The sequence below is a fragment of the Engystomops pustulosus genome, chromosome 2 (genome assembly GCF_040894005.1).
Source record: "Engystomops pustulosus chromosome 2, aEngPut4.maternal, whole genome shotgun sequence".
NCBI classification, from domain to species: domain Eukaryota; kingdom Metazoa; phylum Chordata; class Amphibia; order Anura; family Leptodactylidae; genus Engystomops; species Engystomops pustulosus.
Window position 1 is genome coordinate 83,081,403 of NC_092412.1, and position 68,402 is coordinate 83,149,804.

General features: G+C 40.7%; 1 protein-coding gene across 3 annotated transcripts; it reads right to left on the reverse strand.

Moving 5' to 3' along the window:
• Nucleotides 1-17,089: 17,089 nt before the first annotated feature.
• Nucleotides 17,090-49,970, reverse strand: RBM26 (RNA binding motif protein 26). 3 transcript variants are annotated; one of them, XR_011853124.1, is made up of 25 exons: nt 49,759-49,970; nt 47,755-47,873; nt 45,270-45,406; nt 44,679-44,767; nt 42,853-42,999; nt 41,826-42,043; nt 40,819-41,079; nt 39,808-40,047; nt 38,978-39,121; nt 38,441-38,602; nt 37,330-37,438; nt 35,857-36,016; nt 32,353-32,520; nt 31,399-31,530; nt 30,981-31,052; nt 30,646-30,768; nt 30,299-30,373; nt 29,717-29,884; nt 29,214-29,318; nt 27,498-27,692; nt 26,097-26,183; nt 24,384-24,497; nt 22,005-22,899; nt 20,445-20,500; nt 17,090-19,214 (listed from the first exon to the last, which is right to left on the reverse strand). XR_011853124.1 is itself a non-coding variant. In XM_072135408.1 (23 exons), the coding sequence occupies exons 1-23, from the start codon at nt 49,815-49,817 to the stop codon at nt 22,810-22,812; spliced, it is 3,174 nt and encodes a 1,057-aa protein (XP_071991509.1). In that variant the 5' UTR covers nt 49,818-49,970; the 3' UTR covers nt 17,090-22,809. The 3 variants fall into 3 exon arrangements, 1 of the variants encoding a protein (XP_071991509.1); XR_011853123.1 differs by having other exon boundaries at nt 20,445-22,899; XM_072135408.1 differs by having other exon boundaries at nt 17,090-22,899.
• Between the last annotated feature and the right edge of the window lie 18,432 nt (nt 49,971-68,402).

The window sequence follows — 68,402 nt, forward strand, 5'->3', positions numbered from 1 at the left end:
TACCTAATAAAGTGGACGGTGAGTGTATAAATATAGTAATGACCTAGTTATTCAACGGCTCTGTTTTATCAAAAGTATCTAGCATTAGACAGTGCGCAGTTAGACATTATAACACCAGATTCATCACTGTCATTGATGCTGCATGGTAAACCTGATGTGGTACTTAGTTATTAGTTTATTAGTTAATAAAAGAAAAGAGTGGTGCATTTGCATAATTTTGGGAGCACAACCCTTATTGACAAGCCACAGCCCATTTCTGAGGCCAAAATGCTTTAAAAAAAATCCTGCATTAATTTTTTTTTTTTTTTCAACATCCGTACATCATCGATTTTTTTTCACATCAGTAAAAACAGACAGTTTTTGAATGCATTTTTGCCCAACTGGTTGCCTAGAAACATTTGAGAAAAAACAAATGCAGATGTCATCCGCGTGCCGCCCATTTAATTTTTCGGATACATTGACTTCTATGGAGGTCCATGGTCTGCATGGGAGAAAAAAAAATAAAGACATGTGAATGGACTGATAAAAATTAATGGGTCAGTATGCTATCTGTAAAAATAATGAATAGCATACTAATGTCAAAAACACCCATCTGAATGAGCCCTAACAGGCATGCTGCAGTCTTCAAATAGCAGTCTGCGCCCTCTGCAACGTCATCGGACGTCAGACTAGTAAAGGCTCCCATAGATGTCATTAGTAATTCTATTTCACAGTCTGTCTGAGGCAGACAGTAGATCAGTAGATCTACAATATTCTGCAATACAGTTGTATTGCAGTATATTATTTTATATAAATGATCAGACCTGAAACAATAGTTAAAAAATATAAAAAATAAAATTTTAAAAAATATGAAAAAAAATTGTTATACTCTTTCCCTCAAACACATATAAATGTCTGGAAAATAGCGCCAAAATGTCTGAATCAGCACTTTTTTGCTATATTGCCTCCAATAAAAATGTGAATCAAAAGTAATTGAAGGTCTTACAGTTTTCATAATGATATCAAAGGTGTCGTCTCATCTGCACATTGAAAGCTGTACCTTTGCCCATTGCACCACATTTGGAATTTTTTTCCATCTTCCCAACACATGACACATAATATTATAAGATATATGATTCACATATAACTAGGCAACATAAAGCTTGGTAAACAAGAAAATGTAAAAGTTATGGCTTGTAGATGGAGAGGAATGAAAGGCGGAAATGCAAAAAAAAAACCAATAAAACTTGGTATTGAAGGGTTTACAAATAAACAACATTTAACTGTTTTCTTCGTTCAAAAAATGTATAAATACATTGACAACTGGGTGTTACCAGTTGAGGGTTTTCACCCACAAAGTTTGCCAATTTCTATTCAGTGTTGAGAAAAACCTCTTTGACAATGGGAACAGTAACACCAAGTGTGCAATGTATTCATTCTAGAAACCTGATACCCCCACTGATCAGTGGATCGCAACAGAATTAAGAGTAGAAGGAGTTATCTGCTTGTGGCTCAGGTACACGCATTGCCAGTTTGCCAACTGGTAATATTGGGGTAACTGGAGGAGATTCTAGGTGTTGGTCTCCCATCAATCTGTTATCCTAAGAATAGGTCACCAATAGTTAGACTCTGAGTTTCTCGCAAACCAGCAGGTAGAAAAATGATGTACTACTTGTATATCAAAGTTAAAAAAGAGACAAAATTCTATATTGAAAATATAATTTTGTATACAGTGAAGGGATTTTATCATTACAATATGTCTTTGACTTGGTTGTCAAATTCCATTTGGAAGTCCATTTTTGTTTTATCTGAATTCACCAAATGAGTCTATGTATGTTGTTATATTTGGTTTTATTTTGGTTTGTCTCATAATATTGGGCTTTTTTTCACGTTTGTAGCAAATTGTTTTTGGAGCACATGTCCCTCTAAGGAGCAATTGGTCTTGATAAATTTGGTATTTGGTTTGTCTGATTTCTATGCCAGGGGGGGACTGGAGTGATTTTGTGCCAAAACATGCGCCTACACAAGAATTTGGCGCAAGCAGAGTCTATTTTAAAGTGACTTTGCACTGCCCTATGTTCATTTTGGCACAAAACAGAATTTGTACCAGAACTACGCCAAAACAATGCCAAACATAGGCAAAAAAAACTAAGAAAAATCCCCCCCCCATCTTCATATTTAAAATTAAAACTTGTGTTACTTAATGAGGAAATTGATGCTTGAAGGGAAATAAAAGAATGTACTAAAACAGACATGCCAGAAAAGGTGACAGGTCCTACATGGGGCACATTCCCAGAGCAATGTTATTATCTGCCCATAACAAGGTAGAACAAACACTGTGGGATTGGAATATTTTTATCCTTGCTACAGATTATCATCACATAAAGATAAAAGTGTCATCCAAGTAATACACTTATGTACATGCCAATATTGAGAAAGAACAACATTATATGAGAGAGATACAAGCAGCCAGATTACTGCCATAAATTTCGATTCCACAAAAGAGATGTGCATCTTTATTAGCTTCCTATTATACTTTCCGGGGTTTATTGCTAAAAAGCATTAAACAATAATTAGATGATCCACATTTCCCTCTACCATCTATGGTTTAAAAGAGCAATATAGCTGGTAATTGGCCTTGACCAAAGTAAATAATGTCCTCCGTTTTACTTACATTTGGTTTTCACATAAACTACCTACTGAGTTGTATTGAAGTAAGAGGCAAGCAGAAACCAGTATCTCCATCCATCAGTATTAATCTCACACTATACCGAGGCTCCCTCCATTCATCTTTCCGACACAAATTAGAAATTCAAGAGTTTTAACAAATGAGCCTGCAAATGTAAACTTATTAGGCCATATATTTTTACTACACACTGTGCGGTGTCCTCCACAAAGCTGTCCCTTCAGAGAGTGTTTTCTTATTTTGTGTTATTGATGGCAGCTAACTAATCACATTTTTAATGTTGTCTTTGGGGAGGCCCATTTGAATGAACGTGCAATCCAAAGTGCCGGGAATAAATCTACCTTATTAAATGCCTAAAATTATGTGTCTTACACGATAAAGAAACTGGAAAGCATTATTACACTTGCTAACCTCCGTCTGCTGGAATCAAAATAGAGGGATAAATTAAAATAATATGTCAACAGCAGCGAGCTGTAGAGAATGTGTCTCTGGCATAGGAAAGGACAAGAAAAATTGGCTAATTGGTACCTTCACTTGTATATACTTCAGTGAATAGATCTATATTCAGTTATTACTTTATTTTAGTCATGGAGAATCAGGAAATTCGAGTTAATTAAAACAATAAAAGATCTCCCAAATGGATAGACAATACATGAATCAGTGTTATACATTGCTCCTTTTATAATGAGGAGTGGATAGCTTGACCTTAAAGCAATTTTTCAGTCTTAAGATGAAGTCCTGTTCTTAACATATCAGATTTGTGGAGTTCCAACACCTGATCCGCTGGTCTCAGTAGCTCTGGTTCCAGAACTACATACTAGACAGGCAGCGCCAGCCATTGTGTAGTGACACCATACACCCCCACTGATCAGTGGACCTCAACAGCTATGGTTCCAGAACTACATACTAGGCAGACAGCGCCAACCATTGTGTAGTGACATCACGCACCCTCACTGATCAGTGGACCTCAACAGCTATGGTTCCAGAACTACATACTAGGCAGACAGCGCCAGCCATTGTGTAGTGACACCATACACCCCCACTGATCAGTGGACCTCAACAGCTATGGTTCCAGAACTACATACTAGGCAGACAGCGCCAGCCATTGTGTAGTGACATCATATACCCCCACTGATCAGTGGACCTCAACAGCTATGGTTCCAGAACTACATACAAGACAGACAGCGCCAACCATTGTGTAGTGACATCACGCACCCTCACTGATCAGTGGACCTCAACAGCTATGGTTCCAGAACTACATACTAGACAGACAGCGCCAACCATTGTGTAGTGACATCACGCACCCTCACTGATCAGTGGACCTCAACAGCTATGGTTCCAGAACTACATACTAGACAGACAGTGCCAGCCATTGTGTAGTGACACCATACAACCCCACTTATACTCATTGGTCTTATACTCATTGCCTATAGTAACCAATCAGAACTCAGAGCTCATATTAATTACCTGTGACAAAACAGCAACCAATCACAACTCAGCTTCTAACTGCCACAGCAGCAGCAGACAATGGTGGTTAATAAGTGTATTTTGGTAAGAGCAGGGTGATAATTTCGGCTTAAAACCGATTCCTTTTGCGAACATATATACATACACACACAGCTTTATATATTAGATATATATTTACATATATCTTAGGGCTAATTGATAACAAAACAAAATGTTAACATAGTCACATGTCCAATGGTCCATGAAAACACCATAACGTAAACTTTTTTTCAAAATCTTGCACTAGATAGCATGCATGTCATGGGTGTGCATGGTCTTTTACTTATGGATGGTCATGTGGAAACATTAAAAAAGAGCTTGTGTGGTGTAAAAGCTAATGAAAAAAGATGTAATTTGGAAAGGAAAACTGGACAAATATAAAACACATACAGAAGCTAGTTCTTTTTTGCTGACCTTACCCAGATCAGTTTGCCATCCTTACAGTTTGTTCCATATGACATGTCATCATGGCTACATGCCATTGGGAAGGTAACTTTTGATCATTTCTGTGTTTCCCAGCATTGTAAATAAGTAACTACTTCAAATGACTAATCTCAATGAGATTTAAATCAGTCTTTAGAACACTGCACTTCATTGTACGGCATCATGTCAGTGAAGAAAAAAAGCTTTGTCCTACAATCACTGCTAGATGTGTACATCTCCTTCGGATTTTAGAACATTTGTACTAGATGTAGCTTTTAACACCAGGGAAAGAGAAAAGATGTGAAAATAATAGTAGAAATAAGAGCTACATTTAAAATGCAGTCCCAGAAGAAGACACGTTATGGCGCCTCCACTTGTTAGTAAATGCGGCCAGCGTACCCAGCCTTACTTCTACTTAGTGTGAATAATTGAAGACAACCCTTACATGAAACATCAAACAATTATATAGATCCCTTGTGCCAAAGACTTTTGAAAACAGTAATGCGATGGGCACAGAATTTTTTTTCACACAAACCCAAACAAAAGTTTTGAGAATATATGTAATATATTAAGTCCATCACGTTGATCTGTTTATTGTAACGACGTGCTTCATATTGTTTCATATGAGAAATTTCCTGTTGACTTCTTACTGGTACAATGCAGTATTTTGCTCCGTTAGGCCCCTTTCACATTAATGTGTGCTTTTTTCAGTCATGTATTTCAGTGCCATATTTGGCCGTTCATACATGATGTTTTTTAACAGTATGTGCACATATGTCACTATATCTGCACATATGTCACGTATCCATATAAAAAACAGTGAGTTGGCAGACAGTGTAAATAGCTTGCTCAACTCATATGCAACACATATTTTAAACATTCCTATAGGCTGCTATGGGGAAATACAGGAGAAAATAGGACATGCTCTATATTGTCTTACGTCTCTCTCACACGGTGGACAATACAGCCTTTTAAATGAATGTCCGTTTAACTGGTAGCACATGGCCTTTTTAATATCTTTGTGTGAAAATTTGTGGTATAAAAGGTAATAATTAGTTCCTATTCCAATTTCAATATTAAGGCATCTTTGCAGTTCCTCACAATTTTTTTTATAACTTTTATTTCCTAATACGCTAATTTTCTAAAGGGGCTACTGGGGCGCGGAGCAGCCGGAGCTGAGGCTACACAGCGCGGCTACTCTACGCCCCAGTAGCCTCTTCGATCCTCTTACCAGATATCTTCGGCTCGTGGTTATGAGGAGCTGTGCACACTCATCCGCAAAGCCGGTGTTCTGCGCATGTGCCCAACAGCAGGCCCGCGGCTGCACAGTCACTGCATATGTGCAGAACTCAGGCTTCGTGGACCAGGGCGCACAGCTCCTCGTAGCTGCGCGCCGAAGATATCTGGTAGGAGGATCAAAGAGGCTACTGGGGTGTGGAGTAGCCGTGCCATGTAGCCTCAGCTCTAGTTACTCCACGCCCCAGTAGCGTGTTTAGAAAATTAGCATATTAGGGAAATAAAAGTTATAAAAAGATTGCAGGGACGTGAGGATTAGCCCTTACCATTGATCCGGTAGGTTGGTGATCACTGTGCATATGGTCCATACACCAACAAGGAAAAGCGTGACAATATCTTGACCTTTTGACTTTCAGGCACACCATTCACTACAGCTTTTTGAAACTACCATCATTTTCTAGACAATCATCTTGGCTATGTCATACATAAGAATAATGTGTAACTATTTATCATATGTTTAGTTATGCATATCCTTGGCATGTAACTGCATTGTACCTGTGTAGCTCCTGGCGCTGGTACAATCCTTTTCTTATTGTATACTACAAATCACAACCTGTTCTCACATTCCCTGATAGCTCAGTATATTATTAGGTTGATTCCCAAGGGAAAGGTCAATGGTTCAAATCGAATAGCAGCTTTGAAGATTTCCCAAGAAAACAGAAACAGCATCATCAATAGGGGTATATTAGCCAAGAAATGTGTCAAATTGCATTGTGTAAGTGCCATAACAATTGGAAGAAAAGAAAACCCATCCATTCCAAAGCCAAGAGACAAATTATCAAAACAAAATATCAGAATATACAAGTAGGCACCAAATTGATGGAGATGGCTTATTCACTTTAATAGTAATCAATAGAATCAAGATTAAAATGGGCCAACTTAAAAGAAAGGAAATTGAAGTAACTGTAAAGTTCAGTGGACACCTGATGATATGGGATGTTTCAAAGGTGTTGGATGTTGGATACTTGACCAGATTTAATGTCGGTCTCAATGCGGAGCTACAGTGGGTACTTAAAATAATCAGACCCCTTTAATTTTTTTACTCTTTGTTTCATTGCAGTCAATTGGTAAGATCAAAAAAGATTTTTTTGCCAATTTATTAAACAAGAAAAACTGAAATATCACCCTTTGCTATGACATATTTATTTTGCATGCTGTCCATTTCCTTCTGATCCTCCTTGAGATAGTTCTACTTCTTCAAGTCCTTTGTTTAATAAAATTGACTGGAAAGGCACACACCTGTCTTTATAAGACCTCACAGCTCACAGTGCATGTTAGAGCACATGAGAATCATGAGGTCTAAGAAACTGCCAAAGGAGCTCAGAGACAGAATTGTGGTAATACCACAATTGTTCTGTCAGTCAACTCCAGTGCCCCAAGTGACCAAATACAGAGATATTCTGGATGAAAACCTCTTCCAGAATGCTCTGATCCTCAGACTGGGCAGAAGGTTCACCTTTCAACATGACAATGACGCTAAGCACACAGCTAAATTAACGAAGCAGAAGCTTCAGAACAACTCTGTAACCATTCTTTACTGACCCAGACAGAGCTCTGATCCAAACCCAATTAAGCATCCGACATAACTTTCACTATCCAACCTGAGGGAACTGGAGAGGATCTGCAAGTATGGGTCCCCAAATCCAGGTGTATAAAACTTGTTGCATTCCCAAGAAGACTCATGGCTATACTAGCTCAACAGGTGCTTCTACTCAATACCGAGTAAGGTCTGAATACTTATGACTATGTGATATTTAATTTTTTCTTGTTTAATAAATTAGCGAGTGAAAAACTTAAAGGGGTGTGAATACTTTCTATACCCACTGTATATGTGAGTATCCTACGAGCAGGACTGAAACATAGGCTGAGATTGGTATAGAAATGGCAGTTCAGCACAGCTGTTGGATTAACTTCCACAATCTCTAGACCTCAATTTAGTTTAACACTTTATACCCAAGTGAGAAGACACCAATGTTGGGAATATGTAAAAGGGACCAGGGAGAAGATTTATGTTGAGACTTGAGACCTGTTTGAAAGCCAAAGGGTGATTTTTAAAAGTACTAACAAAATAATAAATATTCTAATTTTAGATTTTTAGGCACAAAACAGTAAGGGCTTATGCACACTATCGTGTGACCGCCTGTCCGTAGCTGTATGGGTACACGTTGGGAGCGCTGGAGAGGAGGAGAAGCTCTCCCCTCCTCTCTCCATAGAGAAAAGAGCTCACAGCCATTCTTACAGCCTAAGGCTGCATTCACACAACCGCAAGGGGGGCGTATATATGGCCAATATACGTCCCCCATAGACTGCAATGTGGGCGCGGCGCCCTACGGGAGTGGCACGGTGCAGCACACGTGCGGCACTGTACTGCTCCGTGCCCCGTGAAAAAATAGAACATGTCCTATTTTTTCAGGGCATACGGCGCCGTGCGCCATATATCCCTATGGAGAGGGGCGGGGGTTAGCAGCGCTCTCCCCCTCCTCCTCTACCTGCGTGCTGCCGTGTGTCCGCCGTGCTATGGTACGGCGGGCACCGGTCGTGTGAATCCAGCCTAAGATAGAGCATGCTCTATCTTTTTTGCGGCCACGCCACGGTACATTGTGCTCACTGTACCGAGCTCGGACACCATAGACAACTATGGGGGACGTATATATATATGCGGGTGTATATTTGGCTGTATATATATATATATATATATATATATATATATATATATATACGTCCCCCCATAGTGTACCATATGTTCGTGCGCATGGACCCTAACAATGCATGACAAGAATTTCTATAAATAATAATCATAAATAGTTGCAGATCAAATTGTATGAGATAGCTAAGACTATTGTAGTTAAACAAGCCTAAACATTATACAAGGACTTGTTGACAACTGTAATTATTTGATCATTGATAAAAACAATATTTTGGTGAGTTCACTTTTAAGTGACATTATAGTTCTTGATGTAATGATGTCACTAGTCCAGGCTTCAGTAGAGACTGGTAGAGCCCACCACCATTATAAATTGTATGATGAGTACACTATAACGGTGTTAAATCATTAATTGTACACCTCTATGTATTAGTTAATGAGAAAAAAAAATCTACATTATTTTGAACTGGCTTCAAAATCTCCTTTAAATTACCGCAAAATGAAAAATATCCCCTAACTTACATAGTGTAGTCCTTAGTTCCACAAGTCATACATACAATAAACGATCTAATCAAGGATCAATTAACGATAATCATGAAAACAATGTAAACCTTTCAATCTATCCTTTAGATTAGAAACCATAAATATTTAAATAGCAGGCAATGCGGCTTGGCTCCTAAAGCCGTCACACGGAAAGAAAAACACAAGTGTATATAATCTATGTACCTCATTACAGCGGAAATTTAACACAGCAAAACTCCATTGTGCTGTGCTGTGAACTTAGACTTTAGTGCACCTCTGAAATTACTAATTTGTGCAATGGAAAGGAATATGGAAATGACAATTTTATTGTGCGCTATGTAACCCACACAGATGGTTCATGCGAATGCAACATTATCAAATTGTAATAGATGACAGCGTATAGGAGTGAAAACAGGAAAATCAATTTACAATGTGCAAGTGTACTTGCCTTTTTTCAGGTTTTAATTATGTGTTTGTTTGCCACGGTGGCCTAATTTAGTCAACTAGCCGAGCCAACATTAAAAGCTGGTAGGTGAGGTAAGTAATCCCCAAGGTGGGATGCTACTGCATAGAGTTTAAAAGCTACATGTTCTGAAGCACAAACCAAGGCAAATTTGAAAAGGGGTCTACATGATAAACAGTGAAAAGCAAGCAAATCAAATTTTTCACAATTAGTTGAACAACAACTGTGACAGGCTCAGCGCTTAGCATTTTCATTTGTGTGCTCAAATTTGGTTATCCGTCCTCTTTTATGCAAATGTGATGTGACAGGAGAAGCTGGGAGCACTCAAGCAGGCCGATCACTCACAACAGGGGCTGTGGTCTGTACAGCTGAGAAGCCCGGATTAAATGGACTGAGTGCTGATGGATAAATGACATGAACAGCACTCAAAGCCTCATAAACTGATTTCTAACTTCACGGGGAGGGCGCAACAATGCAATTATGCTTTTAACCAAATCCTTAACTTTGGAAACAAAGAAAAGTGTTAACTCCTTGAAGATATACATAGGGGATCATGTGCTTACATTTTGCAATTTATATCCCCAATACTGTAGAAATGACGTTAGGAAGCCACCGTAGTCGTCTAGTCGTGAGAATATTGCTCACTGTAGGTTTTATAAGAAGATGAAAGGAAATTAAAACATAAAATGTTAGAAAGCAAAATGGAACTTCCATGAATAATTTCAGCCTATGTTGTGGATGCTAAAAATATTTATATACATATATCGTTTTATATGTATACATATATCGCAGGCTGATGAAATGTCTCGGCACAGAATTGCTGCAGTGCTCCGGAGACTACGTATTCCTGCTCTGATTGATAGCGCTAAAGCAGGAGACATTCTTCATAAGGCAAATGGGATTTCTCTGAAGCACTTCAGTTTACAAGAGTATAGAAAACCATTTTACAGCTTCTGTTTAGGAGCTCTGCGTTAAAGTATCACATCCACACCAGCCACAAATATGAAACCAAAGATGGCAAGTCGAGCCACCCTGGCATAGCAGATGTGCATTTGAAGGCAGATTTGGCTTGGTGAATGACACTACACCTGCCAAAAGCTGTCTCACACACTAGATGGTTAGTCAGTGACTATACTACTGATCAGACACAGGCAGAAGTGGTATATATACACTAACAATGTGCTCCAATGGAGGAGTACTTGATGACAGCTTCTCCTATCCATGGTATCTAGAGATGAGCTTGATGCTCGTTCGCGTATTAAGGTACTCGAAACGGCTCGATGCTCGGACGAATATTTCCCCTGCTCGAGATTGAGCATTTAATTAAAAAAACACAGTGAAGAACAATGAAGAATAGAATAAAAACAGTGAACACAGGATCATTTAAGTGAAAAACACAGTGAAAAACACAGTGAAGAATAGATTACAGATGTTCGGCACATCTGCTTATTTGTCGGAAGATACGCGCAAAACCGTGCGAACAAAATAGTATGTGAAGAACAATATATATGTGTGAAGAACACATTGAAGAACAGGGTGAGCAGGACAGAGACATTGGGGAACAGGACAGAGACATTGGGGAACAGGACAGAGACATTGGGGAACAGGACAGAGACACCGGAGCGCAGGACAGAGACACCGGGGAGCAGCGCAGAGGCATCGGGGAGCAGCGCAGAGGCATCGGGGTGCAGCGCAGAGGCATCGGGGTGCAGCGCAGAGGCAATAGGGAGCAGCGCAGAGGCAATGGGGAGCAGCGCAGAGGCATCGGGGAGCAGCGCAAAGGCATCAGGGAGCAGCGCAGAGAGATCGGGGAGACTTCAGTGGAAAAAGAGGAGCGTATCTCCTGACAAGTAAGCAAATTTGCCGAACATCTGCAATCTATTCTTCACTGTGTTTTTCACTTAAATGATCCTGTGTTCACTGTTTTTATTCTATTCTTCACTGTTCTTCACATCTGCTAACTTGTCGGGAGATAATATACATGTGGAACAGTGAAGAATAGATTGCAGATGTTTGCATACATCTGCTAACTTACCAGAAGACATTCTTTTTCAATTAAATAACACATTTTATTCCCGAACCATGGTCCCTTTGGAAAATGCTCGAGTCTCCCATTGACTTCAGTGGGGCTCGTTATTCGAGACGAGCACTCGAGCATCAGGAAAAGTTAGTCTCGAATAACGAGCACTCGAGCATTTTAGTGCTCGCTCATCTCTAATGGTATCTCATCCATAAAGGAAGAATGCTATGTGAAATATATTGGAGTCCCCTGGATAAGTTATGCTCCACACTGTGCTCCTAAATGTATAATAAAATTAATTTAAAAATTAATTTAAAGATTAAATTAATAATACCTTAGAATACAACTGACTACACTATGCTACTGGCATACATTAAAAAAATACTGCAACCTCTCAATATAATATAGTATGCACTATATCCCCGATTATTATAAATAATATATACTCAAGTATAAGCCTAGTTTTTCAGCACAAAAAATGCGCTGAAAACCCAAACTCAGCTTATACTTGAGTAAAAAAACTATATAAAACTCACCTTTCGGACTTCCCCCGCTGCTGGCTATATACTGGGGGATATGGGCTGGCAGGCGATATACTGGGGATATGGGCTGGCAGGGGATATACTGGGGGGCAGGGTCCGGCAGGCTATATAAATGGGGAGGCTGTGACCAATTAATTTCCAACCCTCGGCTTATACTCGAGTCACTAGGTTTTCCCAGGTTTTAGAGGTAAAATTAGGGGTCTTGGCTTATATTCGAGTATATATGGTAATTAGAGTGTCTACCGTAACTATAAACTGTACTAATTAAATGGATAAGAAGATACACAGACATATTGACAAAAAAATGCTGCAAATTCTTATGGGCTTTATTTTTTACAACTTTTGGTTTTTTTCCCCTTCTCAAAAAATGAAAAATACATTTTTTTTTTCACACATTGTGTAACTTTTATACAATTATGTGCATGAAGCTAAAAATAAAAGGTGATGCTTTTCACATTATGAAGTCTTTTCCATTTTGATGTGAACTGTATGGGATGTTTTTTTATACAACTGATTGCACCCCTTTGCCATTGACATCCTAAGCCACCGGTCAGTGGTCAGCACAAATATGAAAATGATCCTTTAATGAAAAAATGTGAAATGTTGAGCTGTAGTTACACCTGCAATAGTGAGACCATAGTAAGACCATTCAGGTGTAACTCACATTGGCTCAAAATTATGCAGGCTCATGAAAAAATCCAGGAAGAGGTGTTCCTGGTAATTGTATGGGATGCCGGTAAGGCCTACTTCACCCCTTTATGATGCAGCCAGTTTGTATGTTAGGACTCGGCCTCTTTTTTTGTAATCTGGCATGTGTCGCTTTATATGGTAATAACTTTGGAACACTTTAATTTACCAAAATGATTTTGAGATAGTTTTTGTGTGACATATTTTACTTAAAGTTAGTAGTAAATTTTGGTTGATATGTTATTTAAGAAACAAACTAAAATTTGCTACATTTTTTGAGAAATTTGTCATTTTCAAAATTTTAAATGATTTGCTTTTGATTAATTGCTTACTAACATTTCCCATATCTCAACTATATGTTGTCATCATTTTTTCAAAAGTCCTTTTATTCTTATATGATGTTAGCTTACAAATAGAACAGTTTAGAATCCCCCCCCCCAAAAAAAAAAAATTTTTTGTTTTTACGTTAGTGAGGCCATATGTGGGCAATTTTTTTCAGGATGAGATGTATTTTCCAGTGATACCATTTTGTGGTTTGCACGGCGCTATGGGTAGGCAAAGTGGGCAATTGCCCAGGGCCCCCTAAAAGAAGAGAATCTCTTCCTTCAAATGAATCTAGAATTGTGTTTCTAGGTGCCATGGATCCAGAGATATTCAGGTTTAAAGTGAGAATATCAGGTGACATTTGTATATATCTCCCAACGGCAGTTTAACAGTTAATATCTCCGTTTTCCTGACACTTTGAAACATAAATTTAGATTCATATAAAAGAGGAGACTCTCTTCTTTCATAGGAAAGAATAAATGAGGTTCTATTTGTCACAGAGCAAGAGATATAGCCCCCTGAATTGTCCCCCCTGCAGATTCTAAGCCATCAGACTGCAGGGAGAATTTGCTGCACACAGGAGTTGCTGCACCTCACAGATAATGAAAATAATGGGGCAGATGTATCAAGCTGTCTGAAAGTCAGGATATTTCTAGTTGCCCATGCCAACCAATCACAGCTCCCCTTAAAGATATTCATTAACACTGGTAAAATAAAAACTGAGCTGTGATTGGTTGCCATGGGCAACTAGAAATATTCTGACTTTCAGAAAGCTTGATAAATCTGCCCCAATGACTTTATATGTTACTACATTTTGATAAGGAATAATATAAACTAATATTCATGTATTAACCCTTATATATGCAGAACTATCTATGTACACACTTTCTCTCTTATTGCCTTTTATTTCATGATAGTTTCTTTTTGCGAAAATTGACTGATAGGATGAAAATTCGATATTATTATATTTTGACAGAATAGCAGCTTCTTACTTTGTGTGTAATATATTTTTGAACACATTTGTGGATATAGCAGTTTTTTGAGAGAAAATAATACATTTTCCTTCTAGCCGGAGCTCCAGAGTTCTTCTATTTCTTCTCCTATAGTGTTAGATATCCATTCAATGAAATCCAGCATTAGTAGATCCTTCTGATGAAACTATGCCTCAGTTCAGACCAGCACCACCGTGTTTATTCCCCTTTCGTCTCTTAACGGATTCTTTTCAGACGATATTGCTGCAAGGAACATACAGGCAGATGGTGTAGTGTGTTTCAACAGGTTAAGAATTTATTTAAAAATATACATGCAGTCCCCGCGTTACGTACAAGATAGGGTCCGGAGGTTTGTTCTTAAGTTGAATTTGTATGTAAGTCGAAACTGTATATTTTATAATTGTAGATCCAGACAAAAAATTTTTGGCCCCAGTGACAACTGGAGTTTAAACATTTTTTACTGTAATGGGATTATAAATAAAACTTCATTACAGACCATATAGCTGATTATTGCAGCCTGAGACTATAGTAAAGGATTCAAAAAGCTTCACCAGAGGACAGAGGGGTCTGTCTGTAACTATGGGTTGTCTGTAGGTCGGGTGTCCTTAAGTAGGGGACCGCCTGTACTCACAAAAATAAGTAAAATTGCGCATCAAAATTAATAGCGGGACGCTGGCTCAACCAAGCTGCCCGACCCAGGGTTTCACCTCCAGGGCTTCTACATTTGTGGATAGCAGCCAAATATGTCACGGTTTGCTTTCAAAATTATATAGGTTTTATGTCGCCTTTGCTTTTTGATCTGTTTTATTGCTATATTTTGCAGGTTGTGACTGTCTTAAAATTTCTAGCTGAAAAGCAGATATTTCAGTTTTGGAGATATTGGCGGTCATTTACTAAGGGCCCGAATCGCTATTTTTCGTCGGGTTTCCCGAATATTACTGGTTTGCACCGTTTTCCCCTGAATTGCCCCGGGATTTTGGCACGATCGGATTGTGTCGCATCGGTGCTGGCATGCATGTGACGGAAATGGGGGGGGGGGGCGTGGCCGTCAGAAAACGGCCGACGGATTGAGAAAAACTGCGGTACTTAAAAAAAAAAATGTGTCACTTGACACGCGCTTACCTGCACCCAAGATAGAATTGTGAACACCAACGGACCTCGGCGCAGCAGCGACACCTGGTGGACATTGGGCGCACTACCTTGGTGAATCGCCAGAAGACCCGAATCCTCGACAGAGAACGCGCTGCTGGATCACGACAGGACCGGGTAAGTAAATGTGCCCCATTATGTTGATTTATTTATGTGAACATATCAATATGAGGCATTTGTTAACTCTACACGTGTCCATCTATTACATTTAGGAGATGTGAATGTAAATATTTTCTGTTTGGAGCACATTTTTGGCCATCAAAGTCAAATTTTAAGTATTTTTTTAATAAAATGTTACAGTTTGAATCAAAATTGCATGAAGGCGCATATGTCTATAAACTCTTTGATGCAATTTTGAAAATGGGGCAAGTGTCTGCTTTCAGAAAATATGTGGTTTGCTGCAATTCACTTTAATTCTTTTTGCCCCTTGGTTGAATTCCCGGGTGAAGATGCTTATCATTTATCTCCTGTCTATATATCTATCAATCATATATCTTTCTAGTTATCTATCTCCTATAATATGACCATTTATATAGCTCGCTTTTTCTCTATTTTTCATTCAATCTTCTATTTCTCTTCTACTGTATTTATCTCTCACATCTACTGTATATATAATCTTCTTTATAGAAATCTATCATCTTTCATATTTATCTTCTATAATAATTATAATGAATAATTCTTTATTTATATAGCGCCCACAGATTACGTAGCGCTGCACAGAGCTGCCAGATCAGTCCCTGTCCCCATGGGGCTCACAATCTTTTTATCCTACCAGTAAGTTTTTGGAGTGTGGGAGGAAACTGGAGGACCTGGAGGAAACTCACGCAAACACAGAGAACATACAAACTTTTTGCTGAAGTGGACCACCGCTCAAAAGCTGTAGTGCTAATTACTGAGCCACCGTGCTGCTCATCGATATCATCTATCTCCTATGAAATTCTTTCATATTATAGATTGTTTTACAATACTAAAAGAGCCTCATACCGACTGTGACTGGTCATAAAATAGTTTCATTTTGGGGCCCCACTTTTAGTTTTGCCCAGGGCCCCACTTTGTCTAGAACTGGCCCTGGGGCTTTGTATGTCCTATTGTTGATAACATATTAACTCTTTTTTTTTTTTCGGGGGGGGGGGGGGGGGGGGAGAGAATTATTATGTAATTGATTTTTTTTTTTTTAACCATATGCCTTATTTTGATTCTATGGGTCAGTACAAGGACATTGATACCTTACTTGGTTATCTTTTCTTATGTTTTACTAAATTTCTCACAATAAAACATAATATTGTTTTTGCATTGCCATCTTCCAAGAGGCAAAACACTTATTTTTTTGTCTATGATGATATATGTCTTGTTTTTTGCGTGACATGTAGTATTTGCACCAGTATAAGTCTGGGAGTAGATATGTTTGGGGGGCGATCGCAGGGGAGAAACCTGGCAGGCAAGTTAAATGTGCGTGTTACACTTGGGTGTCAATTGTTAGTAGCAGTCTTTGATGATGCTGGGCCGGTATCACAGCGCTAAGAGGTTAAAGGACATCTAACATCAATTTACCTGTACATTGGGCATACTCACTACAAAGCTTCTGGTAGTAACAAGTTTCATTGTTATCCCCATCATGAGAATTGGGGTCTAGCTCTCATTAAGTTTTAAAGCAGCAGGTCCAGCATGTGGCCTGCCACTCCACTAAACACTAGGGGAGCATCAGAATTGCCCACCATCGTGATAATCTGTCTCCGACAGCTATACAGCTACAGCTAACTTTTGCAGCTCAATTTTTTTATTTTTTTTGGGGGGGTGCAATTTGGCACTTCACTTCTTTGTTTTAGAACTTGTGAGGGAAAAAAAGAAAATACACATTGAGAAAGAAAATAAACTTTATTTGGTTAGAAAAAAAATGTAAAAAGCAACAAACAAAAAAAGTTAAATTATAACAGACATCCTAAGTTTTCACCTTTGGTACCACAATTATTTATATGTGGTTAACAATATTTATTTGATTTGACCGGGTACCTGGTAGAATATGTTGTGCGAATTGGTGGAGGAAGTTTCATTACATTCCATACAACAAGTGTATATCCACAAAATTAAATAGTCAGTAATGCCATTTTTTTCAAGGAGGTCAATGAGATCACCAAAATGTTTGATAATATAGCATTGTTTCCTAATATGACAAATGTAAAAAGTGATGTTCAATGTGATGAGAAATACACCAATAATGACACATCTTAGAAGGTAGTATCTCAGACTTACATTTATAATCAAGCAGTGCTTTTGTCACGTTTGGCAATTGGAACATGTGGGAATTTACCATTAAGGTCATTAAAGCAAACATAGGAGACTTAAAGGGGTTTCCCATCTAAGCAAGATGATCATGTCCACAGGAAAGTGCCTAACTTCCTGATCATTGGGAGTTTCAGTGATGAAAGGTAAGGTACTTGGCTATCTCTGTCAGCTCCATAGAGCCAGCCCGTGTATGCACAATGGGGTACATAAGAACCCCATTCTCGTGATCTGTGACGGTCCCATCACTGAGACCCTCATCGATCAAGAAGTTAGGTCCTCCCTATCCTGTGGATAGTGCCTAACTTGCTTACATGGGACAACCCCTTTAAGGGGAATGACCTTTTATAACTTAATGAAACTGCATAACCTATATAATATACTGCAAGTGTTCATAAATAAAAAAGCTCCCATGCCATAGGGGGGTAAATACAAGATACATCACTATTGCAGATGCAATAAGTACAAACAACTGTCCAATATGAACAGATATACATGTGTAGCAGTCTAAAAGACTTAGGCACAACTTTAGTTGAGACTATTCAACCGCCACCCAAACCCATATGTAGGATTTTCCCGAAACAGATTATACGATTACGTGTTCGAAAGGGATCCTAGATTCATTACTTTTGGGCAGTTGCACCATATGCTTTCTACATCTACAGCAAGTCAATAAGTGCTTATTTCCTACACTTACATGTTGCAGTTAGAGTAAGTTTTCTATGTGAATAGCAGTTTGCAGGATTGTCATCCTCTCATATTGTTCCCATTACTGTTGGTAGGACATGTACTGCTTACACAAGGGCTTATGCCATCAGTAAATTATCATTTATATTAAAAGAGGCAAACAACATATGAGCTATGTAGGACCACTCCAATGCAAATTTGTCAGGCAAATGAACATCTGATTGATAGGATCAGGAACTGTTTAAAGGGCATGTGTCATATTTAATCCAGATTGTAAAATATCTCCTTTTCTAAATGTAATTTTCTGATTGTAGAATTTTCTTCCATTTTTGGTCATGATTATGAAGACGTCAAACCAGGGCTTTATTTCTGTTAACAACAGTGTTACCCTTTAATGCAGCGCTGGGACTATACACTAAAGTCACGGTCTAAGAGTCTTCTAGGGGAGGGGAAATAGATGAAAAAAAAGGTCTTTTTTTGGTAACTTTTTAAAATTCCCTTTAAAATTGTCTGGAAGAGGCTGGCAAGACTGTTCTTCAAACCAGCAAAGAGTCCGCTCTTGTAATCATCTTTTCAATTCATAAAAATGTGTGAACTGAATACATATCAGCCTTTACTTAAAATTCACCATGATGCCATGTTGTCACCCACTTTTGCTATAGAAATCATTGGTTTTATGTGTGCTCCAGTGATTTATAGTGTGCGTGTGTATAGTTACATTCCCTGCATGAAGAACATGGTTTCAAGTATTTTTATATATATTTATACCTCAATTCAGCCATTTTTGGGTGTTCTAAAAAGTAGATCGACTTACACTAGAGTTTTAGCTAAAGTTGTCTATTATTATATGTAAGAAAGTTCACGTCAATTGTTCTTACATTGAAAACTGTGGGAAAATATAATCTATATTTGGCCATTTTGCATGTGACATTTGCAAAAATAACTGTTAGAACACAGAGAAAATCCACTGTTTAATAGTGAAAATGTGTCTACTGCCCAAACAGAAGGATCAACCTGCAAGAGACAAATATGTCATGAATTAACATTGCACATATTTTCTTGTTTCCATGTATGCAACAGGTCGGTGATTAGTAACACACAAGACATTTAGGAAATATTTATTAAATACTTATAGCCCCTGCGTGTGCTATAGCTTCACAGACTGTTACACCATATCAACCTGCCATCACAGAACTCCCGAAGGAGGCCATGGATTACAAATATAAGAAGCCACACCACAGCCACGGTGCTGGGAAGATTTACTTTAAAAACAGATTTGCTGCTTTAGCGTTAGGTCTACATGTCGAGGACCAGACAAACCAAGGCCAAAACCACTGGCTCGGTTTACATCATCCTTTAAGCTTCCATTAAGCTGCAAACCTGTTACCACCCGATTTGTCCCATTTCCATTGTTGCCGTGCAGCACACATCCTAACATTAGATATATATTAAGTGGACTCCTGAACTGGCGCAGACACTTTATAAATACATTAGCAGTTAAAGTACATAAAGTACAAGCAGTTTGCACATTTTTTTATAGTCAGACAGAAAACTGGTGCAAACACTTTAATAAATGTGGGCCAATACGCTGTTCATGATTACAGGCAGGGAAGTTTAAGGATACGAAGACTATTTCCTTTCCTCTATGACATTTCATCTGTCAATATAAACAGATTAGCAATCTGTATAAAAGTCCATCCTTTCCTCCATTAAATAATAGGAAGCAAAATATTTTGTTGCATTTTCTAGACACGCTGGACAGGCAACATATCTGCTATCCGAGTGTCAAAACTACTGATAAAAAATATTTCAAGGAATTGTAACAAGTTTGCATATTATCCTTGACCCAATATAGGGGATTAAAGCTGATTGATGAGAGTCTGACTGCTGGGGTCCTATTCTGGGGTCCAATTCTGGGGTCCAATTCTGGGGTCCAATTCTGGGGATTGTGAATTTTGCCGAGCATAGTGCTTTGCCATCTCTGCACTCCCAATCACTGTCTTTGAGAGTAACATGCAAATTAAACCCCTATCCCAATGAATGTGGGGGCAGAGGGTAGGGTAGTCCCCTACCTCCACTCTTTACTGAGCACAGGAATCGGATTCTCGCATTACTGGGCGTCCGTTCTTGTGATCAGTGGGGCACACGGCAGTCAGACTCTCACCTCGGCAGCTTGGGGATAACTTGCTAACTCGGTACAACACTTAGTAATATCTAGCAGACATAAGTTCAACTATACTTTACCTGTTTCCAGATGGGCCTTGCAGAAGACCATATTCTAAAATCTTTATACACAGTACCTACAAGTAGAAAGAGTGTTTAGAGGTTAAAACAAATTAGTTCTTTATGAATTATCCAGTTTCTAATGATCTAAAAGGCATCTGACTACATATTAATCTTAGTAGCTCTTTGGCACATGGAAACAATAGCAGCAAAGCCAGCAATGAAGTAAACGTCCATCAGCCGGTCATTAGAGGTCAATAGTGCACAAATAAACATAATCAGATTTCTTGTGCATACGAGACATACATATCAAGGCACAATTTTAAGGTTATGTCCACAGCAGATAACAGGCCGCAGCAAAACTTTTTTTTGCAGTAGAATTCATCATTTACACGTCATAAGGCAAAATCCAAAATAAACAAAACGGATCATAAAGGGACATGCTAGGAACTTTGTGATGTAAAAAGGATAAGTAGCAAAAAAAAAAATCGACATTATACGTATGTGATTTTTGCCAAATCTTGCAGCCATGTCAAATGCTGCAGATTTTTCAATCTACAGCATATGCCTCCTTTGTGAACATCCCACTAACGTAAAGGAAATCTACAATTAAAATCAAGCATGGATAAACCAGGGGTGCTTATTCATAGATACAGGCACAGGATAAAATTATGCTAATGAGCCAGAGAAGCTCTGGTGGGTGCACCCAGAGCCCCTCAGTGCTACAGATTCACAGGCTGTTTCAATGAGCAGAACACGTCTCACCCAAACACTGCTCTCTCACTTTGCCTGTGTAATATAGAAGCAGCAGGAAGTGCAGGGGGAGGGGAGATATGCTCTGCTCATTGTAACAGCCTGCGAAAAAACATCACCAAGGGGCATTATAAACACCCCCTGGAGTGTCTTGGGCTCATTAGCATATTTTTAAAATTTTTTAGAAGGATGTCATGGATAACAAATACAATACAATTGTATACAGATTACCATAGTCCTAGAGCCTGGATCTATGAGCAAGCGCCCCTGGTTTATCATGATAAATTTATTCTGAAAAGAGGAGGTCAAACACCAAGCCTGACATTGCTTTGGCTAAGTTACAGAAAATAACAGACATTTCTCTAAAATAAAATATCACTGAGGAGTATGAAGTGTATTACTAGAAAGTATATGAAGTGCCCTGCACAAGGCTGGTATACTTGTGGGGTGAGTTGGGAGGTGATGGACTCCCTCTATGATCAGTACCAATCTAATGCTGTGGTAGGTCCGTGAAAAGAAAGATTTCGGAGACTGGCCTCTGCACATTGTAGGACACAGGTACCCTTCTCCTCGCTGTAATCTTTTTGTTTTATGGAGAAGGGACTTCTCAGATCATATATCAGTACGATGTACTGTTTATTGCACTAAAGAAAATCTATTTTGTTTTTCCTCCTTGATCACATAAACCGAGGTTTCTTGGGATCAGTGAAAATCAATTCCCCCCAGAAGCAACTAAAAAGTACCACATTACGGGGCCAGAAGTTTTCAAAACATTTCCACAAAACACTAATTTGATATAAAGGTATCAGATAAATACGTGTTACTCACCAACAGTTGTCTCCATCTAGTCAGGTAGACGCGCTTCTCCGAGCAGCCACTAAATCACAATGTCCAATCAACATACTTTCCATATCAGAAAATGTTGCACATGAAACTTTAGAGGTTTAATTCAGCATAACAGCATAAAATCTCCACAGGTAAACCATTGGAATGGTTTGGTTTTTTTTTTTCTTTTTTTTGGTTCAATATTTTTTTTCTTTTTTTTTTTCTGTCAGTTTAATTTGTCAACAGATTTTCATTATTATTTTGTTGTCTTTCTTAGACCATTCCACTTTATTTTTTTTTCCACATACTGAAGTCACATGGACTTATTCGCAAAGCATTTGTACAATGTTATTAAAATCCAATACGTAAATTACGTACACAAAATGAGCTGAACAAAAAGGCTACTACATAGTAAAGCCTACACTATGCATGTATGTATACATAACAACTGAGATTTCCTTTGTAGCATTCATCTACTTGTTTCAGAGAACATTCAACGATTTTAAAGCAAATTTTTTTTTTGGGGGGGAGATGAGCTTAACTTGCATTTCACAAGTTCCTTAAATAAAAAGAATAAACCAAATTGTACACCCAGCAGAGTGTATGTAATAAAACCATTGCATATGTGTGTATGATATTGCATTGTGCAATCATTTACTGAAATGTGACAACTATAGAAGGCTGGCTGCTCAAACCAATTGTCCAACATATCTTTTCACACAGAAAAAAACATCCCCTGGAATAGTGCTGCAGTTCAACTAAACATCAGTCCAAATAAGGAGAGCTCAATCCCGCAGGCAAAAAGAAATCATCTCCTCCATGAACGAGACTCATTGTCCTCTTCCTCCTCATCATCGTCCTGCAGCAAAGAGTCATCCACAGCTGTCTCCTCTGGAAACTGGAGCAAAAATATGGAACATAACGATATATATTCAACTCAAGGTGAAAGATTCAGCAAAAACATATGCGGTAAAACGAGTAGACAAACTTTCTAAAAATGTAAACATTTGTTAATAAAATGTTGAAAAGTTTTTCTCTAACCATCTTAGTCTTTTGCTGTGATAGGTTTGAAATTTAGAAACAAGCAAATAAAATTCAATTCTCAATATGAACTCTAATGGTAAAAGTGGAACTAAATGTGCATCAACATTTTATAAATGAATAGTGCAGATGAGAGAAAAAACTCTCCAAGGGGTCCGGCTGTTTATTGTCTCATGGTGCACAATACCAAAGTACAAGTGTAACGTTTCAGCTCCTCAATGGAGCCATTTGCTGGCGAAGGAGCTGAAACGTTGTACTTGTACTTTGTATTCTGCACCATGAGAGAACAAACAGCTTAAATGACTTGGGAGTGTTTCTTCTATGTGTCTTTCTGAATTTGAACAAGGCTTTAGTGCACCCACCTTGCACCCACTTGATCCTCCATTTTCATTGTGCTGCTCCACCCTGCTCTATTTAGAGCAGATGATGAGAGTAAACTTTATAATTTACTTTCTTAAAGAAATGTGCTCATGTGTCTTTCCCTTGACTTTCTTCCTTAAGCAGTTTGTGTAAATCATTTTTCTGCCATATACACTTAACGACTGAGGGATAAAAGGAAACTGACAAGGCATCTAATAACTTCACTCCTTACAGACCACCAATGCAAAGTCTAATCTCTTTCGGTAGAGAAAAAGAAGTTATGTATTTGCCGTCTGTTGTTGAAGCTGTACGCATGCAGCCCACTACAGGAGAAAAACCGCCCAGAGAAGCCGCTTCACTTAAAGAAAATCCATCATAATAAACCAGGGCCTGTGGAATTTTTCTTATATTTGTTATCCATGGCCTTCTTGCTTCTAATACCAACTTTTAAATTTATGCCAATGAGCCAGAAGGGCTCTGGGGACACTTCCAGAGACCCTCAGTGCTCTGACTTCAATGGCTGTTACAGTGTGCAAGGAACAACCTACATTAGGCAGAGGGACAGGGCCTGGTTTGTCATTATGGGTTTTGGTTGTAGATTTCCGTTACTGAAGTATATTGCAAATTATTGTTATCTATACTATTCATTTCTGAAATAAAATAAACATTATCTTCCATATACTTTCAATTACTTTTTTAAGTGACCAGCCCGTTTGGGACTCTATTTGTTTTTCTTCCCTTGAAACCTTCCAAAAGCCCCAAAATTTAGCTTTTTCTGTAATCATGGCCATTTTGTTAAATGATACGAGTAAAAAGAAAAAATTCATTAGCCCTTTTTTGGACAGAAGTTGATGAAAAACATGCAATTGTGAACACTAATTTAAAGCATTTAAGTGTCATGTAAACACCAGAATAACTAACTACCATTCTGAAGACACCAAAAATTTGTTGAAATGGACATTGAAAGGTATCACAACTTACCTCTTCCTCTTCTGGTTCTACCTCTTCCACTTCTGTGCTACTTGGATTGGCTACCGGTTTACTCCAAGCTAATTTTAAGTCCTGCCCTTTGAAATGAGCTCCATGGATGGCAGCCTACATCAACATGCGTACAAGTAAATAGAAATTAATAAGCAAGTCAAGATCCTCAGTAACTCAGATTTCAGAGTTTGCTGCAGTATTTTATCACATTTCTATGAACATGGGTATGGGGGCAGCGGGTAGCCAGAACAGATTAATACTGCACTTATATGTAATAAAACACTACTTGTGCTTCCTCTTGTGAGAAGCAGCAGCACTGTGACCTGCCGGAGCTGAAAGACAAATAACCTCTGAAGAGCAGCCTGGGTAATTGAAAACTGAAAAGAGCCGTATTAAAATACTCAAATCTTGCTCGGTGCCAGCTGCACAAAGTGGCTGCTTAGGAAATTGTATGCTCAAATTAAAGTAACATGAAGCGACATAAATCAGGGTTAGCAACATACCCAAATAACCGGGGCAGTCACCCAAGATTTATGGCACAATCCTAAAGTACAGCATAATGTGAAATGGAGAAACAATTACATGTTCAACAGCAGCTGACCATGAATTGTGTGATATTGAAGTCCTGCGGTATAAATTTTAAATCTGTACATAGAAATTTATGATATATTTAAAGGCCTTTTTACCAGGCGGCTCAAGTCTGCAGCTCCCAGGCTCATCACAAGATCAGACAGGGAAAACTTTAAAGACACCGTTTTAACTCTTTTTGCATCCATAAGATGGTCAGCTTCTGGATCCAGACACATAATATGTTAAATTTATTTAGACATCTTATTCTTGTCATATCTGTGACAAGAAAACATGATAAAATGTCACAAACTCGCCCAAATAAAAAAAGCAATGCGAATCCCCCACATAAGATATGCCGATACTGGCCGACTGATGCCAGATGGATGCTCTTATGACTTAAAGGGAACCTGTCAGCTAAAAAAAAAAAAAAAAAAAAAGCTTTACATACTAATGAAAAACTGTCCCTAGTCCTCTTCCATTAATGCCACTGTCAAAATCATTGAGGTAGCAGAACATGGCACTGTGGCACTTAGCAGTCCAATCGCTGGCCATATCTTGCAGTGGTTGGGCGAATTCATAAGGGGGCCATCCAGGCACTCCCCTCTCATCTGTTTCTCCGCCCCTTCCATTCTGCAGTCACCACCCCCTGGACAACCCCCTTATGAATATACCGGACTGCTGCAACATATGGCCGTCGACTGGACTGCTAAGTGTCACAGTGTGGCAGCGCTTATCGTTACGTTCTGCTACCTCAATGATTTTGACAGTGGAATTAATGGAAGGGGCTAGGGACAGTTGTTTTTTTATTAGTATGTTGAGCTAGTTCTGTTTAGTTAGCCGACAGATGTCCTTTAAGGTGAATTGAGCCCTAAAGTTATATTTGATTTGCACACCAGTATCCTTGTCCTGTATACAAAGCAAAAATAAGGCTTGGACATAAGGTGCACAGAACCTTAAAGTGGGTGACTTTTTTTGGCACTTAAGTCCATGGAGCGATGGCCCTTCTTATTATCTATACACACACACATCTGGATATGTTGAGCCAAAATAATGGTAGGTAGGCACCCATCAAAAAATTAATGTTTACAGGATGCAGTGTTCAAGGGGTTATGACCGTAATAATGGTGCAGATAGTAAACTTACAGCCTCTGCTTCCGCTCTGGTTTTGAAGGAGATTATTGCACGGAGAGAAGAGTCATCTATCTGACAGTCGTCAATTTCGCCAAATTGCTGTAAATAAAACAAACACGAATTGTTAAAATCACTCCCACAGTCTACAGTAAATTCTATCACTTATGTTTTCCCAATACTTTCACAGCACTGGGAATTACAGAACTAAGTCTGATCTATTATAATGTACATGAAGAACCGGGTGGGTATGTTCCCTGATCATATGCAAAATCATGATCAGGGAACAAATAAATATCATTCTGGGCCACTTTCTTTTTATAGAGGGGTGGGTGTAATCTGGGGTCTCTTACTGTAATATGACAATGTCAATAAATGACATCTTAAGTGTTGGTGATCTTCTCCCCCGAAAACTAACAGCCCCCTATATATAAACTCCAGGTACAAGAAAGTTTAATTTCTGTAATATGCCTGTGCCAATTGCTCTGGAAAAATCTAAAACCTCAAAAGTTACTTGCAAGGCCCAAATATGGACTAGGGGCAATTATTCTAATCATTTCTATATGCCCTAATTGTGGTATAATCCAGGTTTACTCTATGGATACAGCGAGATTAATGTGCATCCTTCAGTCTTTAGCGCAACCTGCTGGTCAAAAAAAATATTGCAATATTTTTCCTAATCTATATATTGAAAAGGGAGTTTACAAGCTCCCATATTCCATATCCCATAATTAAAGGCAGTATTGTTCAGCTTTATAAGATATCTAGACATTGCTTTCTTGTTTCCACAGAAGATACTTAGAATTTTTTTTTTTTTATCTTTACGGAAATAAGATTCAAGGTGCACTGGGGTTGGGGCTATGCATGACGGTGCTTCCACTTTCTCCTTTATACATCTTTTATGCAAGTTTACCAGTACACCTGGCTCAATCTCTGGGGAATAGAGAAGCTAATTGCATAAAAGATGAAGAATGGTGAGAATTTTCATTAAAATTATGGCTTTCTGAGAAGCAAGAAATATACGGAAAGCTTATAATGTGCCCCGCACAATACTGTTTTCCTTGTTGGTAGATTTGGGAACTTGAAGACTCCATTTGAAGGGTCTGCCCACAGAATAGGGGTCAACTTGTTCTTTGGTGGGGGTCTCTGATTGGACCCAGAGAACGGGGGTCTGTTGTAACCGCAAAAGTATAAGGCAGCCAGTTATACATGTGCGTTTCTGCTCCATTCAGTGTCTATGGAACTGAGAGATAGTTGAGTACGGCTCTCGGCCATCTCTGCCAGCACTACAGAGGTGAATAGTGTAGCAGTGAATCATGCCCCCCCCCCTACCCCACTGCTCAGCAAGCAAAACCCCAAAACGTGTTACAAAAACATAGCGATTACTTAAATGAAATATATTTTACTTCTACTTACTGCAAAGTGAGGGAGAAGATCTTCTCTATCACCTTCACTAAATCCAAAGATCTCAAGAGCTTTAGGGCGGTGGTCTACAACAGCATGCATGGGAACACCACGACCCCTGCCTCTTCCACGTGACATTCCTCTTCCTCTTATGTGTGTCCCTCTTCCTCTTCCTCGTCCGGAAGATAGAATACCACGCTTTGCAGCCTGCAATGATAACCAATACATTTATTACTAATTAGTATATTTATTTACTGGAAGAGGTTGATGATTGTTATCTGCAGGATGATTACATCAAGCTAGGCAGGTGGAAAAATATATATCCTCTTCCCAGAAAAATCTAGGTCTGAGAAGGCATATACCGTATATACTCGTGTATAAGCCGAGTTTTTCAGCACAAAAATGTGCTCACTTCGGCTTATACACGAGTCAATTAAAAAAAAAAATTTTAATACTCACCCTCCGGTGCCGGATCCACCGGCGGCGGCTCCCGAAGTTCAGCACATTAAATAAACTTAGTTCTCACCTTCCGGCGATACTCGTTGGTGGCTCTCGATCCCTGGCAGCGTCTTCTGTCTTCTTTTGCCGGCGGAGTCGCGTCCATGCGATCTCCCCGCCGGCGCTTACTATTATGCGGCAGTGTGACGTCATCAGCGGCGACACCGCCGCATCATAGTGAGCGCCGCCGGGGAGATCGCATGGACGCGCCTCCGCCAGCAAGAGAAGACAGAAGACGCTGCCGGGGATCGGGGGCGAGTATCGCCGGAAGGTGAGAATTAAGTGTATTTTTTTTTAAATGTGCTCAACATACATGAGGGGGGGGGGGGGGCAGGCTGGCTGTAGACATGAGGGGGGGGGGGGCAGGCTAGCTGTAGACATGAGGGAGGGGGGGGGGTCAGGCAGGCTGTAGACATGAGGGAGGGGGGGGGCAGGCTGGCTGTAGACATGAGGGAGGGGGGGGGGCAGGCTGGCTGTAGACATGAGGGAGGGGGGGGGGCAGGCTGGCTGTAGACATGAGGGAGGGGGGGGGGCAGGCTGGCTGTAGACATGAGGGAGGGGGGGGGGCAGGCTGGCTGTAGACATGAGGGAGGGGGGGGGGCAGGCTGGCTGTAGACATGAGGGGGGGGGGGGGCAGGCTGGCTGTAGACATGAGGGAGGGGGGGGGGCAGGCTGGCTGTAGACATGAGGGAGGGGGGGGGGCAGGCTGGCTGTAGACATGAGGGAGGGGGGGCAGGCTGGCTGTAGACATGAGGGAGGGGGGGCAGGCTGGCTGTAGACATGAGGGAGGGGGGGCAGGCTGGCTGTAGACATGAGGGAGGGGGGGCAGGCTGGCTGTAGACATGAGGGAGGGGGGGCAGGCTGGCTGTAGACATGAGGGAGGGGGGGGAAGGCTGGCTGTAGACATGAGGGAGGGGGGGGGCAGGCTGGCTGTAGACATGAGGGAGGGGGGGCAGGCTGGCTGTAGACATGAGGGAGGGGGGGGCAGGCTGGCTGTAGACATGAGGGGGGGGCAGGCTGGCTGTAGACATGAGGCTGCATACCACTTGGGGCTGGCTGTATACTACACCCTCGGCTTATACTTGAGTCAATAGGTTTTCCCAGTTTTTGGTGGTAAAATTAGGGGTCTCGGCTTATACTCGGGTCGGCTTATACTCAATTATATACGGTAGTTAAAAATGAGCACCAATAATAGTAAAATGTTTCTTTCCAGGCTTCAGAGAAATGTACCTCCAGTTGTAGCTCAGTATATTTCCGCCTTAACTCTGCTACTTCTTCTCCTGCCTGAAGCTTCTTGTACAAGTCAAGCTCTGTGTCAAGTAGTTCCTTCTGCATCTGTAATGAATAAATAAAATAGTTTAGATAAAGTATAAGAAGCCCAAAAGCGCCTGCCCTCAGGAAGTCACAGGCCAACAACCCATTTACCTGCCGCTCCTCTATAGTTCAATGCGGTGGACTGTTCAACAGATACTGCATTACAGTCATAAATGCCCTGCCAATAAACCCATAATGCCATGTTTATGGTAACCCTGATGTATTTAATGTAATTCATAAACAGTCCAGGGTATTTGTTCCTTTTTAGCTATGGACATCATCCAAACCAAGATGACTCAATGAGGAAATGCATTGGAAGTTGGAGCCCATATGATATGATGCCGCCTCAAAGTCTTTGCAAAACCAGTATCCTAATCTAGCACCTAAAAAGTAGTCACAAATGTCAGAGCCCACAGTACCTGAGCTTTACTTCTATTAGTCTTCAAAACATTCCCGGAAGAAGAGACGGCCTTCAGCTCATCTCTTAGTTTGGTAATACTGTTGGTCAGGATGTCCAGTGTTTTCAGAATTTCTGCTTTGTCTTCTGCCTTCATGCTCTTGTTCTTCTCCAGCTTTGTTATAAGCATCTGCAATAATACCAACGTTTTAGCTAGATGAGAGGGAATGCCATAAAATTTTACACATGACACCTATATCAAAAGTTCTTTGGTGTCCAGATTTCTACTGCTCAGTTAACTCTACATACAAGGCCACGTCCATTCTTTTTACATGTCTAGCGTAAACACACCAGGAAAGCTGAACATGCCCATAGCTGTAAGCTGTCAGTATACCTCGCACACAGTGGGACACAAGAAAAAGTGTAGCAAACTTAACCATTTACCATGTATAGTTTAGCAGAGGCCATAGTAGCCTATGGGACGGATATTACTGCATGGCATCCATTCCCAATTAATCAAAATCTATTTGACTGTATTGCACCAATAAAGGAGAATTTATACAAATTTAAAAAATTATCCTGATACAAGCCTCAAACCTCTTACCTTCTGTGTTTCTATGTGTTTTTCTAAAATCTCCTGCTTCTTCTTCCTTACATCCTGTTGAAGTTTTAGTGCTTCCTATTTTAAAAATGCAAAGGGTTTCCATCAGATATTTGCACAAAAAAAAAAAAAAAAAAAAAAAATACATATATTGTATAGGTATCCCACAAACACACTTATCAAAATAATAATCACGTACTGTGGATTCCAAATCAATTCCGAAATTGGCACGGAACACGAATTTGCCCAAAAATAAAGGCTACTGCTTGGACAACTTAAGTATATGAAAGTAATCAGGTTTAGCAGATGTTATTGTTGTGTGCATAGATACCTAAATGGTGAATGCTCACCTGTTTCTTTTTCTGTGCCTCAGTGCTGTCCACTGAAGTAGAATAAGTTACAGATTTTTGGATGGCTTTTAAAGCTTGTGGGTTGTAAACAGTCTTTGTAAGCCCTGTAGAGGTGGACAATACCTACCAAGAAAAAGGAAACATTAAAATATCATAATTTATCCAATCTGGTTTCATTACTGCTATAAAGCACAGATATATCTATACTTTCAAACAATCAAACAATGTTTCCAGTGCTACACTCTTAAGGCTGGGATTTGTTTCCAGCCGCAGCAGGGATGTGATCTGTCCCTCAAAAACAAGTTGAAAATTGCTCACATAACATGCTTACTCACCTTTTCTGTGGTGGTAGAAGTGTGTTTTGGTGGAAAACCCAATCTCTCCTTTATTGGTACTTTTGGGACAGTCTGGGGGGAAAAAAAGGAACTAAATGACAACGCTTATGCTATATAGTAACTAATGTTAGTAACTATATAGTTACAGCTAGCAACTATCTATTAGAAGCATGGATGACCTGGGCCAAGCAGGAAAGACAAGGTGAGGCAGAGCAGTGCCTTAAGTGCATGATCATATTTTACACTATTTTTTTTAGTAACACAGGACATGGAATACTGTAGGTAGGTACAGTATAAAGGTCAGAGTGTAGTAGTTCCCTTTCAGTATACCTCTATAATACACACACATAATCTGGGTTTGCTTTATCTTAAGTTACAGAAGATTAGGAGAACAATTATCTATATATTTTCAAAATACCTGTATTGTTTCTGTATTCGCACTCTGTGCCTCGGCCAGCTCCATGTTACTAGAGGGAACTGGACCCAGACGTTCTTTGACAGATTGCTTGATAACTGGTAAACTTGGAGGCTGAACATTAAGCTGACCAACCTAAAGAGGAGTAAAGCAGAAATATTTTAAATATGTGTAACAAATGGGAAATAAGCTTTTCTCGCTACCTTTTTGGTGTTAGAGATTCTATATATTGACTAATCAATTTGGCCAAAAGTGAGGCTTCCTGCAAACCAAAATATTTACAAATTTACAAATTGGGTAAAAATTACAGCCCAACTCCTGCACATTGTAGATGTAGGTTTTGTTTCTAAGACAGAGCAGGAGCTATTCTTAACACATGACAGGATGAGAGATGAAGGTCAGGGTCATTTCTGTCTTTCTTCCTTAAGGAACTGTGGTAGTAGTCACACAGAAGCCTGCTATAGCAGTGACACACAGCAAAGGGGGATCTGCAAGGACTCTCACACCCAAGTACTCCCAAGTCCAGCTACAATCCTGGAAAAGAAATACATTTTTTCCACAGTCCTGGTTACCAACACCACACAGAAAGGTATGGTTAAACAGATCTTCAGAACTGCTACCTAATGTGGTCTGGAGCTGCAGATTTTTTTAACAACCAATACCAAGGCACAGGAATAGTGTTATACTTCACCAGAAATAGGGCCACGTAGAAACCTTTGCTTCTCTCTGTCTACACAAATTGTCCCTATGAAGAGCTATGTAACATTATATAAAATAGTGTTGTGACTTGTACCACTTATCTCACACTGGCATACTATGGTACTCTTCTCTTATTCAGAAGCTGCCTTGTGTTGCTATATCATGACATTGTCATTTAGTGTAGCTGTAGAGTAGGTGCTTTTCAAACATGTGTTGCATCATGAAGAATTGGGTCAAAAAGTTAGCATTTTTTTCTACCTTTGGAACATTTGGAGCTTGTGTTTGCTGAGCAGTTCCCTCTCTGTGCCAATACATTTTGATAAACCGGTTATTCAGAACGGCTTCTGTGCTTGAGATTGCTTTCCTTGCTTCAGCATGGCTTGCAAATTGAATTAAAGCCCCTTCTGGATCTCCTTCATAAGCAACCTGTAAATAAAACAGTAGTAGTAAGAAGCAGAAAACACTACTATTAAGAGTCATTTGTACAGCACCCATTGGCGGTGGGGAGTCTCGATGAGTTGTAGGGCCCAACACTAGTTTACTGTAACAGATTTATCACTTTGATAGGTGAAGTGCAAGTCCCACTTTAGGGCTTCTTTAAAGAGGACCTGTCACCCAGGTCACCCAGCAAGCAGCTCCTAGTGCTTAAACAAACACGGCAGTGTTAGAGTGATAGCGTTACTGAAAACCTCCCCAATCCCGATCCCTCATGAATACATCGGACCGCTTGGCGAGCGGTCTGGCATTTACACTGTACTCCGCCGCAGAGGTTTCCGGTAACGCCATCACCAACACTGCGGCATTTGTTTAAGCACTAGAAGCGGCTTGCTTTAGTAAGCAGCTCCTTGTGCCCAATTTATGGGTGACTGGTTCTCTTTAAGTTGGTGTAAACTATGGTCCACAATATGGCGCACCATCAATTTTCTTTTTTGCGCACACAATATTTTTCTCCTGATCACAACATAGAAGCAATGCCCCTTAGTCAGAAAAGTGCCTAAACAAGCCATTTTAGACCATTGTATTGGTAGGAGGAGATTAAGGCAAAGGTTCAAATTTACAGTAAAGATCTACTTACAGCACTTAAACATATGTGCAGAACAGGAGTAGTCCCCTAGGATTACAATGGGAACCGGTCACCAGATTTGCACTAATAAACCTAATGAGAGGTTTGAATTCATTTTGTGCAATGGGATTAACTATTGCACACTTTTTTTCAAATGCATACTTCCTATCCACAGAAAATAACCTTTGTAATCCTACGAGACTCACTGTGTGAATAGGCCCACTCCTCCAGCTTCTCCATCATTGCTCCCTCCTTTTGGCAGAGGCTGGCGTCAGCCAAAAGGGAGGAAGGAATGTTATAGAATATTTTGGCTGCAAATGGAGGTTCATGTGATCTTTATCTGACCATGAGCAACCGCTCTGCCAGGACTTAGTATTCATGAACATAAGATTAAAGTCCTGGCAGGGAGATTGTTCATGGACAGATAGAGATCATAGGACCCTCCATCAGCAGCCATTTTATAGGCAGGTGGCTTCAACTTGAATATAAATATTGCCTAATATCCTACCACACATTACAAAAAAACATGACAGAAAAGTGGCCAACTTGAAGGGCAATCTGTCATGCAGTCCTCTCTACAGGCAGTATGTTATAGAGCAGATAGGGCATGTTATTCATTTATATCCCTGCTTTCCCTTTGCTTAGGAGTGGAGTAAGAAATCCATCCAAGGATGTTTGTCAATTCCTAATAAGAGCATATTTTGATTAAAAAGACAACAAAGGACTAGAGGAAGCACTAAAAGTTCAAAAATATCCCCTTCCTCACCACAATTAAAACTTATGACCTAACAAAATATACATGTGGACCAAATTGTTGGTCACAGAAGTAACTTGAATCTGACAAAATTGAAATAAATAAAATTTCTATGCAAAAAGGAACAAATGTAGGTTAGACAATGCTTTTCAACCATGCTACAATAGAATTAAAAAAAATACAACCGGCCTGGACAGAAATGATGGTTCCCTTTACTTAATATTTTGTTGTTCATACTTTTCAGACATATTACTGCAAATAAAACGATTTCTGGCAATGAGACTTCTGCACCTCTCAGCAGGTATTTTGGACGACTACTTGTCTGGGGCGTGAAGGGTGCCTTTCCCAGATGACATGTTTCAGCTCCTTCCAAAGATGCTCAATAAGATTTAAGTCAGAGCTCATAGAAGGCCATTTGAGAATTGTCCAATCTTTTCCTCTTAGTTGTGAGCTTGCAAAAAAATGGGTCACAAAATTATAATAACATCTGAAACAGTAAATCAAATTTGAACAGATAGAAAGACAGATGTTATAGGGAAAATGTGAAATTTATTTATTAAATGTCAAACATTGAGATTAAAAACACTTAAAAATCCCATGTTCTGTTTTCACTAGCCATGGGATTTTTATCTGTTTTTAATCTCTATGTTTGACATTTAATAAATAAATTTCACATTTTCCCTATAACATCTGTCTTTCTATCTGTTCAAATTTGATCTTTTATTCTTAGACATTCTTGGGCGTTTTTAGCTGTGGGTTTAGGGTCATTTTTCAAGACTCGACCTGCGACTGTGACCAAGCTTTCTGAGACTGGGCAGCACATTTCTCTCCTTTTATGGTCTTCAGATTTCACTGTGGCTGATGCAGCAAAGCAGCCCCAGAACATAACAGAGGCTCCTCCATGCTTCACAATAGGGACAGTGGTCTTTCAAGATGGGCTTCATTTTCAGTGTGTGAACATAGAGCTGATGTGCCTTGCCAAAAAATTTGATTTTAGTCTCATCTATCCGTAGGACATTCTCCCAGTAGCTTTGTGGCTTGTCAATATATACTTTTGCAAATTCAAGTCTTTTTTATGATTTGCTTTCAGCAATGGTGTTCTCCTTGGTCGACTGCCATTAACTCCACTTTAGCTCAAACCCGACGTGCAATCTGACAATGAAGTTCCTTGAGCATGAAGTTCACCTTTAATCTCTTAAAGGTAGAAGTCATTCTGGGCACTTTTGTTACTATTTGTGTCTTTGGTTTGTCATCAATTGTCTTCCTTCGGCCAAATCCAGGAAGTTAGGCTGCAGTGCCATAGATCTTAAATTTCAGAATAATATGTGCAACTGTTGTCATATGAACATCAATCTGCTTGGAGAAGGCCTACATGCTTGTCTACAATGGTTTTCTAAGCTCCTGAGACAACTCTTTCCATGTTCACCATGTCACCAAACAGCACAGTGAGAAGCTGCACAACTATACACAGGCCACTAACTGATTACAAGTTTGTAGACATCTGTCATGCTAACTGGACACACAGGGATTTAACATGTCCTATTGCTCACATTTTTGTCAGGGGAATCATCATTTCTGTCCAGGCCTGTTTCACATGATTCATTTATTGAAGCATGGTTGAATAGCAATGTCTGCCTTTCATTTTTTTATTTTCAGAGAAATTTTTTTACTTTTGTCAGTTTCAAATTATTTTTGTGACCATTCCGTGTTTTTATTTCATTAAACAAGTGGTACCAACAATTTGTCCACGTGTGTAGGTGGGGTGGGACTGACCACTAGAATGGTTGTCCTATGAATCCTTCCTGCTGTTAATACAGCAGTGTGAAATAACCAAGCCCATTCTCAAACAAAGCACCATCCCTACATAGGGATATAACCTGTTCTTGTGACTAATTAGGATTGTACACACACAACTATAAAAGAGTAGGATGCAAAACAAAAATACCTGCAGATTCACCAATGTCCCAAATTTACTGAAATGTTCATTCAGTTTACTGATGTTATTGTGCTCCGGAGGAATCCTCCTCAATTCTAGCTTTGTATTCTCATTTCCAAATATCACTTTCTTCTGGAAGCCAGGGGCATTCATTCTGTTGAAATTTGGCCTGTGAAAAGCATAAGACTGGTTAACAACGTGCAAGTCAATAGCAAGTCCAGAACAATCTTTACTGACAGCACATGTGTGCATTTAAAAAATTTACTATGTTTTACTGAGTTTTTTTTTATATTTTTATTGTCAATGTATTGGGAGAAAATCCCGCCAGCAAAAAAAATAAATAATTAAATCTATCTTGGAAATAATGGGATATCCCCTCAGAACAACCTTCCGTTGTAAGACAAGAAAAGCCATCAACATATCAGAAAGGATGACAGCTGCAAGTCCTGGACTGGTACAATTTAAGTTTGGGTACATTCACACAAATGGCTGGGCAAGCATACATAAGACCCCTGGAGAGAAAGAGGGATGAGCACCTCCCCTCTCCATAGAGCAGTGCAATGCAGCCGCTGTAAAACAGCAAAGTATAGGACATGTCCTATATTTCGCTGTGTACATCCATGGTGAGGTGAGACAACTGTTGCTCACTGCACAGTGACTGGGTGCCACACTACATACAGCGGAAATGTATACAGGCGACCCCAGGTTACGTACAGAATAGGGTGCGTAAGTGTGTTCTTAAGTTGAATTTGTATGTAAGTCGGAACTGTATATTTTATCATTGTAGTCAGACAATTTTTTTTTTTTTGCCCCAGTGACAATTGGAGTTTCAAATTTTTTTGCTGTAATGGGACCAAGGATAATTCATAAAGCTTCATTACAGACACCTTACAGCTGATCATTGCAGTCTGGGACTATCATAACATCCAGAGAGCTTCACCAGAGGTCACAGTGGGCAGAGGGGTACGTCTGTAACTATAGGTTGTCTGTAAGTCAGGTGTCCTTAAGTAGGGGACCACCTGTATATATATTTAAAAGTCAATAACTGGTGCATTACATCCATCCAGGGAGTATTCACAGGAGCATAAAAAAATTGCTATACTGAAACATAAGGAGGGGCTAACAGCAACCTGTAGGTTTTAAGGAAAATATTCTTCATTAGAATACGAAGAATACCCTCAACTCATTGAACTTTAACATACATAACAGACCACTTATTTAGAGGATATCTGCAGCACTGAAGTATGTTTGTATACTTTTTAATAAAAGGCAGACCACAAGGAATAAAATATTTTAGATACCATTGTTGTGGGGGTTGCAGTGTTTGTTGGGACTTTTACCTGCAGTGCCTCCATTGCACTTTTAATTTACATAAACTTTCTAGCACAGGAGTCATCTTCCTTTGCAGTGTGTAGCACAAGGTGCAGAAGGATATAAATAACCACCCGTCGAAGCACAGCAACTTAACTTTGCCCAACTTACTTGTCAAACCAGGGTTTTTTCAGAGGTATTCCAGAGTCTGCAGGTGTGAGATTTCTTTTCCGAGAATCAGAATCCACTACAATTCGCACATTATTGTTGACAGGTTTTTCTAAACAAAAATACAATACAATAAGAACAAAATATAACAAATCCATTTGGAGGCCCTTAAGTGAATGCATTTGGAGAATTTGCCGATTTGCTTGTCAGGTAACAATCTCTTAGTGGAAACTCCAGAAGCTGGGCTACAATGTGTACTTGCTGATCTGTCAGCGCTTTGCTGCCCCCTGCTGAAAACTGAATAGACATTGAGGACGAAGGAATGATAACGAGTTTGTACATAGACTACCGTATATACTCGTGTATAAGCCGAGACCCCTAATTTTACCACCAAAAACTGGGAAAAACTACTGACTCGAGTATAAGCCGAGGGTGGGAAATGCATTGGTCAAACCCCCCCAGTAGTATACAGCCCGCCAGCCCCCAGTTGTATACAGCCAGCCTGCCCCCACAGGCCTTAAAAAAATAAACTTATATACTCACCCTCCGATGTCAGCGCGGCTTACCGATGTCCCCGATGTCTTCTTTCTTCTCCACGGCTCCTCTTCTTTCTTCTGTCATGGACGCGGCCATGTTTTCTTCGTGGCCGCGCATACTATGACGTCAACAGCGGCCACTTCATAGTATGCGCCTGCTAGAAGAAAACATGGCCGCGTCCATGAAAGAAGCAAGAAGAAGAGGAGCCTTGGAGAAAAAAAGAAGACTGAACACGCTGACACCGGGGACATCGGTAAGCCGCGCCGACATTGGAGGGTGAGTATATAAGTTTATTTTTTTTAAGTGGGTATTTTTTTTTTCAAATAGACTCGTGTATAAGCCGCGGTGACGTTTTTCAGCACATTTGTGCTGAAAAACTCGGCTTATACACGAGTATATACGGTATATGCTCCTTGAACAAGGCCCTCATTAGTGATATGAAACAAAACTAAGTTATAAGTCAAATGTTTTAACATCTGACTGCGCCGTCTCATTTTGTTCTTACATGTACCCCATGATTTGTACAGCACTGCAAAATATAATGGCACCATATTAAGAGTTGTTTTTATTATAGTACCTCGTGGTGGCAAATCCATATCTCCAGACGTCAAGCCAATCAAATTTGGCCTTTGGGCATGTACACGATGCCTATACACGGGTCTTGATGAACTTGTTAAGCTTGGGGCTTCTGGATTGTAACCATCACCATCATACGTTTCAGGGAATAAAGGAATAGGCCCTGAAGACATAGCACAACAAGGGTAGACATGAATATACATAAACCTGACCTTAGCAACAGAAACTTCAGACTACTTTGAACACACAGTACAAGGCCACAGTATCCCACAATGCTGCATCATTTCAATAGGAAGCTACTTTACAATACAAGTTTCTATCCAAGTGTCCCATGGTTTACAGAACTAGACCAAATAATAGATGTGCGGAGTACAACTCGGGTTTCTCATTAAACATCATACACAGTGATAAATTTGGCGCAGAAGACCGGTCTAGTCAAACTCCACAATGGTGTAATGTGCCATATAATATTTTCAAATATTTAAAGTGTGCCTTCAAGGAGTGACATCACTTACATAACAGTACACAATTGATTTACCTGCAGCAAAAAGCGAAGGTGGAGCAACCGGTGGAGGAGGATGATGGATGCCAGTAGTCACTACCGTAGGGACAGAGCTTGTGGCAGAATTGGGAGGAGCATCCATTCCAGCAGGCTGTAAAGGTGGAAGGGGTGGAGGTGGACCTACCAGATAGAAAACACAAAGGGGATCGTTAGTCAGCACCTGTAATGAGGAGAGCCCAGCCAAAAACAATGTTGGTGGAAATTTTTCAGAAGTGTGAGCGCAAAACAGTTCTAGTTGATCATGGCAACTAATAGGAGCTCAGCTTTCATTTTATAAACTGCTGTGGGAAAGCCAAAGCTGAGCTTTCATTGGTTGCCATAAGGAACTAGAACTCAGACACTTCTGACACAGCGCAGACCCATTTAGTGAGACTGAAGAGCAAATAGGGCATAATAAAAAGAAAGTGGAAAGTGATGATTGAAGGAGAGGCAAACTATATTTTAGTTACATAAATAATACCTTCAGATTCATTAAAGAAGGGCGGCGCTGGTGTTGGTGGGGATTTGACCTTTAGCAATGATGCGCCTGTTATGGTGTAAGTGACAGTTGCCTGTTGCTGGGCAAGGAACAAGGGAGGCGGAGTTGGCAACATGTGCATCGCAGTGCAGACCAATGGGAGCACAGAAGATATTTGACGGGCAGCTGCTGAGCATGCAGAAGAGTGAAGCTTAGCTCTGTGCTGAATGCTCGCTCTAGTTTGTGACAAAGAATATTGCTGAAGGCTGCCAGGTAGCCCTGCAGAACCTGATAGACCCAATTATAATGTCACCCACACCCTCTCCAGATACAATGACTAGAAATATACCTGTAACAGGTGGAAGGCTGGGTGGAAGTGGACCTGGGGGTGGAACTGGTGGCCGTAAATTGACTGGGGGAGGGGCCAGAAGTGAGGGAGGCGGTGGAAGTCCTGGAGGGGGTGGTCCTTCTACTACAGGTGGCTGTGCTGGGAATGGAAGGATTCCAGGTAGGTTCACATCTTCAACAACTACAGGATCACTGCCATGATCAAATGGACATAGATCTCCTCGCATACAAAATCCTTTCTCTGGAGAATAAGAAAAAAAATAAATAATGCTGTTACAGGTTCATAAAGATACATATGCAGAACTACAAGTATTTTAGAAATAGGATTCAAATTTCCTGTTATTGATTAAAAGAGGGTGCCCAGACATACATATATATACATACATACATACATATGGCAGGCCTTTGGAGGCTATATAAACAGACAATAAAAACCCCAAAAAGCCTATCCTGCATATCAGTCCCCATTACGTTTGTGTGAATGAGCCCTTAGTTTCAATGCTGTGTCAGGTGAGTGGAAGTAGTTGAGGAGTTTGTAAACAAACAGGGGTTCGCCACTGACTGAGTGGGAGTTAGAAGGAGGTAAGAATGTTTTTGTTTTATTTTTGTTTTTAAAACCCACCAAGCTATGGTATATAGGTTTTTTTTATAGCCTGAACAACCCCTTTAATAGAATTGAAAATGTAGGCATGTATTCATAGTCTAGTGTGAGCAGGGATCATACACTACAGACAGTAAACTCTTGTTCACATGTATGTGTATGTTTAGCTCTGGAAATGTAATGGCATTATCATCCATGAAATATTTTAGCAACCAGTAAATGCCTGCAGATGCAGAACAATGTCACTTCTATAGACATTTGATGGGTGCATCCAATGCAACAAAATCTGTCCGGATACATGCGGATGGTAACAGTTGTCTTTACAGACATACAGCAGTGTGTAAAGACACAACTAGCCAATTGTTCAAATGATATACAATGCAGATAATGTTAGGAGTGAAAAATCTATACCATCATAGTCCCTGCAGCGCTTCTTAGGCATTGGCGGTCTGATATAGTTGCTGCGGTCCACTTGGTCTTCATGGAATTCAGGCCAATTCTCAGATGAATTATTGCCATGATGTGAAGGAGTGATCACTGTGATGGTGCTGCTTAGAGTTGGTACAGGATAATGTGCCGTTCCAATGTGAGGCACTGTAGAACTAGTCTGGTAACCATCTTCTGAGGGTTCTGGCCTCTCAAGATTATACTTGGGTTTTCCAGAATCCTTGTCTAACAAAATAATAAAAATAAAGATAAATATATATAAATATATACACACACACAAAGAAAATGGCACATTAACAAATACTGAATCATAATAAAGTACCCAAAAGACTTTTTGGATTTGTCCCCATTTTATAAGGTATCACATAAATACAGGACAGGAGAAAACAAGTTGATTGTTAAGGTTCCAACTGCAGGGACCCCTGGAATTGAGAATGGGCACCCTCAAGCACAGGGGAACCTGTTCTCACTAATGGGCAGGGCAGCCCCTATATAGGCAAGAAGATTACAGACGCTCCTCCATTACTCGACCATCTCTTTCAGCATCAGAGATTACTAGAATATCCCCCTACGTCTACTGCTGTTCATTGTGTCCCAAATTGTCAGTGGTAAGCGTGTCCTGGGCATGACAATAGCATAGTGCTGACAATAGCTTTGTTCTTGTTATATTTACAAAGTTACTTTACCATTAGCTCCATCAAGAAGCTTTATGAAAAGAGGGTGCCATGAGAAACTGGAACAATTTTTTGCTCGCAGACAATCAGAGCCCAACTTATATTTTACCATGGCAGTATAGAAAATTCAAACTTAGCTCTGATTGCTTGCCATGAGAAACTAGAACAGTTTTGCTCTCATATAGTCTTGATAAATAAGGTCCCCCAAGAGTATACAATGGCAGTGGCAAACACAAAAATCTGTAAATCTATCATGTCAGACACATACGGCACATTAAATCTACACTCCTCACACACCTCTGCTCCTCGTTCTACTCCTTGTTCTGCTGCGGCTTCGATCTCTGTCTCGATCACGTGGTCTTTCTTTACTCCAGCTGCGGCTACGACTTCTGCTGTAACTGCGACTTCTTCCTCTTCGTCTGTTGTATCTATCCCGATAGGAGTCTCTCCGGGGAAGGTTACGCTCATGTTCCCTTTTCCGAGAACGGTCATCTTTTTTTCGGTCGTCTCTACTCCTAAAACAAAAATGAAAACACTTATAGTGCATCGAATTTAATTGTATGGAGAAAGATAACATTTTACTAATAACTGGGTTTTCCAGGAAGTACTGTTTATAGTCGATCAGCTATTACTTCCTGTGGATTGAGAGCATTAAAGTCAGGCTGTAGTAGGTGCATGACTGTGGTCGGGACAAAACCCAAAGTCTTTAAACAAACAGAGCTCAGGCAGAGATGAAAAGCACCCCAGCTAAATGAGAGCAGGGAGGGAGGCAAGTATTTGCTCTTCCAGCCATATATACTTTTTTTGTATATACCTGGATAACCCATCTAACAGGGTAGTATCTGGTGACAGTGTCCCTTTTAAAGAGTATTTTTTACCGTATCATGCTTTCCTTTATAATCTCAGCTACAAGAATATTTGTTGTGCCATTTGGCTAATAAGGTACACTCGTGGGCCCGTCAACCACCGCCCAAGATGGGGGTAGTAACAGACAGAGCTCCCATTAATTTACTATCCGTGTCCTTTGAGCAGACCTAGTAGTCTCAGCAATGCCATTTGGCTAATAGGGTTAAGCAGTCAAAGCTGTGTAATATGCTTCCAACCAAGAAATGGATTAATTTTTTAGCCAAATTGCATTGCTACTAGGAGTATGGAGCTGTAACATGCTGCCGTTACACAGGTCTGCTTATTTCTTTTACTATGGAAAAAGATGAAAATTATTACTAATCCTGTCTTCATAATTTGAGTAAAACAATAGTTTCAAGAAATCTCAATTTTTAATTTGAAGAAAAAATTGTTTCAACAAAAACAATGATTCTCTTACCTTATATTCTTTGAGCTCTGCACTTTACTCCCACTCAGACGACCGGATGTAGTATCAACATCTTGTTTCTGCTCTGGGCCGCTTGATCGGAAAGAGGTGGCAGACGCGCCCTCTCTGTCAGAGTTACTACGTTTTCTAGTATTCTCCCTGTGAAATTAGAAAAATAGCGTTTAAATGCAGAAAGGGTAAATAACTTTTAATCTTCCAGAAGTCCACACATGGGGCTTGTGTTTTGCAAGACAAATTGTAGTTTTCAACTGTACAATAGGTTAAAGGCTTCAAATAGTTTATAAAATTGTTTAGGATAATTTCTGCAGTTGGAAGGATGTTCAGCTACTTTTCACTATGAAAACACAACGAAAAAAGTAACTGTTTTGCATTATTTTTTGACTGCCATATATTTTGATCACTTTGTATTCTCCATTGTCTATTCTCACATGGTTTTTATTACATTCTTTGGAATGCAAAGTGTAGATTTAAAGGGGTATTCCAGGAATAAGCATAATTCATATACAAATGCATCCTTAAAATAAAAGATGATATGTACCTAGTTGTTATTTAAAATGTTGCTCCCCTAAGCAGAGAAATGTTGTGGACATACACTGTAATGAAGCAACAAAATTCTACTAGCCCTCTAATCCGTCCTCTGATTTTCTCTTCACGGAGCAGACACAGGACACAGAGGCTGGTCACATGTCCACATCACATGTTCTGCACCTGCCTGTGCAGGTCATGTGATCACCACTACATTTGGCTGTAGTTGGTTCGTTGCAGTGCATCCAGTATGTCCAGTGTTGTGGTAAGACGTCATCTCAGTGAAGAAATGTGCAGTTATGGCAGTTACACATCATTACTATGGTAACAGAGCAGGACAGTCTCTTAGATCATCACTGGGAGCAGAGCATAAGGGGGAGGAGCTGTAACAGAACTAAAGGATCATGGGAGATGTAGTTTCTGCCCACTTTAAAAAGCCCATAACATTTTGTGACTATTTAAGCTCCATTTTGTGACTAATGACATTGAGTTTTGTTATATTCATTTATTCATAACCTTATGGATTTTTGTAGGAGATGTTCATTTCCCGGAATACCCCTTTAATGATGCTAGAGAGTTTTTTAGGGGAAATATTTACCAATGGATTAACAACAAAAATAACAAATCATCAGGTTCCTGTAGATTCTTATGTTATAAAAATCAATTGTGCCGTCACATACAAAGTTCAAAAATGTACCTCACGGGTCATTAGGGAGTTTCCCTTCATCCTCTGAGTCAAGATGTCTTGCAGAAACTTCTGACTACATCACTCACTGCTCAAGCAACTCCCTCACTAGTGTGGGCTTCTCACTTGCTCTGATGTGCTCCTGCCCAGTAGCAAGAGGAGGCAAACAATTAAATAATTAGGTGCAATGGTATGCAAACTCTGGAGCGAATTACCTTGCTCACTGCCTAGAGATCAGCTGGAAGAAGCTGCAAATGTGCAGCAAGGCAGAGGGCATAGGTGTCCCCTAGTCTATTCACTGTGCATGGGAGAGAACGGCTTGATCAGTTACAGCGACGTAGTCAGAAGAGAGGGGGCGTGAGTGAGCTGTGAGAGCCGCTGCTGCCTGACTTCTTGACTCAGAGGATGGAGGAAAACGATACTTGGTTGATCAGTGGAAAAAAAGCATTTAGCAGTAGCATTTACACCTAATGACTAGTTTCTTCAGCTAATCACAAATACCATAACTGTACTGAAATCATTGGAATATCATCTATTAAAAGAAGCAAAGCCATGGACAAGAGGTAATGTCCTCTTTAAAGAAAAAAAAAATGAAGTGTGCAATTACTTAGTATCTCTGTGTCGTGTACTTGATGGCTGTGGGCTATGATTTACTCTTCTTGCAGCTTTTTTTTCTTTTTCATCATCTTTGGGAACCTGAAATAAAAGAGAAGTTAGAAAACATAAAATGCAGATACAAAAATCTTTTCATACTCTGATAATAATTTAATATTTATTAGATTAGACTATAAAGATAAATAGAATAAAATATCCTTTTCTCAGCTGCTATAGGTGTACCGTTGATGTGTTTTAGTACATCAAACACATCTGGATGGTAGCCAATGATAATGTACTTGTCTTATTTGGTTTAGGTTACATCTGCAGCCTATTGATGTTTTTACTGGGGAGAGATAGAGGCACAGATTCTGCTGTCTTTTTTGTTATTTATGCTCCTCAATTTGCATTTCACAACTCAGTACTGCTGTATAATGTCCTCTATGCTGCTGCTATGGATAAACAAACCAGAATCTTCTCTTCTCTATCTGCAGTTTTTGAAAGAATTACTCATTATTACAATTACAGGTGTGAAAGTATAAGTTTTTACCATAATGAATTTATTAGACAGCAAAACTGTGTACATTTTTTTTTTTAAATATACCTCTTCGATCTGGACTTCTTTTTCTAGGTCTTCTAATGGGTCTTCTTTTACAATGACTGTTGAAGTTGGTTCAGGAGGTGGGAGATAGCTCTTTGTGTTCACAGCTTCAAACAATTTGTCTACAAAAGTTTGAGTTTCTAAAAGAAAAAAAAAAAAGAATTTATAGTATTACATTTGTAAATTCATACTTCAGATTTAGTTAACTTTACATTATACTCTTGTCAACTTGGTATATGACAAGGTGAATGCTTTATTTAAGTGAAGGACAAAAAGAATTTATAAATCTAATTTATGCCAAAAAACCGTCATACACTCCGCAACATTTATCAAAAGGTTTCAGACAATTTTACAAGGAGTGTTCCCTCTATAAAGGGGTTATTTCAGAAAAAGGGGAATGTCCAAAGTTGCCTCTGCTAATAGGGAGTGCGGAGTATGACAAGCCAGTCTTAGAAAGAACCTGTCACCAGAGGGCTATTTTTCATCCCTCTACAGACATGTGAAAAAAAAGAACTGAACAATGGAAGCATAACTGATGAAAACATAGTTGTGGACAAAAACGTAAGCAAAATTAATCCTTTGTCACAGTGGTGAGCGTAGCCCAAGACTGTCTAACTTTGGGACACTTGATAAATCTGTTGAACCAACCAAGTGGTTATGCAACATTTTCCAAAATAATAACATAATGCTCGCATATGCCACCATTTTATGACCAATCTCAACTCTGGGACCTCCCCCAATCATGAAAATGAAAGGGTTACAGCGCTGTCATGTTTAAAGGAAATCTACCATTTGATTTGATACATTGTGCACCAATCATACCTTGAGAATGCTGTAGCTGCACTGATGCAGAAGCATATCTTGTTTAATATCCGCGTTTAGTGGTTTTGCTGAATAAACAATTATAACATTAAGGACAATGGGAAAGCTGGGTGCTACTTGCTGCCATACTTAAACACATGACACGTGGAGCTTGCTGAACTGTCCAGACAGGACAAATCAACCTGAGCTGGATCACTCATACACAGCAGCTGGGGGATGGTGCAGGGATTGATTACTTCTGCACCTCAGGCACAACACAGTGATTACATCATTCTCAAGCAGTACATATTTAATGTGAGAGGAGAAGAGCCAAGCCCCAGCTTAGGAGCGAGAGCACCTCATTATCATAATTTTATAATAGTTTTTTCAGCAAAACCACTCAGCTCATGGATTATACAAGATATGCTTCTGCATAAGTGTAGCTACAGCATTCTCAAGGTATGTTTGTTTCATAATGCATCAAATGGTAGATTTTCTTTAATATCAATCAGCTTTAGGTAGAGCTATGCAGCCTTCTAGCTAAAAAAGCAGGAAAAAAAGCAATTCCCAACGTGTTATATCATACAGCGAGAAACTTGTATGCCCAGACAGAACATAGTCTGAAGTAGCCCAATAAGAACAGACCTATTTACATGTCTACACATACCACCAGCATGTAATACTTTGGCTTAATGTCCTCAACGGACTTAACCATTTAAAGCATCGGTTTTCAACCGATGGGTCGTGACCCTGGCGGGTTTGGAAAAACAAAAACACAGGGGTTGCCTAAAGCCACGATTTTATAGCATTTTTGCCATGAATCGCAGCAAAAACGCAATAACACAAGTGCACACACTAGTTGCTGCGGGACCTTAAATGACACCATTCAAGGACTCTCGCTGCAGGGGGTCGCCATAGCAGAGATATATATATATATATATATATATATATATATATATATATATATATATATATATATATATATATATATATATATATATATATATATATATATATATATATATCTATATATATCTCTCTATACAGAATTACAGCTCCTACAGCCTGCCAGCTAAAGGACCTGTGATGATGTTCCAACACCCGAATTAAGTGATCAGTCCTGATTGTAGGTTTTATGATAAGGATTTATCTTTCCACCCCCCAACTTTAACACGGTGATATCACTTTTATGCTGTTTGGACTTTATGTGTTTGACTGCTTATGGTATAAGATACATATTTATCACTTTAACAAGCACTTGCCACTTTACTCTCTAGATTAACTTGCATTGTTTATACAACTAGTCTTAGCAGGTTGGGATTTCCTTGTATTGATCCACACCAGTGTTGGTCCATACCGGACCTATTGGGGGCTGTGAGCATATTACGTATTTATGCATTGTGTTACGGCACATGTGGCCATATGATTTTAAATGTTTTTATGTTAGTGCTCCTACATTTCAATAAAGTAAGGAGTTATGTGACAATATATTTGATGACTATCCTTTTTTGGCCATTTTTTATGCACATTCCCGCTGTTTAGTTCATGTTATACATTGAATATAGGGATGTGAGGCTAGTTAGTCCATGCATCAGTATCTACATATCCTTTGGCTCGTCACTGATATAACACTCCAATATAACCCTTTTAACCAAAGATGTAACACCAATATAGCGTGTGGTTTTACCTCTCTGAAGAAAAACGTCCAGCTGGTCTATGCACAGCGCCTTCAATTCTCTGTCAGTTTTATCCTTCTTCACCAATGCGACTACGTAATTTGCGAGGGCTGATGGATCAGCGTCACAACTGTAATAAAGAAGGAAACAGTCAAGGAATAAATCTTCCACTAGTTTATAAATGTCAGCATATTCTTCTAATAAACTGAATTAAACTTCTAGCTAGCAAAGTATACAAACACAATGCTAGGTGCAAACACTTCCCATGTGATAGACGGTGTACAAATAAGAGCAGCTGATGCCTACAGATCCTACTGACTGTGAGAGTGAACCGGCTGCACAGGACCGGGTCTGGTGTGTGATAAATGGACAGTGCGCACAGCACATTACACCCGTTCAGGGTTTCTGGTTTGCAGTTAAGTAGGGAGCCCTTGTATCATATCACTACAAACAGAGTCCTGTTCTCTGCACTGTGGTCGGTCGGTAAAATCCAGCCACACAAGGTTTATTTTTTCACAGGGCTGTGGAGACTGTAAACTAAAGATCTGACTGATCAACTTTCCTCCATAGTCCTTGTTTCCTGGTCACTCTAGCAGTTCTATCATGAGAGCAGATATTCACTACCAGTGCCTCATTCCTCTGATCTCTAGCAGAGGAGCTTCACCACTGAGTATGTACTTTAAGTCCAGGACACATTCATCTCAACTAAAAGCCTAGAAGAAGGGTGCACAACCCACACCGACAGGCTACACGCGGCTTGTCAAGAGCTAGAAATGTGTCTCACATCTTGCTGACGGAGTCCAATAAGCTCTTCCAAAGCTAAGGGAAGTGTTCATCGGTGTAGGAGTGGAAAGCACTTGTCAGATATACTCTCCTTCTCCAGATGCTGGTGCATACAACCAGCATGGGACACAGAGCAGAGAAGCAGAGTCTGAACATTTTATGACTATCCTGTCACAGCCTTTGTTTGTCACAGATCGACCTCTGCTACATGCTGCTTCCATCATAGGTCACGTTTAGCATAGAGACAAAGTATCCAAGTAAAATTGTTAATAGATGAATTTTTAAACATTTTGATACTGTGTAAGTGGCCTGTAAATGAGGTTTCCCCAAGAATTTTGTGGATAGGGGATCTATGTCATTTATGGGAAAACCAGCGCACCAAGAGCCTTTTACCCCATAGTATGAAACCACAGAGGCTCCTGGGTGAGATGGGTCATGAAGGGTGCAGCTATAGAAGCCCATGTACCACTCATTGTTATTGGTTATATGAGAACCTGTGCCATGAGATGCAGATGTTCACATCTTTTATAAGCTTTGGTGATGTTCAGGGCACAGACTCCGTTTTGATTACAGCGAGTGCAGAGCACCAGAGGGGTCAGCTATGCTCCTGGAACAGAGTACAGAAGTTTGGACAGAGTAAAATAAGGTGCACACAGCCCTGCTAAATGCAAAAACCAGATGGTAGACTCCCTTTAAATGGCTTGTCCACAGGAGGAATAGCAAGGCTGCTTCCTTCCAAAAACAGCTCCTCTCCTGACCATGGGTGGTGCAAGGTATTGCAGATAAGCTCCATCCACTTCTATACAGCTGAGCTGTAATACCAGTACAGACCATACTCAGGTGTGGCGCTGTTAAAGAAGCAGCCATGATATAAGGCACCATTCTAATTCAGAGGGGATAACTTGCTCTTGTGGATTCAGAATAGAAAAGGCAGCTGATACGTCGTAATAAACTTAGTCAATCCTTGTGCCCGTTCACTGAAACCCTCAGATTATGTGTGGGATTTGCACTGCAGTCATGTAACCATATCCTTAGGATACATTCACACACTGCTGATACATATAAATACCGCAGCACACGGAGCAGTCTCTGAGTGTAGCCCATTGTGTCCTATCACACGGTGCATCTCTAGACTCATCATGGTGTGCCGGGCCCGCGGTGCCATAGAGGTGGTGCACAGCAGCCACCATGGAGCAGCAGACATGCGCACATCACCCACAAGCTGTACTTACATGGGCTCCAAGGTCTTGGACAGCCAGTGCCTTAACGCATCGAAGTCCTCTATTATCATGTTGGCGCCTCTCTCCCGGAGCGGTAACAGTGATCCCGGCTGCCGGTACAGCTCCTATCGCCGTAACGAAACCCTCCAATAGAACGCAGAACCCTGTACTGTAAGATGGCGGCCACCAGAGATCGCGACACCTGAACTACGTCATCACGTCCAATACACGCACGGTGAGAGCGGACGCATGCGCAGTCTTGTACTGTAAGCCTAGGCGCTGGCATGTACCGGTAGCTCAGTCATTTCGCAGGTGAACTGGGAGGCTGTTACTACATGTTCTTCCTGGTGAACAGACGATTCATATAAACGGGCCTGCCGCTATAATATCAAACATGACACGTTTTATAAATAAAAAAAATGTACACTATTTATCAAAAACCATAAATATTGACTATTGACATGATTTCAATTTTATTTTTAGTAATTTTCCCTGAATTTCATTTCATTTGGAGTTTTTTCATTGCACAGATTATGAGATGTTGCCAGTAAGACGTGACAAGATGGAAGCTTGTGTATGAGTGTGGACAAGTGCTCTCTTATGCTTCAACAGGGGAGTAAACTACAGCGGAAGCAGCCATAGCAGCTGCTATGGGGCCAACCGTGTTAGGGGGCCCTGGCATCTTACCTGACACATTAGAGAATGGAGGATGTGCACCATTTTATACATATTATGCTGCACATTGCACAACATAATCTATATTATGCACATCTTCCACAGTACACAGCATGAATCAGTAGCTCGGATTAGGGACAGTAACTTCTCATCTCCAAGTCATTCCTGCTGTGTACTTCCCCCATATGGTCAGCACATAACACATCCTAGATCTTAATGAATGAAATATTTATTGAATTTGTTCTGTACAAAGTTGAATATGCTGATAAAAAACATCTGCAACACCCTCGCCGATGCAAGGCGGAGGAGTGGTTGCGAATACGTCCCACCATGTAGCTTGCAGCCTGTGTAGGGTCTAGTCAGCCCCACAGCATGTCACTACATAACACTACATAGTCCTTATAGGACACAGGGGAACACTGCAGTAGTAGATCCTGCCTGGCAAGGCAGGAGTTAAGTGTTTTGTGTGATGTAATTTGTGTCAGACAATCACATGTGTTACACACTGTTTCTGTGAGCTGAGATGTAATTGGAGGAGCAGCCACCACCTGACCAGGGGAGTTACAGGACCCTGTCAAGAAACTTACAGAAGAGGGGAGTCTCTCTCAGGAGAGAGAAGAGACCAGTTCTAGTCAGACCTAGGGGTCTGCAGAAGCAGACTGGAGTAACCCCAGTCTAAACTCTATACAGCTAGCATACCAGACCAGAGCAGGAAGAGCCTAGCCCCTGCCTGAAGAGTGGAGCTAATGGATAAGAGTTAGTGAGGAAAGGGGTATCATCCTACCTTCAAGGGTGATACCTGAAGCACTCCAGGATAAAGCTGAAGCATCCTTCCAGGACACAGCTATCTCCCAGCCTGCCCTCTGCATCCAGGCTGGCGCTCTACATCCTGTGGCTCCCTCCAAGTACATCTCAGCAATCCACTACTCTGTTAAAGGCACGTTCCAGCGGTTCCTGTCGGTTCCAATAAAGAACTGTAAGTTGTTTTTGTTCAACCTCTGCCTCCGTCTGGTCCCTGCTACTACAGCTGCCATCATCACAGGCACCCTGTCCACTACACAGAGACCCATACTCTAGACACCAAAGGGTTGCCCCAGGGAGATCCGCTATAGCAGCCTCTCACTCATCATTTCTTGCCAACACCACCTGCTGGAGACCTGCCAGGCTGTAGGACAGCCCTCCGGTTCCCCATACCAAGCACCGTGACACTAGCGTGCCTAGGCCGCAACCGCCAGCCACTCAGGTACTGCGGGCCCCGGCTGACTCCAGGCCCAGAGAAAAGGCTAGGCCCCGGTGGGGGATGTTGCACATCAAAAACGAATCATCAATAGAAATCAAATTTGTTAACCAATGGAGGCCTGGATTTGGAGTCAAAATTAAAGTGGAAAAAAAACATTGCCGATCCCACTTTTATGTAATGTCCTTAAAATAAGACAAAATGAAGCTAAGTATTGTGTGTGGGGCCTCTATGCGCCTGTATGACCTCCCTACAATGCCTCGGCATTCTGCTGATGAGGATATGGCAACTGCCAACTCCTGAGCAGGTGTCGTGCAACGCAGTGTCGATGGCTTTTTTTTGTATGATGTGCTGTAATTTTCAAGGGTATGTGCAACTTTTTGACACATTTTTATTCAGTTTTTTGGAAATGAGGTGATAAAAACACAGCAATTTTTACTTAATGTGTTGGGGATTTTTCATGACACTCCCTAACTCAAGGACAACCGACTTCCAGACAACCCCTAGTTATAGACGGACCTCTGCCCACTGTGATCCCTGGTGAAGCTCTCTGGATGCTTTACTTTAACCCCAGGCTGCAGTGATCAGCTGTAAGGTGTATTTAATGAAGTTTTATTGATAATCCTTATTCCCATGACAGCACAAAATTTTGAAAATCCAATTGTCACAGAGCCAATAAATTTTTGCCTGATACTACAGTTATAAAATATACCTGTGCCAACTTACAAACAAATTCAACTTCAGATCAAACCTAAAGAATCTATCCTGTATGTAACCCAGTGACTGCTTGTAATGGATATTGAAAGTTATTGCACTACATTTCCTCAGCCACTAGGGGTCAGCACAATATACTGTACAGGCAGTCCCCTGGTTTTTCCTGGGTACGTACATGATAGGTTCTTTAGGTTTGTTCTGAAGTAGAATTTGTATGTAAGTCAGAACTGTATATTTTATAATTGTAACTGAGGACAAATTTTTTTGTTTGTTCCAGTGACAATTCAGTTTTCACATTTTTTTTGCTGTAATGGGACCAATGATTATCAATAAAACTTTATTACAGACAACTTACATCTGATTATTGCAGTCTGGGACTAAAGGAAAGCATCCAGAGAGCGTCATCAGAGGTAACAGTGGGCTGAGGGGTCCTTCTGTAACTAGGGGACGTCTGTAAGTCATGTGTCTTTAAGTAGGGGATCGCCTGTACAAGTAAATGTACATAGCCCACTCCTAAGTAGATGGTCAGCTCTCAGGCTACATGTACTCTAGACGTTGTTTTATACAGGATGTAAGCAACGGGTCCGTAGCCCGGACTTGTCTCCAGTATGTGTCACGTGTGTTCTGTATCTGAGTTGTACGAACACAGATGTGTCCCGTACGTCATCCTTATTTGCAGACTGCAAAAACCAAAAGACTGGCTTATAATGGTACTGGCTGACCCTGATTGTGTTACCTAGCAACTGACCCGCAAATAAGGACTGCATGCGGATGACACCTGTGTGGATGGCATAGGCTGCAAATACAGACAGAATTAGGACCTGCATCAATATTTATGTTTCAGCATAATGTACAGGCTTCAGGTACAGGCCGGTTAGGGTCTACATAAAAATACTTTAGGATGTTTGCTAGCTTAGAAAAATACATCTAACACATGCCGTATCTTCATAGTAGTGTGCTTGAGGGCTAAAAAGTTGGTTATTTCAGGGCAACATGCAAAAAATAAAAACTTTTAGGGCAAAATACTTGACTGTGTAGTAAGAATTTATATACAGTTTGTAAGAAAGTGAGATGTGAAGTTTGGCAGGACAGGCAAATGAAGGGTGTTGGGCAAAAAGTCATGGATTTGTCTGCAGTTACCTAAGGGTTAATGCAGACATGTGGTAAGCAGGAGTAGTCTGTTATTTTGGCTTAGCTAGCATAGACACCTTTGTAATGTCCGTACTAGACCTGCATATTATGGAGTAGGCTAATAGTGGGATTCCTACTCCATCCGGGCTTCGGTCCTTGGTTTATGTAAAACCCACAGGTGCAGGTCACAGGTCTTGTTAGGCCCTGACAAAGACTACATATGAGAATCAGTAGGTGAGGCACAATCTGGAGAGCTGAATGCTGAACTGTGTACATACAGTGAAGGTAACTGAGTGTCTCCATATCCTGCTGGCCAAGCTGGCCAAATCAATAGCTTTTGGGATGTAAAACAACTTTGCCTATTATCTTTCTTACCTATATTCAGTAGTTTCTTTGCTATCCCCCTTCAGATTACCTCAAAGCTGCAATGGCTGCTTCCTATCAAGTGCTGATAAGCCCTATGAGTCCGTAGTTCATTTACACTATAGGCACATTTACTAAGGGTCTGACTTTTTCCAGACCGTGCACATTCTTCATGGCTAAAATGGGTTACACAAGTATTTAAGAAGTGTTTACGCTGAGATCGTGGCGCAGCTGCGCTGGCTTCCATGCGACACATATTAGGGAACATGTCCTGGGACGGTCCAACTGATTTGGACTGAGCGCCATATTTCACTTTTAAAGGGAACCTACCACCACAAATCTACCTATAAAGGTAGATCGTGTGGTAGGTGGATCAAGGGCTATCCTCACGTCCCCGCACTTTTTTTGGAACTTTTATCAAAGTTTTATGCTAATTTTATTATGCGGCTACTGGGGCGTGGAGTAGCCGCATCTGATGTTACACGAGGCGGCTACTCCACGCCCCGGTAGCCTATTTTCTCCTCCTACTCACCATCTTCGGCGCGCAGAACAGCAGGCCCGTGCCTGTGCAGCCCCGGCTTCGGAGCAGTGACCGCGCAAGCGGTGCCATAGGTTCGCCACCACTGCCCTAGTGCCTGGGGGCTGGAACCTGTCCCTATACATAGGGAGAGGGGTGCTATTCCTACTTACACTAGAGTGTCATATATGACAATATAAAGGGATGACATGCAGTGGTGCCCTAAGCACAGCATAGTAAGAGACATGATAACTCTTGCCCCAGGGGTTTTAAATAATCAGTCAAAATGAAGTACAGTAATGCCAATGCCCTTAGCACAGCATAGTAACAAACATAGTAACTCGTACAGCAATCAGGGTTTTAGACAATCAGTCAAGATTCCATGCGGTGAGAAAGGAGTATACCCAACTCCAGGGTTCAGTGCTAGTCCTTATATGTACCGCAATAAGAGGGGAATGTTCCCAAATCCCAGATTCAATATTGGTCCATCAAGTAACCTGGCTACTTGATGTACTGGTCGGTAAAATCACTATAGCTTTATTGTTGCGCTTTAATTCGGACTATAGCCTGCGTATGTTTATTTTCATCAGAAGGAGGAAATCACTTCTAGGAATCTTATATAACGATAACCAGCACTCTGCTAACATTGGAGAAAGATGACATAATTGTTGTGACAGGCTGCTAACTTCCTTCTCACGCAAACAGAAGAAGAAAATTAAATTTTGCCACAGAATGTGGCTTATGTCTATATTATACATAATGCAGCATTTGTTACAGAAAGGTCCTTCATGCTTTACACATAGATGGTTTGAAAACAGGCATATCAGGTAATTTTCAGGACCAAATATGAGTAATTTGTGAGTAGAGATGAGCAGGTTGTTTGAAATTCAGGTTCAACAGGTTCATCCGAATTTCCCAACAAAACACGGGAGCCAGACTTTGGGATGAACATTGACCTGGACACTAACCCCATTGAAGTGATTGGGGACTTTATTTTATCATCCCAAAAATATAAACTAAGAAATAATTTTAAAAAATTAAATAAAATAAAAATGGGTCACAGAGGGTAAAGGTGCTCTGGGTGTTCAGACCCATTTATTTACAGAGAAAGAAGTAACGAAGAAACAACAAACCCTTCCTTTCACTGCAGTTAAAGGCACTTTGGATATTCAGACACAATTATTACATTGAATTTATGGGAATGTGGAATGGAAACATTTCAAAACGTAAAGTTCCTTTGGTGGACTTAAACTATTTGAAATTGAAGTGCCGCAAATCTGGAATTGAAAAATTGTAAGATATGGGAATTCGGAATTAAAAACTTTTATGTTGAAGTTTTGGAAATGCAGAACTTATTCTGACACTGTCAAAACCAAGTTGCGTTGGAACCATGCTTTGTTTATCTTGATAAATGTTAGGATGTCCACATTTGCTGTGGAGAAACAGATCCTCTTCTCGGTGATGACAGCTCCGGTGGTGCTGAAGACGTGCTCACCAGCCACAGGGCAGGACAAGGCATAGAAGGCAAGCTCTGTCCTCATGCCCAATTTTCCTACCCAGAAATTGAACAGGGGGACCCATTCTTCAGTACCTAGCGACGTGTGAAGCACTGTTGTCTATCCCAACAACTGATGGGTGTCAGTGCACAGGAATAGGGCTCCTGTGGGCCAGGCTGTCCAGAGGCAAGGTGTTTCCTCTTCCCCCACAATCCTCTGATGCCTGCGAGCCCCCCCCCCCCCAATTTGTGTTGCATGCCAAAAACCCCTTTAAAATCACTGTCCCAGCCCTTAGTAAATGAGCCCCTATATGTGCTAACAGCTAGTTAGAATGACACAAATATTATATTTTCACATGATCTGTTGCCCTGTGTTTTTATGTGTGTTTGTCAGATGTTTTTATCACATACAGAAATACAAGTGCAATCATATTATGAGTAACAAAAGCTTTTAATGACAGTTAGAATGAGCTCATGCAGCAAGTCAATATTTGCAATGTTGACCCTTCTTCTTCAGGACCTCTGCAATTCTCCCTGGCAGCTCTCAATCAACTTCTGGACCAAATCCTGGCTGATAGCCGCCCATTCTTGCACAATCAATGCTTGCATTTTGTCACAATTTGTTGGTTTTTGTTTGTCCACCTGTCTCTTGATGATTGACCACAAGTTCTCAATGGGATTAAGATCTGGGGAGTTTCCAGGCCATGGACCCAAAATCTCTATGTTTTGGTACCATTCTAGTACCATTCTTTATTCATGGATGTGTTTTTAGGCAAGACTGTGAGAGAGCCGATTCCCTTGGCTGAGAAGCAACACATGAATGGTTTCACCTGCCTGCTGCCATTCCTGAGCAAGGTCTGCACTGCTGGTAGCCTGATCCCAAAGCTGAAATACTTTTTAGAGACGGTCCTGGCGCTTGCTGGTCCTTCTTGGGGCACTGGAGCCTTTTTGGCAACAATGGAACCTCTCTCCTTGAATTCCTTGATGATGCCATAGATTGTTGACTTGGGCGCCCTGGAGCCTTTTTGGCAACAATGGAACCTCTCTCCTTGAATTCCTTGATGATGCAATAGATTGGTGACTGAGGTGCAATCTTTCTAGCTGCGATGCTCTAACCTGTTAGGCCAGTTTTGTGCAGTGCAATGATGACTGCACATATTTCTTTAGAGATAACCATGGTTAACAGAAGAGAAACAATGATGCCAAGCACCAGCCTCCTTTTAAAGTGTCCAGTGGTGTGATTCTTACTTAATCATGAAGAATTGATCTCCAACCATGTCCTCATCAACAACCACACCTGTGTTACTGGAGCAATCACTGAAATGATGTTAGCTGCTCCTTATAAGAAAGGCCTGCAATGAAGTTGAAATGTGTTTTGGGGGAAAAAGTTCATTTTCTAGGCAAATATTGACATTGCAATTAATTGCTGTTAAGCTGATCACTCTTTATAACATTCTGGAGTACCGTATATGCAAATTGCCATTATAAAACCTGATGCAGTAGACTTTGTAAAAATTAATTTTTGGCCATTACTGCAGTCAGTTAGTGACACAGACATTAGTGGCATCTAGTATCTCACAGGTGACGATCTGCTCCAAAAGAAGAGGTAATCATTATGTTTTCTCCCACCCATGACTGTTGAATTTTCTGTCATATGTCTTTAGCTCCCAGCACCACATCTCCGCACTGCACCCATAAAATCCAAAGTCACTTACAGCATCAAGTAAACTAATAACAGTGCTCCTAAGCCATAAAGACCTCTCATAACACAACAGACCTCTCTGCCCCACCCCCACCCGAATCACCCACATTAAGGTCCCATATTTTTTTCCTCCCTCAGGGCTCAGACATCTGCTGCCTGAGGCGAGATTCTTCATTTTGCCTCATGGCAGATGCAGCCCTGATAGCAGATGTTGTGCTGTTCTATCATATCTATCATAACACCCAATTTTACCATACCACCCTCTCCCACCCATACCACCCATGCTGGAGATAGTCGGAAAAAAAAAAAAAAAAAAAAAAACGAAGTTCAATTCCTCTATTTCCTTTACCTATATTATCCATATTCCTCTCCCTCCTCATAAATTCCACTGGTCCCAGAGTTCATTAAGGCCTCTCCCCTTTCTATAATGTTTTTCATATGCACATTCATATGTCTTTATTCGTTCTACTAAATGATGCCATTCCTTTACTACTGGAGCCTTAGCATCTTTCCAATGTTTAATCAGCACCAGTCTTGCCAAAAATAACACTTTTAATACCAGATCTCTTTTACATCTCGAACCTATATCAGTTGGAATTAGTCCCAAGATACCGAGAGTAACTATGCGTGGTAAAGAGCAACCTGCCTGAGCCTCGACGCACTCATAGATTTCATTCCAAAAATTCCCAATCCTCGGACACTCCCATAGAACATGGAGAACATCAGCATTGTTTGCCTTACATCTCATACAGTTTGAGTTATCCTTTAACCCAGTCTTAAACATAAGTTGTGGAGAAAAAAGTGTCCTATATAATATATTTAATTGTGTACATCTATGATTTAGACTTATCGTGCTCCTAATCACATTCTTATAAATCTCCCCCCATTGTGTTTCAGTAATCGTTCCAATCTGATTGGACCATTTAGATTGACTAGTATGCCCCATTATCATATCAATATTATTCCGAAAAAAACAATATATTCTAGCTAAATTTTTTGGCATTACTCCTAACTCTATCAATAATGTGAACTTACTACTTCCCTCTACCTTAAATATGTCTTTATTTTTTTCCCTTCTATATGCGTGGGCCAACTGCCAGTATCTAAATAACTCACCTTTCTTAAGGATACCCTTATCCACCCAGTGTTGGAACGGAGGTAATTCCCCGTTCCTCCCCAAGTGCTCCAAACAGGTAATATTCCTTTTTTCCCAAAATATAACTTCTTCCATTTTATAGAACTCTGGAATATTGAGATTACCCCATAAAGGTGTAAAATTAAAACCCCCTTGAATCCCTAGAAGCCCCTTCACCTCTTTCCATGTATTTATCAGCAATGCTGCTATTGGAAGTTCTTTCCTATTGAGAGTCTTTAGTTGACCTGACTCCAGCAAGGCAAAAATTGATTTAAATCTCCTCCCTACCATACCAGAAAATGTCTCAAACAGCGTGCTATGCTTATTTTCAATTAGGAACTGGATTTGAGCAGCTAAAAAATAATGATAAAAAGACGGGAGGGAGAGACCTCCTTTACACTTATCCCTCATCAGGTATTCTTGTTTGATACGTACTTTTTTCCTCCCCCATAGTAGTTTATTAATAATGGCCCGAATAAAGGCGTACCATTTCTTATCGATCCAGCATGGGCAGTTACATAGCACATATAACAGTTGTGGTAATAGTATACTTTTTATTAAGGTAACCCTCTCTGCTCTATTCAGAGGCAGGGAGCTCCAAGTATTAACCTTGCATTTCAACTTGGTCAATAGAGGAACCAGATTCAGTGCTATGTAATCGCCCACCCTGGTACCGATCTTTAGACCTAAGTACTCCATAGTTGAGGAGACTTTCAGATCTACTTGTCCTAGATTAGTCAATGAATCATCGTCTAGAGGCATCAATATTGATTTTTGAACGTTAATCTCAAAGCCGGAGTACCTACCAAACTCATTGATCAATCTCAATGCAGTCGGAACTGACTCTCCCGAATCTTTAAGACAGAGGAGAATATCGTCGGCATAAAGCATAATCTTATCATCTGGGCCTCCAACCCCTGCCCCTCCGATCCCTCTACTAGCCCTAATCTTGATTGCTAGAGGTTCAATGAACATGGCGAATAGAAGAGGGGACAGGGGACACCCCTGTCTAGTGCCCCTTGTTAAAGAAAAAAAGGAAGAAAAATCCCCATTTATCTTAATACAGGCTCTAGGATCAACATAAAAAAGTTTAACCCACTCCACGAATCCATCTCCCAATCCGAACCTTTCCAATACTTCCCAGAGGAAGTCCCACTCCACCCTGTCGAAGGCTTTCGAAGCGTCCAACGACAGGATGGTGCGGGACCCCCCCCGACCCATCTGCAAGTTCATAAAGAGCCGCCTAATATTAGTTCCAATGTGGCGCCCTCCCACAAAGCCACACTGATCTTGATGTACTAAAAATGGAACCACCATTTTCAATCTATTAGACAGCAATTTGGCCATTAATTTTGCATCTACATTCAAGAGCGAGATTGGGCGATAAGATTCTCTTTCAGCCAGATCTTTATTCTTTTTCCCGATCAGAGCAATACCTGCCTCATACCAAGACTCGGGAAGTCGTCCCACAATCTGTGCATTCTCCCATAACTCTACCAAGAGAGGGAGGAGTATAGCACCAAATCTTTCATATATCTCTAAAGGTAATCCATCTAAGCCGGGTGAGGCATTACGTCTTGTAGAGGATATTGTCTGTTCTATCTCTTTAATCGTAATTGGGGAGGAGAGTTGATCTTTCTTGTTCGTTTGCAGTTTAGGTATATCAATACTATCTAAATATGTCTTTATATTAGCCCTAGACTCCTCTAAATCAGAGGTGTACACACTTTGAAAGAACTGTAAAAATGCCTCCTTAATCTCACTTTGACTGTATACTGTTTCCCCAGCGTTATTCTTAATTGTCTGCATTCTGTTTACTTCCTGTTGTTTTTTTACTTTCTGTATAAGCCTTTTAGATGATAACCCGCTCTCGCAGTGTGCTGTCTGGTCCAAAAAAAGAAGTTTTTGCATTACTTTATTAGAAATAAATTTGTTATACCGCTCTTGTGCCTGTTTAAACTTATCTAAAGAATTTTGTGATCTATTCCCCTGGAAATCCTTCTCACTTTTTCTGACCTCCTCCTTCAGCAGTTTTTCCTGCTTTGCAAACTGTTTTCGGAGAAAAATCACCTCAGAATTAAGGATGCCCCTCAAATAGGATTTTAATGAGTCCCATAACAGAGCCAAATTATTACCTTTTTTATTCACTTCAATAAAATGCCCTATATCTTTCTTAATTTTATCTTCATTCGTTATCAAAGACAGCCAATGTGGGTTAAGTTTCCAAAATCGACTAGGTGGTTCAATAGAGCCAAATAGCTCCAGAACTATCGGGGAGTGATCTGAGATCAAACGATTATCATATCTCATTTTTTTTATCCAAGGGCCTGCGGCTTCATTCACAAGTGCAAGATCTATTCTAGACAAAGAGTCGTGAGAGCGATTAAAGCAGGAATAGGCTGGCTTATCGCCATATAACAGCCTCCATACGTCTAGCATCCCTATTTCGTGGCAAAATCTAGAAAAAGGGGAATCCCTAACCATCAGTTTAGCAGACTGACTTTTCCCCAGTCTATCTTCCCTATCAGAGAATACTGAATTAAAATCCCCTAACGCCAGTATAGGACATTCTCCCACTTTCTCCATAAACCGTAATAAACTCACTAAGACCGCATATCTAAAAGGGGGAGGTATATAAATCCCTGCCACAACACATCTAGTACCTTCCAATATACCATGGAGGAAAACATATCTTCCATCCATGTCACATTGGGAATCGATTACTTTAAATTCAATAGCCCGGTGGATCAAAATTGTAACTCCCCTAGAAAAGGATGAAAAAACCGAGCTATAGCTTTGACTTGCCCATCTTCTTTCTATTAAATATGTAGTATCTTTATTAAGATGTGTTTCCAACAGGATAACAATAGCAGGCAATTGTTTACTAATATAATCAAAAATGATGCACCGTTTCAATCGGTCCTTCAAACCTCTTATATTCCATGAGATAATCCTAATAATTCCCATTTCTCATAACAGGCAGGAGAAGAGAGGAAGAAGAAGAAGAAAAAAAAAAAAAAAAAAAAAAAACCCAACTCCTTTCTACCTCCAGCAACCCTCCCTCCACCCTACCCTCCCTCCACCCTACCCTCCCTCCACCCTACCCTCCCCCCACCCTACCCTCCCCCCCCTTCCCTACTACCTGTCCTACAATTGTAGAACTCTACCTACTTGAGCCACTAACCCGTTCCCACCCGCTTCCCATCCCCCCCATGATGATGGCCTTATCAAAACTAAAGATATTTCTGTCTATATCACAGCCCTTTTGAATCCATCCACTCAGAGGCTTGTTCAGGAGTACTAAAAAAATGGGACTGATCTTGATATAGAATTTTTAATTTTACCGGGTGTAAAAGGGAATAAATAATATCTTTTTCTCTTAACCTTCTTTTTACTTCAGAGAAACTTTTTCTTTTTTGTAAGGTATCCCTAGAGAAGTCAGGGTACAATGCCACTTTGACACCCTGGACTGTGAGCTCTTTATGGTCGCGTGCTCGTCTGAGTATCGTGTCCCTATCTCTGGAGAGAAGCACTTTACATATAATTGTTCGTGGCGTATTCCCGGGAATTTTCAATACCGTCGGGATCCTATGTGCTCGCTCAATATCAAAATTGGGTGATAAATTCTCTTTACCTATTTTCTCAATGAGCCAGTCCCTGACAAAATTAACCGTGTTCTCCCCTTCTGATCGCTCCGGGACCCCAACCATTCTTAAGTTAGCCCTCCTGGACCTGTCCTCTAACTCTGTCAGTCTATTTTTAAGAGAGGTGTTCTCTTTTTCCATGGAGCACATATTTTTCTTTATGACATTAACTTCTTTTTCCATTTTGGATATTTTCTCTTCTGACAGCTTTTGTTTCTCTCTAACCTTGTTAAGGTCCTCTCTCAACAAAGACACGTCTCCTCTTAGGGCCCCCACCTGTTCTGTTAGTTCTCCAATTGCGTTACTGCAGACCTTGATTGAGGCTAATATTTCCTTTAACATCGCATTTTCCCCGCCAACCTCTATCTCCTCTTCTCCTTGTTCTTCACCCTCTAATACCCCAAATCTCGATCCCTGAGACTTATTCTTGGGGTCTTGACCCTCTGCTCCCTGATTTTTACTCAGTGTTCTTGTTTTTACCGGTGGGGATTTCCATAGTTTGTCTATTTTTGCTGAATTATCAGCTTTATTTGAACCCCCCTTCTCTTTCGGGGAGGATGACCCCAGAGATTTTCTTGATGCGTTTTTGGGGCCCATTGTAAACCCCTACTTGGGATACTCCGAGGGATAACAGCCTCACAATTTATAGGGAATATAATCTAATATTGACTGAAATGGCCTGAAATAAATCTATACACACAAGTTTACCCAATACAGATGACGTAGCAACAAATTATTACAGATGCAGCACTTAGCAAAACAGATTGTAGCCAACCTAGATAACGTAAGTACCACAAACAAAACCGCCTATCAAGCTCTTCAGTTGACCCTTATTGCACTAAGCCCGTTATTAGACCCTGACCAATGTTAGGCAGTATCACTTTATAAAGGTCCATTAACCACTTTAGCGTAGTTTAAAGTGCAATATATTGCAGAAAACAGATTATTAAATGCAGCATATAATAATTGGTATGGGTTGATAACAAACTATAAAACTATAATTCCATTCAATCTGTTCAGCCACTTAGTAAATTAATGGCGTTGCCACATTAGAGGTATATAGCAGATACCAAGCAGTTAGTAGTTAGTAATAGTTAGTAGTAACCGGGATTGTGGTTAATGAATTAGTAGTACTGCTACGTAAATGCCTATAGCGGTCTCATAGTTGAGTATCAAGGCTGGATATCCGCACAAGAGGAAAAGTTAGTTAGTAGATAATAGTTAGCGTCCCAAAAATGTTAATTAGTTAGTTTCTGATGCCGGTTAGTCTTCAACACATAGATAAGAGAAGCCCCGTCCAAAATCCATTATCCTGAATTAGTGGTAACCACAGGGTAAGAATACAATAAGCCAGATCATCTCACCACTCTGTGTATACACCACTCCAAGATGTTCCAAATCTTCACTGTAGGCAAGCAGCAGGCAAGCAGCAATTGTAGACAAGGACAAATTCAGCCCAGCAGTCCGGTCACACCATCATCGTTGAAGCCTCCTCCGGTCGCGTCGCTCCCGCTCCGAACCCGAGAATCCTCCACACGTGGTAGTGTTCCCACGGACAAACGGACCTCCCCGCCTCAGAGCCGCCACAGCGTCTCCTAGCACCTCACTTGAGCCTCCTCACCAAACAGAGCCAGACAATACCGCACACGCCGGCATCCGGATCAGCCTCCGCTTTGTCATCAGCCGCAGGTACCGCATACAGCCGACTAGCGGCTAGCGGCTATCAGCAGTATCTTCCCTGACCGACATAACTCCTTCACTTATTACCCCCGTCACGGCCATCAGGGAGGTTGAGAAAGCGGGCGAGAAACCGGCGTGCAGCGTGACTACGTCATGCCGTTACGCTCTCCCCTCCCCATGTTGTGCTGTTTACCCAAACAGCAGTTTATGGCCTAATGGTTCAAGAGTCACAGATAACTATGGGAAAATGGGCATAATTTGGTGACTTACACAACACTGACTGACAAGAATGGAGGAAATAAGGTGAAATAAGAAAATAAACCCCAAGAAAGGTCTCTCTACTAAGATTCTAGACCTTAGACCAGGGGTCGGGAACCTATGGCTCGCGAGCCAGATATGGCTCTTTTGATGGCCGCATCTGGCTAGCAGCCAGGGCTCCTATCCAGGGGCATTACTACAGCTGTAGCAGCTGCTTCACTGCCTGCCAAGACCAGGGGCCCATATCTGGCGTGTGTCCCGGGCCCAGCGCGGGAGATTCATACACACAAGACTAGAGAGCTGCATACTCCGGAGACATCCAGCACCTGAGGAGAAGGAGTCAGCAGCCAGATATAAGTGCTCCCTCCCCCCAGTGTCTCCTCACACTCTGCACTGACCCCTTAGTGTTACAGACCCCTCTGCATCATCCCCTCATATCTTCCCCCATCACTGCATTTCTACATTAATGTGAGGTTCTGCAGCAGCTTAGACATCTAATAGCTAGGACCCAAGACAAAATTGTGGTGCACTTCGGTAATAAATGTGGCGCATGGTCCGGCTTAGCAGTAATAGCAGTCTAGCAGTCTTGTGGGACACAGAGTAGCCGCCACACAAAAGTGGCGCATCCACTTTAACTAATGTGTATTATAATGTTCTGCGGCGGGTGGCGGGTGTATTATAATGTTCTGCGGTGGGTGGCGTGTGTATCATAATGTTCTGCGGCGGTTGACGCGTGTTTTGGGAGGTTCTGCGGTGGCTGCCGCTTGTTTTGGGAGGTTCTGCGGTGGCTGCCGCTTGTTTTGGGAGGTTCTGCGGTGGCTGCCGCTTGTTTTGGGAGGTTCTGCGGTGGCTGTCGCTTGTTTCGGGAGGTTCTGCAGTGGCTGGCGCTTGTTTCGGGAGGTTCTGCGGTGGCTGGCGCTTGTTTTGGGAGGTTCTGCGGCGGCTGGCGCGTGTATTCTGCAGATTTTGTAGCTCCTGTTCCTGCTTATGAGTGACTTTAGTAAATTGAAGCTACAAGTTCCCTATGGGACTAAGCACCCTCTTATTTGTTTACTTTATTTAAGACCAATACAGGCCGTCCTCGGGTTACATACAAGATAAGTTCTGTAGGTTTGTTCTTAAGTTGAATTTGTATGTAAGTCGGAACTGTATATTTTATCATTCTAACCCCAGACAAATGTTTTTTGGTCTCCGTGACAATTGGATTTTAAAAATGTTGGGTTGTCATAAGAACCTGGATTAACAATAAAGCTTAATTGCAGACACCTCTGATCACTGTTATAGCAGTTTATTGTAGCCTAGGACTAAAGTACAGTAAATTACCAACATCCAGTGGTCCGTTTGTAACTAGGGGTTGTATGTAAGTCGAGTGTCCTTAAAGGAAACCTACCATTTCAAATGGTAGGTTTAAGCTGTAAACACCGAGCACCAGCTCAGGGTGAGCTGGTGCCGGTGCTTAGTTCCGTTAGTGTTAAAAACGCGGTATTGCGGTTTTAACACTTTTTAAACTTTATAGCAGAAGCCGCTTCTGCGCTGCGCGCGAACGTGCGCGCGCAACGCCTGCGACATTCATTACCACAGGACGGCTGTGGGACATGCAGTAACTCCCAGACATTTCATATACAAAAACCTTTTGTTTCTTTGTGCAATACCCCTTTAAACAACACATCCTAGATATTAATGGATGAAATATTACAGTTGAAATAGTTTATTCATTACATAGTGGAATGTGAACAATAAAACATAACATTTTTCCAAGTGTGAACGAACTTGTTGAATCCAAAGTACAATGTGTTTGCTCTAGTCTATACAAATGGTGAAGTACTTATCATAGAGGCAGGTAGCAGGTTTTTGCCAATGACAAAGGGTTTATTCAGTATAAAGATACTCATCAGTGTATATCACCAAGGGTTAGGGTGTGTTCACACGTGGTGTTTTGGAGATGTGTTTTCAAACACATGCATTTTATATGTTACCATGCGTTTGGCGTTTATCTTCATTGGTGGATGTGTAAGCAGGTGTGTTAACATTTTCACAGCTACATACACTTCCAGCAATGAAGATGTTAACCAGCCAAATGCATGTTAATATGTAAAACGCATGCGTTCAGACACATGCGTTTGAAAATGCATCTCCAAAACACCACATGTGAACAAACACTGAATGCAACTCAGATATGGGGGAAGAGGTGAACCGGGATAGGTAGCCAGTTCAATTAAGGGATGTATTAAAAGAAGTGGAAAATGATTCCATTATTACTGAAAATTACCTTTTGTGTAAGTGAAATGCTGTTTGCATAAAATAACAAATCCAACATATTCGCACAGCTGGTGAGGGAAAATTATAGTGAGGGGGGACCCCAGTATTGTTATATTATAGCATGAAAGAAAAAAAATGATAGGAGCTGGCCCTGTTCGGTCTCTGAGAGCTTTGTGTCTAATTGTAACGTTCATTTATTTGTTTGTAAACGCAGCCAGTGACATTGTATTCAATATTGATGTGTCCTGGCGGGCGCTCTGAGAGGGGGGAGTGCTGCAGCCTAGTGAGTGAAGGTGAACACCTTGCTTATTTGTTTATAAATAATAGAAGGGTTTGTATCAATACTGAATAGAATGTCTCTGGCTGTGTATACAAACAAATACATAGATGTTACAATAAGACACACACATTCCAGAGCCCGACAGTGCCAGCTCCAAATCAAATTGCTCTTCCTCCTTGCTATGAAGCATTTCAAGGGGACACTCACACAATAGAGGGGTGTTATGACATAACAATGGTGGGGCCCATTACTATAATTATCCATCACCAGCAATACACTGCAGGATTCAGCAGTCGTGTTTGTTATTTTATGCAAACAGTATTTCACTTATGCAAAGAGCATTTTGTGACTGGAATAATTTTTTCACTTATTTTAATAATTTTAATAAAGATTACATTTTAATTGCACTCTTCCTACTTCTCCCCTACATCTGCATTATAGAAACACTCCTTCACCCCTGCCCTGACACCCCCAAAGTGGCGTGTGGGTCAGAGAAGCCAGGAAACTGGTGGGGAGGGTTTGTTTGTGCCCTCACAGGGGGGGGGAGAAACAGGGGAAAAACAGGACACATCCAGAGGACAAACACTTGTAACAGATACGTTGTTTACACTTTTTTTTGTAACGGATACGTTGTTTACACTTTTTGGGGGCTGTGATCTGTAGCCATTTCACATCCCTCATAGAGGTTTATGCGGTGTGGTGAGTACACCATGTCTGGCTGGGTGGCTTTCTGTGGAGAGGGGAGGGTTGTCATAGAGGATAGCTCACCCCGCCACTTCGTAACCCAGGCAAGCACATCTTTGTGTTCAAGGGGCCTAAGGGCACATTTACATGACCATATGCATTTGCGGTTCTGTATTTGTGGCCATTTTCTGGCTGCAAATATGCACCATGTGACAACTGTATGTAACCTGTTTAATCACAGTTTTTGTAGTAATGGATTTTTGATTTTTTGAATACAACTTTTTTTACTGCTTTCTTAATTTAATTTGATTTCTTTTTAAGGTTTCTCTCCACTGAGAATTAATTTGCATTCCTACATATAAAGTTCCTGTAGGGTGTTTCCACCATTTCAATGATTGTACAAATGACTTGTGAAGTGATTTGGGAGCCACTCAAACCTGCGTGAACTGACAGCTCAAGACTAGATCCAAATTGTTGCGGGTTTCCAGGAATCAGGACTACTTTGACGATGCCACTCAATATTTGGACACGACTTGAATGCTGTACCCAGATTTGTTAAAACTTGGAGTGCCCCTATTAGAGTGGCTTTGCAGCTCAATTTTAATTCTGATGCCACTGTTTTTGGGTGCCAAGCAAATTGTATCATCAGGAGTTTTTGTCTGCCTTGGTGTTGTTGGCCAATTCATATAAACTTCTGGCTGCTCTGCCACAGCGCCAACTCCTGTCTCAGAAGCCTCCGCTGGGTCTCCACTACCCCTGCTTGAAGGGATGTCCTCCAGCCTGTCGGTCCCATAGTTAAAATAAATGTAACATTAATTTAAAAGAAAATGGATTTTTCAATTTGCCATTTAGTTTTTAATGCCCGACCAATGGGATAGGGCG

Coding starts and splice junctions, on each gene's coding strand:
- RBM26 (XM_072135408.1), bottom strand. CDS start 49,817: ATGATAATAGAGGACTTCGATGCGTTAAGGCACTGGCTGTCCAAGACC. Junction 43,000..44,678: donor ACACGACACAGAGATACTAA/GTAATTGCACAC, acceptor CTAATTTCACAG/GGAGAATACTAGAAAACGTA. Junction 38,603..38,977: donor ACCTTCGCTTTTTGCTGCAG/GTAAATCAATTG, acceptor CTATGTCTTCAG/GGCCTATTCCTTTATTCCCT.